A 62985-nucleotide genomic window follows, 5' to 3' on the forward strand; every position below is an offset into this window, starting at 1 on the left:
TAAAAAAAAAAACCTAGCCTGTATGTATTTTTTTGTATGTCATCGGAGTATTTAAATGATTTTCAATCAGGAAAAAATGTGCATTAAATGCGATTAATCGCGAGTTAACTCAGGCATTTATGCGATTAATCGCGATTAAAAAATTTAATCGATTGACAGCACAATATATATATATATATATATATTATATATTATATATATAATATATATATATATATATATATAATATATATATATAATATAATTTATTTTTTTTCTTTTTTTTTTTTATTATTATTTTTTTCTTTTATTTGTTAAACACTGATATGGTAGGCTTTGGCCTATCTGTAGTGACAGAAAAATTTGAATAGCTTTTTACCCTTAAAAATGAAGTTATCATATTTAAAACTACATTTTATATTTTCAAAGCTTCTCTCAAGTATTTGAGTTGAAAGTGACAAAATACCTTAAAGAGAAGATATCTGTGAGAGGGCAAATCTCCCAACTCCTTTTGAAATCATTCTCGTTTGTTCCTTTTTTTTAGATCTTATTAGTTGTATCCTCTCTGTTTGCTGACCTCTCCGGTTGCTGTTCCAGGTCATGGGCTGTGGATGTTTCAGTACGGAGATAAGAGACCTGTGTTTGACGTTCTTAGTCCTGAAGGGACAGACTTATCTCCCATCATGTCAGCCATTTATCTCTTCCTCACTATGATCATCGTCTTTCAGGTACGAAACCAGGAGAAGGGGAGAAAAACAAAGTCTAAGTGAAACTCAGATAACCTGCAGAGACCAACCATATCAGTATTTATAAAATGTTCTCTTCCACTGCACACAGGCAGTGCTTTAACTTAAACAGCTGGTTAAAATTATTGCAGCTACTGTGCTTGATGTCTCTAAAATCCTTATTTTCACCTAAAAACTCACCAAGCTGTTTGATTTTATGTCTCACAAAGCCTCAGCAGTATGAGATCATGTCATAAAAAGTAGCATTGAGACATATTGATCTGTCGGCTTGTAACTTGGATCTATGTCGAAAATGTCATCCTGATCCGTGTCAAAAACACGGCAGCTCGGTTTTGATCTCATGTTGATTTAGAAATGAATGAGAAGCCAGAGTGGAAGGCAATGTGGCTTTACTGTACAAACAGCAGTCGCATTTCCAGGCAGCTCTGTTGAAACTCTCTGAAGTAAACACTGTTTCGGGGGCATGGAGAATGTGAGCAGAGCTTACTGCCCTCTCAGATGTTATGACTCATTCTTTGGAACTTCCAAAAAAAAAATTCAATGGAAATGTCAATTCATAGTTCATCCCAAACATTTCCATAAAAAAAATGTAGTGAAAGCAAATCAAAAGTTTATATTTGGCCTCCGCCTACCAGGCTTTCTGTGACTGAGTTCAAGAATAAAGCAATAATATTGCGAGAATAAAGTCGTATTATTACGAAAAAAAAGTTGAAAATAACGAGAATGAAGTCATCCTACCACAACCCATTTCAGAAAGAAAGCTTCGCGCTCCGACCAGCATGTGACGGCCGACCAGCACCACCAACCAGCAACCTGAGTCCACTTTGACATCCTGCCCAATGTGATGCTGGTGTTCATCATTTCCTTTTTTGTCAAACCAGAGCCAAAGTATTAAGTTCACATGATGCTCGACATTCCTCATTTTAGTGAAGACAGTGCTTCTTGTAAGAGTTGTCATAAAACACAACTTTATTCTGATAATTTAACAACTTTATGCTGGTATTGTTACGACTTTATTCTTGTAATTTTATGACTATTCTCGTTGCGACTTTAGTTTTGGGGGGAAAAAAAAAATTAATACTCTGTCGTAGGCCTTCAAACACAGACGATGGCCATAAAAAAGTGGTATAGGTACATTGGAAACTTTCTCAAAGATGTTGGTCCAGGTTTAATGGACATTATCACAGTGCAGATTTCTGAGCCGCACGTCCATGAGCCACTGTGGGCATAAAGTTCATACTAAGGGGATCAAAATGGGCCAATAAAGTAAACCCCAAAAACTTCCATGAGCCACTGATTTAAGGTCAGATGGATCTTTCATAGGCCACCATCTTGATGTCACAGTAAATTGGCACTCATCAGCACATGCAAATTCTTAAATGTATGGCGCATTTAGAGCAGGTATTCTGCGTTCTTTGCTTGTGGCAAGATGTTGCCTTTCTCTCACCTCCAAGTAGCCCATCGTTAACATTTTATTTAACCACACTAAAGCTGTTGACTAGATGCTTTTTTATTATTTTAGACCTCAGTCTGTAATTTAATAGAGTAGTTCAGACATGTATTTAACATGACAAGTGCATTGGAGACAAAGGATCTAAATTTACAAAAGGACTCCAGCATACTGTCCAACTTGCATTAAAATACATTTATTTGCAATGTTTTGGGTTCACATAAGGAAAGGAGATTGGTTGTGGGGAAACAACCACTTCCTATTTAAGAGGGCTTCTCACAAACCAGTAATGTTTGTACGAAAAAGTTGGACAGAGTCCTCTTGTACATTCAGATCCCTCTGCAATAAAGCTGAACACAGTACTAAACCTGGTCTTTAAAGGGTTATTCATAATCCACCTTTAGCAAGTGAGACTGGTGTCTATGTTAACCTTGTTTTTTTTAGATGTAACTCTCTTATTTAATAATAATAATAATACATTTTATTTAAAAAGGCGCCTTTCTGGACACTCAAGGTCACCGTACAAAACAAAAAGTGTCAGAAAAAATAAAAATTATAATTATAAAAACATTTAAAAACATTTAAAAATACAGAGGCTGTGACAGTGAAATTGATATTTTTAAAGAGAATAAGCAATCTTGAACAGATGGGTTTTGAGTTGTATTTTAAAATGGAGAATTGAGTCCTTATTTCGAAGTTGGGGTGGTAGAGAGTTCCAGAGGCGGGGAGCAGAGCAGCTGAATGCTCTCCTCCCCATGGTGGTGAGACGGGCGGAGGGGACAGACAGGTGCAAAGCAGATGAGGATCTAAGAGCACGGGAGGGGGTGGGAACTTGCAGGAGGTCTGACAGATATGGGGGGGGCAAGATGGTGAAGTGCCTTGAAAGTCATCATGATAATTTTATATTGAATGCGGAACTGTATGGGGAGCCAGTGGAGCTGTCGGAGGACCGGAGTGATGTGGTGGATAGAGGGAGTTCTTGTTATGATTCGAGCAGCTGAGTTCTGGACCAGTTGTAGTTTGTGGAGTGATTTCTGAGGAAGTCCAAAGAGGAGTGAGTTGCAGTAATCTAGTCGGGAGGTGACAAGGCTGTGCACAAGTATGGCAGTAGTGTGTGGGGTAAGGGAGGGGCGGAGGCGGTTGATGTTTCTTAAGTGGAAGTAAGCAGACCGGGTAATGTTATTTATATGGGATTGGAAAGATAGTGTGCTATCGAGGATGACACCCAGACTCTTAACCTGGGGGGAGGGGGAGATGGAGGAGCTATCAATATTGACTTGGAAACTGTCGGTTTTGGAAAGAGTTGATTTGGTACCAATGAGGAGAACCTCGGTTTTACTACTGTTTAATTGAAGGAAGTTGTTGGTGAACCAGGCCTTTAATTCACAGATGCAATTTGTGAGGGAGGCGGGCGGAAGAGAGGACAATGGCTGCGTGGTGAGGTAGAGCTGGGTGTCATCGGCATAGCAATGGAAGTGGATATTGAATTTACGGAAGATATTGCCAAGGGGAAGGAGGTAGATGATGAAGAGCAGAGGCCCCAGAACAGAGCCCTGGGGCACTCCTGAGGTGACGGGGGAGGGGGTGGATTTGAGGGTCTTCAGTTGAATGAACTGAGTGCGGTCAGAAAAATAGGAAATAAACCAGTCCAACGGAGTGCTCGTGATGCCAATGGAAGAAAGCCTACTGAGGAGGGTGGTGTGACAGATGGTGTCGAAGGCTGCACTCAGGTCGAGGAGGATGAGGATGGTGAGTAGTCCAGAATCAGATGCCATGAGGAGGTCATTGGTGATTTTGATGAGTGCTGTTTCAGTGCTATGGATTGGCCGGAAACCAGACTGAAATTCTTCATACAGGCTGTTGGCACATAGGTGAGAATGGAGCTGGGAGGCAACTGTTTTTTCAAGAATTTTGGAGATGAAGGGTAAATTGGAGATAGGACGGAGGTTGTTGAAGTTGGTGGGGTCGGCACCAGGTTTTTTTACAATCGGGGTGATGGCAGCAGTTTTGAGAGGTGTAGGGACAGTTCCAGTGGTGAGGGAGGAGTGGATGATAGCGGAGATGAGGGGAGCCAGAGAGGGAAGGCAGGTTTTGACAAGTTGTGTTGGGAGGGGGTCCAGTTGACAGGTGGATGATTTGGATTTCCGGATGAGCTCTGTGATTTTACGAGACAGTGGGAGGATGGAAGGAGGAGAATAAATGTGTAGGCGGGGGGAGATCTGCTGAGTTGTTGAGATGAGCCGTTGATCCAAGGTTCTGGTGAATGTTCTTGATTTTTTCTGTGAAGTATAACATGATGTCATTGCAGAAGGAGGTTGTGTAAAGGTGCAGGGGGAAAGGGTCCTGGGGTTTGATGGTATTGTTAAGTATAGAGAAAAGTGACTTAGAGCTCTGTTGATTGGCAGTGATTAAGTTGGAGTAGTACTGTGATTTGGTGCTGGCAATGGAGTCCTTATAGTGCATAATGTGATTATTGTACATTTCTTTGTGTATAGTAAGACCAGTTTTTCTGTAAAGTCTTTCAAGTTGCCGTCCTTTGGTTTTCATGCTTCTGAGATTTGGGGTGTACCAGGGGGAGGAGACAGAGAAAGAAACAAATCTATTTTTTAGAGGAGCAAGTGAGTCAAGAATATTATGGAGACCAGTGTTGTAGTGAAAAACCAGATCATCAGGGGTTAGCAGATTATTGAAGTCAAGGAGGCAGGATGAGTGGATACTGGAAATAAGGGTGGAGGGATCAATTTTCTTTATGTTCCGGAAGGATATGAGGCGGGATGTTTTAGAGACTGAGAGAGTAAGATTAACTGCAAATGAGAGGAGAAAATGGTCACTTATGGGGAGTTCATCAGATGTTATGTTGTGGGGGATGATACCAGAGCAACAGATTGAATCCAGAATATGTCCTTTGGTGTGTGTGGGGGTAGTGGTGTATTGCTGACATCCAAAACTCTCTAGGCAGGAAGTAAAGTCTTTGGTGAGAGGCGAATTGGTGTTGTCCATGTGGATATTGAAATCACCCAGCAGAATTAAGTTTGGTGAGAGAGAGGATAGGTGGGTGAGAAAATCAGCAAACTCAGTTAAAAAGGCACTATTCGGTTTTGGGGGGCGGTAGACAGCAGCAATGATGGTTGGAGTTGGACCAGATAGCTTGCAGACTGTGGATTCAAACGTGCTTGAAACTGGAGCTGATACCGGCGAGACTTTCCAATTCTCGCGACCTCCTCCGCGACCGGAACCACGGGGTTGAGAGATGTAAACAAACCCACTAGGAGTGGAATCGTTGAGCTGAGAGTAATCTTGGGGCTGTTGCCAGGTCTCGGTTAAGCAGAGAAAGTCCAGTTTACGGTCAGTGATGAGATCCTGAATGAGATGTCCCTTGCTTGTCAGTGAACGGATGTTGAGCAGAGCAAAGTTGAGTGCGTTGTTGTCGCAGCTGGTGGTGGTGCTAGCCGACCGAGCTAGGCGGGCTAACACGCTGTGGTCGACAGGCCGGCTGGTGGAGCATGGAGGGCGACGAATCCACCGTCGGGAGCTGGACCAGATGGATTTTATTGCTGTTGAACCGTTGCGGTGGACAATCCGACGGGACCCTCGGTGGATGTATCTCCGACGTGGCTGGAAGGTGATGTCCGGGTGAAGGTGGAGAGCCTCGGGCGCAGGTTCAAGGGAGTGACAGCGGAGCCGGAGCAGGTCAGCGGGTGAATACTGCAGCAAACCCGCCACTTGCAGGTGAGCGGGCAGTAGGAATATCCAGATACAGACAAGCAGGGTGTATGTCCTGCCGGTCCACATTATTAAAAACGCCAGGTGAGGCTGAAAACGAGGCAGGACAGGTGAGCTACTGGTAGTAGCCTAGTTGGGACTCACACAGTCCTGTAGTGCTGACGAATCGTGGACGTATTCCCAGTAAAAACAATCCCAGTAAAAACAATTAGTATGTCCGTTAGAAAGTAAAAAAGTTTAAAAGTTACCGGTGAGCGAAGGCAGTGAGCAACGAATACAAAAATACCGGCGAGCAGCGGCAGCAAGTCGTGCCAGCGTTCACTCCCCCAGCGTAGTTCTAAATTAAATTTAAAATAGCTTGTTGGTGCTAGGGCTGTTTTATTGGAGTAACTTCAATCTAATACTTAATGTAATTTCCTTTGGGATAGAAAAAGTATTTTTGAATTTGAATTGAATGTTGAGTCCCTCAGGGTTTAGTTGTTGGTCCCTTTCTTTTTCTCCTTGTGACTTCTATCCTTTGGCTCTATTTACATGAAACAATTTTTTTTCTTCCATTTTTGTTAGATGGTTTCCAGGCTTTTGTTGTTCTTAAAAGGCCAACAGTTTCTCAGTTTATTCAGTTTTTAATGTCATTCTGGAAATAAAGGCCTGGATGACTTAAAGGAATAGTACACCCAAAACATGATTAGCCTTCAATTTCTACTCACCCCCATGCTGAACAACACTCTGGAGTACTTTTTTGATATCTCAAATGCATCTGGAGATCTGGGAGGCTTCTTGCTGTCTGCTGACATTCAAATAATGGAGGTCTATGGTGCCCGAGGCAGAAAGTCCATAAAAGTCCACAAAAAACGTGTCAATATTCCTCCATACTGCTCGTCCAATGTATTCCAAGTGTCCTGAGTGGGTAGCGTCCATAATTTACTCGAAACAAAGTCATTTAGAATGTTTTTAGAGCATAAACAGTAGTGTATAGGATTTCCTGAAAGCGCGCACATGCGCGTTCACGACGCTACGGAAGCCGGCAGACCAAACCAGATGAAAGTGCGCATTCAGCTCGGCAAAGAACTCATGCTCTTCCTCAACACTGAAGTCCTCAGACATTTTTCTTTCGTTGTTTCTTTCTTTGCACAGGTAAACAGCACATTTCTTCTTCTACACTTGCATTATTGGCAGAGCAGACGCTGAATGCGCACTTTCATCTGGTTTGGTCTGCCGGCTTCCATAGGCTCGTGAACGCGCATGTGCGCGCTTTCAGGACATCCTATACACTACTGTTTATGCTCTAAAAACATTCTAAATGACTTCGTTTCGAGTAAATTCTGGACGCTACCCACTCAGGACACTTGGAATACATTGGACGAGCAGTATGGAGGAATATTGACACGTTTTTTGTGGACTTTTATGGACCTTTCTGCCTCGGGCGCTGGGCACCTCCATTATTTGAATGTCAGCAGACAGCAAGAAGCCTCCCAGATCTCCAGATGCATTTGAGATATCAAAAAAGTACTCCAGAGTGTTGTTCAGCATGGGGGTGAGTAGAAAATGAAGGCTAATCATGTTTTGGGTGTACTATTCCTTTAAACATTTTAAAGAAATAATTGACCTACTATCACTATATCTGGGAGTCAGTTTCAGATCTTAAACATTGAACTTTGAACTTTATTTTTTTTTATTTAATGTTCTTCGCCTGACCTTTGACTTTCTTATGCCTAAGCTAGATTACTATAACCCACTAAATTGATGCTTCACTAGATGCCTGCAAGTGTTTCAAATCAAATCAATCAAATCAAATCTTTATCGTTGTCATTGTCACAAAGAACAACGAAATTTTTTAAGTGCCATCGATCGATCAGTGCATATGCTTAAAAACAAAAACAGAAATCACTCTCACCACCATTTACACATAATATAAGAAATGAGAGCAATAAGCCGCTGCAACTACTTGCGCCGCCATGATTTTTTTGTTTGTTTGTTTTTGTTTTTTACCTGGCACAAATTATGTCTAAGTTAAACACCCTTATTTTTATTTCAATCCAATTACCACCTACATTTGATGTGCTTTTTATAAAAAACATACTTATATTTACCTGTCTGGGTTTTTTTTATTTCTTTTTATTATTTTCTTTTTTGTACAATAAATCAAAATCAATATTATATTATATTAAATTATAATTCAGTATTGTTTTATTTATTATTACCTTTTTCAGTTTTGTGTTACTTGAAATAATAGTGTGAGTTTAGCTTTTTCTTTCATTGGAAGGTGCGTATAACAAATACTGGTATGATTACAGTTCTTATGTGCAAATTGGATCTTAAAGAGTCACATATTTTTCTTGGCTGTTATTACCAGATTCCTTTCATAATTCAGAGGTGTCTCAGGGCAGCCTTAGTGCTGTATTAACTGACACTTGGCATTAGTTACTGCAAGTAGGTATAATTCCTTTTTTAAAAATCAGCACTTTGCCTGCTTTTATATTATATCCTTTTGAAGCAAAGTTCCCTATTCTTAAACTGCTAATCTTTATGGCTCATTGGTCTTATTAGCTCCACTTTATCACTAAATTGCTTCATATTTACCTTTAGATAGCATTGTTGATGCAGAAAATTCCTGAGTATCTACATGGTTTCAGTACCATGCTCCCCTGAGGTTTCCAAAAGAGCCATCTGTATTTCCAAACCTAACATGTTGGATGAGGATAAAAGCACAGCTAATATAATGGGCTGTATTGGCATGCACGTCTAAAATAATGTAATAATGTAAAAATAATTTAGCTGCTCATAAACTTCAGAAGCACCAAAATGCAAAGCTCTTAGATTACCTGTTGGTGTGAATAATTGTCTTTGTTCAATTAGTTTTCCATTGGGGCTAGGACCAGACTAATTCATACTTCCATCCATTTTCCATCGCGCTTATCCCAAGCGAGGTCATGAGGGGTGCTGGTGCCTATTTCCAGAGGTGGGGTACACCCTGGACAGGTCACCAGTCCAACACAGAAACAAACGGGACAAACAACCATTCATGCACACAGCTAAGGAGAATGTAGAAAAGCCAATTAACCTAATAGTCATGTTTTTGGACTGTGGGAGGAAGCCGGAGTACCCAGAGAGAACCCACTCACGCTCAGGGAGAACATGCAAACTCTATGCAGAAAGACCCGGGGCAGAAATTGAATTCAGAACTTCTTGCTGCAGATATAGTCAGTGCTACCCACTGCGCCACTGAGCAGCCCCCAATTCTAATGAATCTCTGTAATACTTTTTCCTCCCCCAGGTGCTGATACCCATCTCACTGTTTGTGTCGATTGAGATTGTAAAGATCTGCCAAGTGTACTTCATGCATCAGGACATGGATCTGTACGACGAGGAGACAGACTCTCAGCTGCAGTGCAGGGCACTTAATATCACAGAGGATCTGGGCCAGATGCAATACATCTTCTCCGACAAGACGGGGACGCTGACGGAAAACAAGATGGTGTTCCGACGGTGCACTGTGGCTGGGGTGGAGTATTCCCATGATGCCAATGGTGAGTCACATAGACACACACAGCATAAAGGAAACATGTTGTTTTTTTTAAGTTCCTCCTTATGGTGTGTTGTCCTTTATACAGCAAGAAGAATTGCCATGTATCAGGAAATTGATTCTGAGGAGGAGGAATGTTTGTCCCACGGAGGCACCCTGCCCAGACGGGACAGCGTCGGCAGCCATCACAGCGGGCGCGTAGTGCTGCGCTCACACAGCACCAAGTCCCACCGCAGGACCGGCAGCAGGGCGGAGGCCAAGCGCGCCAGCATCCTCTCTAAGCACACCGCCTTCAGCAGCCCCATGGTCAGCAAACCTCTCTGTCCTAACGTCCATCACTCTCTCCTCTGCTCCCCACTAATGAACCGCCTTCTCCATCCCACAGGAGAAAGATATCACCCCTGACCCTCAGCTTTTGGACAAAGTCAATGAATGCAGCAGTCAGATGGACTTCATGCGCTTCCACCGCCAGCCCATGTCCCAGCTGCCCTCTGACCTCTCTGACATCATCGATTTCTTTATTGCTCTTACAATCTGTAACACGGTGGTGGTGTCCTCACCCAATCAGCCCAGGCATAAGGTAAGGCTCATCAGCTCCCACAGGTCAGATGGAAGTGATGCATTTGTGGCACATTGGAGAAGGATGTTTTTGTTAATTGGGAGGATGCTGTTCTGCTCAGCTTTTTAATCACAACATTTAGGAGAGGCTTTTAACTATTTTCCTTTATATTTAATAAAGCATGTTTTTAGAGGACAAATGTATACATTTTGTTTTAGATAACAGCAATAGTTGATAAAGGAGAAAGATGAAACAGGAAAAAAGTAGTTCATGCATGTTTATGCATTATCTGGGAATTCTAGGGGAAAAACCCTTCATCCATCTATCCTTTTCATCCTCCAGTAGCCCCTCTATTTCTGTGTTTCTGTTTTTTTTATTTGTCAAGTTAGTTTAAGTCGGTGGGTTGAATTTAATTTGAAATTCACTGGAACTATTTCCTGTTTGGCGTCAGACTCCTTCCTGTTTGGCTTGATGCGGAAGCTACTGCTAACATGAGGGTACACGCTGATTTGAATGGATTGGGTTCCTTGCAAGGGCTGCTATTGTGGAATTAAATATCATAAAAACATAGACTAACTATACTTAACAATACAGAGTGAATTTACATGAAGTGATCATTGTGGTAAGAGAAATTTTTTACATGCATTATACACTATTATTTCATTTGCAATGGGATGCAAAGTGACCTTTTTAAATACAGTCTTGTAACATAAATTAATTAAATAGGAAATGCAGGGCAACATGAATGGAGTGAGCTGTTACGTTCACAGCTTGGAAACAGAGCGATAATTTAAAAGCCAGTTAGATAAGACAATACACATGTATCGGTCACATCATTAAATCAAACACCGTGTGCCCCAGGGCCCAGACATAATTACATGAAGGAAAAATGTCAGAAAATGCCTTCTCCTGAAAATTTGAGCGAGCATGGAGCGATTTCACCGGAGCGGCAGGAAAATTAAGGTGAGTGCGGAATAGATTTTGAGCGAAGCGTCCTGGCGCAACTTTGAGGGCGAATGAGCAAACATCCTCCTGAGCGGGGAGTGGGAATTGCGGCACTCTGCTCTGTTTACATGCTCTGGCATAGGGCAAAAAAGCCCCATGCTGCTGTGAAATTCTGACTATATCTGACCAAGCAAAAATATCACAGTAATGTAGGTACAGTTGTATTTCTAAAATGTCTAAATTAAAAAAACTATTTTTTTCTTTGGGTGAATACAGCTGTATAGCTGAAAGGTGCTTTTAGTTACTTAGGGCCCTGTCACACCTTGTCGTTTTAGCCAGCGTTTGCCCGACGTCCCAGAATCTTCTAAAATGTTGGCATACGCTGAACTTTCTATGTATGTTTTCAAGTTTGGGTGTATACACAGCGCATTCATAAAGAGTCCAGAACTTACGTCCTACGGTAGCCTAACTTATCCAACAAATTTTGCAATTAATCGTTCAGCAAAACAAATTTTGCTGAACGATTGTCTCAAAAATTATTGCGATAAACGATAATATTGTTTGAAAACCTTTTTACACTGATTTAATGGAAATGACATAATAATGCATGCAAAAGATAAACACACTTTATTTTCAACAGAACACTTAACACTGGAACTGGTTAACAAAATAAAACGAGAAATAAAAATCAAATGGACTCAGTCTCTGTTAACTAAAAATACACTTGAATAAAAACTAAACACAAGATAAAACCACAGTGAAAATAAAAACTACATTCAATCAAAATAGTACAGATAATGAAGTCTGTGCATCATTAGATTTTAAAAAAGATAGGCAAAACTGCCATTTTATATAAAAAAAAAGCAAAGTAACAGAAGCAGATTCTTACATAAGACCAGATGCCTCAACAATCCTTAAGCAGATCTGTACCTACTTTAGTCAGATTCCGAGCAAGAAATACCAACATATTAAGTTTGTGTGGCTTGTATCTCCTTCAGTATGTCCTCTTTAATACTGCTGTACAGTTTATGGAATTGCTGTTTGTGATATGTATGTTTTCCAGGGGAGTTCTTACTGTCTTTCAAATGTCTGCAACATTTTTCGAAATGCCGGCTTTTCAACAATATTAAATGGAAGGATCTCTTTAGCAATTAAACGAACTATGCTGTCTGTGAGAGTGGACACTTTGCGCCGCCCTTTTTGCATGCTGCCTGTCGATTAATTGCTTCAGTGATGGTGGACTGTCGCGAACTTCAAGACGCAGGCGGGCCACCGCTTGTACTTTTTGTTTCCAGCTGGAGAAACTTTGCTGGGTGGTTGTGCTTTAGGTGCATGTGTAGGTTGGTTGGTTGTGTTGCTGCTCTTAGTTGCTACTGTTTTATGACAAATGCGACATACTGGCTTACATAGGTACAGCAGTTCGCCTCGGACATATGGTTTGAATCCGAAATACTCCCCCACTGCGGCTGTTGCGTTCGGCTTTGAAACCAGTTCCATAGCATCGGGGTTAAGCCTTTTCATCCAGCGTCATCAATGGAAAGAGAAAAACACAGGCAGAGACGATATAGCCGATAAATTAAATGACGTGGATATTTTTTATTTATCGTATGATTATTTGATTTATTGATTATCGCGACAGCCCTACTTATGCATAACACACGGCAACGGAAATTATGCACAAGCGTCATTTCATGGTCATTACAAAGCACCAGTTAGAGCAGCTGCGCCTGAAGGGAGCTGCTATGCGCTCGGAGGTGCCCGCGATAGATGTCTTTTATCGCAGTGTTAACCTAGCTGCTGTTCACCGCCTGCTCGAGAAAAAAGAGAAGGAAAGAAAGAAGGTTTGCAGTCGCAGCAGATTCAGCATCATGTGCTTGGAAGTTTGACTGTGACCGTGGGCATGAACGCAGGGAGGATCCATCACACTCACCTTCTCGCTCATCTTATGATGGGGATGAATTCCGGAGGAGAACTGGCGGTTTCCTCCTGTGAACCCCCTTTTATGCCATTATAAAGTAGCTATAAGTTAGAAAGACGTTCAGTGGTCGTCTGGAACAAGTCAAATATGTTATGCGTTGGACATAAGTTACGCTTAAGTTAGGCACAAGTTACTCATAGGACACCACAGCTTATGAGTAACTTACACTTAACGTATGTTAACGATCAGATATCTTACCTCTAACTTATGACCCACTTATGGCATTCGCTGGCATATGTCGAGAAATTTTGAGCATGCTTAATTTACAATTGCCAGGCCCCAATTTAAAACATTTTATGCATTATTAAGCAACAGAAACAAGTTTGAACAAAAATATGAAGGAGTGTACTAAAGGACATTCTGTACATTCCCCTTTTAATTAAAACTAATCAAATACGCAAGCTTTCTGCCTCAGTAACAGTGGTATTTTTCATAATACTTGATGCTAAAGGAAGCTTGTTCATTTAAAGAAAAAAAAAATGTTATCGTTACTAAATAGCTAGTTAAGCTGCGCTATCATATTAGCTGCATTCCTTCCTCTGGCCGCCGCTGTCAGAACGGAGGGAGGACAGCCTGCTTTCTTCAAGCTCTTGCCTTCTGCTTCCTGCAATAGCTGAGGTATTCACATTTAATTTAACAGGGCAGCAGTGCGCACATTGTTCCTTGTCTGAGAGGGCCAAACACTGTAGAGCTACAGCGGTAGGTACAGCTGCAGCTCCTCACAACTGGTGCGCTTAGATGAAATAAAGACATATAAAAAGTCCAATTTCATCAGGTCTTCTTTTTATTGGCTGATGCCTGATTCAGTAATTGGGATTGGTCTTTTACACAGAAAAAAATTGATTCAAACAATAACTATATGCAGAAATGAGAGGAAACATATTAATAACGGTTAGAATGCCTCAGTCTTCCATCACGAAATTCAGCTCAAGTTTCATTTTCCTCAAAGCATCCAAAGTAGAGCCAAATGTCTGTTTGCACGTACCTCTCACTGCGTCTTTGATGTGCTGAGTCTGTATCCGAGTTTTGTTTTCCTCCTGTGTGAGCTTGGGTGTGGTTGTCCTGTTCCGAGGTGATATCCTCCCCACACCTCACACCACATGCAGCAGCTCCCCCTCCCATCCCGCACCCCCCTGTCCTCCAGAGCGATGGAGCCGCTGCGATTAAACTGTGCAAAGTGACCGATTATTCATGTGGGAGTGTTTGTCCTTCAAGGTTATCGCTTTAGATGAAGGAAAAGAATAAAACCTGCACAAAATCCCCAGCTTTGATACGGCCTTCTTCCAGTTTTTACTTCCACTTGTTTTTATTGTTTTGATTTGTTGATCCCCGTGCAGTTGTTCACATTTAATGATGCCCTTGCTGCTAACCCAGCTATCGAAAGATTTATTCTTTTGTGTTTGTGAGAGCCGTGACTCCTGCTGTCAAGAGTCCGAGGAATGAGTCACCCTCTTTGTTATTGTACGCCCTGCGGCATCACCCCGAAATGAAGGACCAGCTGAATCGTTTTAGCCAGAGAAGTCCCTTTTTTACCATTGCAGCAATGTCTGGTGAATATTATTACTAAACATTACTTAAGGTGTAATTAGAAGTTAAATCCAAGATTGAGTTAAACTGTATTACAGTTAAAATTTAATAGGAATCTATTGAATTACTGATTTATTTTAATAAAATACTTAAAAACCCTAGTTGTTAACTTTGCTGCTCTGTATCAAGAAGCAGGCTGATGGGTATCAAGTTAAGTTTTTCTCTGGCCTTATTGGGAATAGAGTAGTTGAACTTCAGTCTATTGTTACCCACAGCTGCTCAGCTGGCTGAAAAAGTTCCTGAACTTGCCTCTTGCTTACAAAAAAGATGAATATGGATGTTTGGAAGTACGTTCAGTCATGAGAAATATGGATGAAGATGATGGAGAAACTAAAAACTTTTTACATTTTTTAAAATTGCAGTCGGCAAACCACAGGTGCCATTATGTCTGTTAGCAGCTGACTGTAACGTAGCACTGATTAAATGCTAGTTTCAACTTGTTTAAATAGCCTGTTGTGCTACAAACATCACAGTGGTGATCTAGTGTTGCACTGCTTTAAAACAAATCATGCTAATTATCCCTTTTTTTTTTCTTTCTTTCTTTACACATAAAACAGAGCAATTGTAGTGAGACATTTTTTTTTTTTTTGGTTTTGTTTGTTCCGTGTTTTGTAATAGCTGGTTTAATCTGGAATGGATGATGAAGATTAAAGACAGAAAGCTTAAAATTACAAATTGTGAGCAATTTGTTTTGTTTTTTCATTGCAACCAAACCCGTTTCAAGAGCCATAGATCAGTAATTTCTTTACATTTTGGTCTTTTTAAAAAACTGGGATTTTTATGCGCTGGATGGAAAATGTAGTTAATGCAAGTTAAGAGAAATGTCTTCATCTAAAATTAAATCATGTAAAGAAGAGAGGAGTTTCATCGCTTACCTGCTGGTTCCTCAATTTTTTAGCATGAATAAGTTTACACTGGGAACCCTAAATCATTAAATTCGATGTGTTCACTTACATCCGCCTCAGCGCAGTTCTGGTACGCTCACAGAGGGATCAATAAAATAATACCACAAGAAAGAGGTTTGGTTACAGCACATTGCATCAGGCCAAAAAAGAAAAGCCATGCACCAGGCTGACTTTAGCCTGCGCAAATTAGGTGGTCTCTAATCCCATAACAGCATAGTAGTGAAAACATCAGTAAGCATTGGTTCTTAGCTCTCGGATTTAGCAGAGATGGACTTTGGGTCTTGAAGATTATTGCACTGAACAAGACTGTCACTACCAGATCCGTCCCAGAAGCATGATCCGTCCTGCTCATGTGCAAAAAGATATACATCCGGGTGTCCATAAATAATGTAATTATGGTACCTAAAATTACTTGTTTCTATCCTTAACTCTCTAAAGAATGCTAATACACATCTTTAAAAAAAAATGTCATGACTTTTGTGAGGCAATTGTGCTGCTTTTTACATTTTCTGTGTTAAACTGCTCCTCTGACTACATCAGACATGCTGTTTATCTGCATTTTAATTGTTTCTTTGTTCAGGTTACGCACTATATACAGTGATTTTTAACATGGAAAAAAACCCATAAAACTCAAAAGACTAGATTTATGTTTAAATCCAAAGCCGAAAACGTTAGCTCCCAAAAGTAGCGTCGGATCGCATTTCCGGTGCAGAGACAAGTGATAAAACAGAAAGGATTTAAAGGCATTTATTTTCTGAGGATATTCATTATTAACATTTAACACATCATAGTTTAGTATGTTTACTATTTTGGGGGAGGGAAAAACGTCATTCAGGTCTTTTTAACAAATAAAAATCAAGGGCCATCCGGATGTATATCTTGATGTGCAAATGAGGTGATGGCGCATGCGCAGAGCGGACCGTGCTTTCGTGACGGATCGAGTAGAGACAAAGACCTCTAAGGTGGTGCTCACCTTCAAAAGACAAATGGCCTTGATCAGCATTCATCCAAATGGACCTTTTATTCTTAATGCTGAAGCATTTTTGTTTTAAGTCACCATAGTTTCATTCTTAAGATCGGTATTGTTTCCTTTTGTTCCAGTGGGGCTCCTTTCACTTTTCTCACAATCATTCATTGTTTCTTTTCATTGCTCCCCTGACAGACTGTGTAGCAGTATGTTTAGATCTAGATGTTTGAGCAGAACCTGTAAATGTACCCCACAGAGCAGCAGCTTTTCCTGGCAGAGAATGCCAGCAGCTCTGTACTTTAAGGCTCAGTGTAAAAACCTGATAGCCCAGCCCATTTTCCTCCATCAAACTTTTCTCCCAGACTCCTGAAATCAGTCCAATGTTTGCTCTCCTTGCTGATCCTCATATATGGATCACATGAGGGAAAACTGCTTATGTTTGACTGCAAAGAAGCATGCAGTCTTTATGTATGTGTGAGCATATAAAGGTCTTAAATGTGTTGGCTAGCAGAAAGCACGTGCATGAGATCCTTCAGTTCTTTTCAGTAAAATGTTGCACCTATGGAGGAGTTAAGACTGACACATTTTAGATTTTAAAACAAATAAAAAAAAAGATAATTTCCAGTTCTGATTTGGATGAATTTGAGATGGTTTTGAGGTCACTCTTTAGTTTGACCTGCATATCACTGCAGATCTTCTCTGGCCAAAAGGCTCTGGTGCATTTCTCATCTTCAGCACTTAGAAAGTCCAGACTGTTGTGATTTGGTTAGTATTTGTAGAGAGTGCAGGGTTGCTTCTTTAGGTTTTGTTTTTGTGAAAAACAAGCCAAACAGTAAGCATGGTGCTAATGTTGTATCGTGACATGGTGAAAGAAATAGAAAATGGGTTATGTGACGTTTTGCTTCACAAATTTAAAAGAACCATACCAAATTTAATGCTATAGAAAATGGGAGAGGGAAGATTCATTGTGAGTAACGTCCTATGTGCTTTAAACTGAAATTGCATAATGATCAAAATTGTTCTTCATATGATCTTTTTTACCACCCATACATAAATTTGTTTCATTGAACAAAGTCCTTTAAAAACGGCACAAACATATTTTAAATTGTCTGTCTTTTTAATAAATAGATTATTAAATAGTAAATTAATCTAACTTTGATATTATCCACCATTTTCTCAAAAGTCTGAGTTTTCTTTTTTATGCGTAGATTGTTTCCATGGCATTAAGAGCAAAATAATTTTTAACAACATTCTGATTTAACAAAACAGGAACTTGTTATATTATTGAATAGAAAGATCAATAAAATATGTGAAACACTTCTGATTTCGAATATGCAGAGATGTAAAACTATCATTAAATGACAGGGTATGTCGCTCTAACATGATGTCAGACTAGTAGTGCCTTTAAACAGGAGGTTCTGGTTGTTACCATAGAAATGTTCAAACGTGGCTCAATGAAGCTCATTAGCTTACAAAAGCATTACTACCATCCTATTTCACCTTTTTTTATTTTTTTATTTATTTTTTATTGTCATTACTCTGTCACAAGTACAGTGAACAAAGTTAACTCTCTGCATTTAACCCATCCCCTTGGGGAGCAGTGGGCTGCCATTGTCTGGTGCCCGTGGAGCAGTGTGGCCTTTATGGTCTTGCTCAGGGACCAAGAGTGGCAGTCCATGAAATGTGTGGGACTTGAACTCAGGACCTGCAAGCCCATGCTCTAACCCGAAGGTCTTCAACAGGGGTCCACCTAGGGGGTCCACAGAGGTACTGGATTGGGATCGCAAAGTTTTGGTTGATTAGACTTTTTTTTATATTCCCCCCTGCAATTTTTTCCACTAATTGAAATGTCTTTAAATCCACGTTAACATGAATTCAACAGACTGTAGTAAACAGATAAATGGAGGCAGAAGATGTCTTTCAGTCATCAATGCACACATTCAGTGACAAACAGGAGCTCTTTCAAGCTGGGCACCGTTTCATTCACAACACCTGTCCCATCAACCAGGAATCAGAAATACTTTATAATCCCAGGAATATTCATTACACGACTCCATCTGTAATAGCAAGACTATAGAACCAGTTTGATATAACACAATTGCATACAATATATATAATTAGGGGGTCCCTGCTCCATCTCACCATCAGTTTGGGGGTCCTTGACCTGGAAAACGTTGAAAACCCCTGATCTTACCAGTAGGTCACCACCCACATGCTAGCATGTCTTTCTATTAGGGCTGGGTAAAATAAAATCGATTTAATCAATTTTGAATCAATTGCTTTACATTTTTGCAAAATTGATGTCTAGGGAATGAGATCGATTCATTTTAAAGTGACGTTTGTGACGTTCACATTCAAATGAGCAGGAAAGATGCACTTAAGATTAATTCAAGCCAGACAGCTGCAAATATAGCCAATAGGTTGACTGAAGACATTAACAAATGGGGGCTGACCAGCAAACACCCTGTAGTTGTTACAGACAACGCTGCAAATATGGTTTGTGCATTGAAGTTAATGCAGCTCATGAATGTCTGCTGTGTGACGTCTGCTTGCTCGAGTGAGGCTTCACTTTTTTACTTTTCACAAACAAGTTTTCACTTATGAGACAGTTTTGTTCACATCTCATGTTTAAACTGTCTGTTTGCACTTTGTGTTTAATCTAACAGGAAAAAACAAAATACATGAGTATTTTGAAACACAGTTGAACCACTTTCATTATTGTAAAAACGGATTGAATTGAAATTAATCGTTTTAGAACTGTATGAATCAAAATCTCATCGATTCAGGACTTTGGCGAAAATACCCAGCCCTACTTTCTATCATCAAGTTCTCACCTACCAAGCAAAGCACATCACCAAGCTCCCTTTGTTTTTGTTTTTTTTGTATACTACAAAATTTGTTTTTATTTTTGTTTATTTCCGGTGCTGCTTGTTTGTCACCATTAAAGCTTGTAAATAATCCTACAGCAGACTCTAGATCAATTCGTATTTCTGGTCTAGCATGCTTCCCTCACTCACGCATTACTTCTCTTGCAAATATCAGTGAGGCTCAGCTTAAGAATGAACAGCAACGCCATCCAGTGGACCGTGGTATCATTACAAAACTCAAAGAAACATCCTCTGAGACATTGTTTATTTTTTAAGTCGATTTTTTTTTAAGTTTAGTTATAGTTTCTTTCATTTAAATTATTATTTAATCCAAACAGATTAATGTGTGAAAAAATATTTGACTGTTTTCCTGGTAACAACACCAACATATTAATAATAAAATCACACTGTTACAAAAACCGAAACAAACAAAAAAGACCTGCTGCTCTGGCCTTCCAGCTTCCTTCTGCTCTGCTTTGTCCTGAATTGTGCCTGATCGGAACCTGGCAATGCATCTACACAGCATCATGCTGCTGCTTCCATGGTTTGCCCTAGAGGTGTTGTGAACAGGGTGATATATTTGTGTTTTCCTCCACATAAAATTATTCACGACTCTGCCTTAAACTTTATTTATTAGTCAGTTTACCCTTTTCTATACATTTGTCGAATTGGTGGTTTCTCTTAAAAAGACCACATGATGTTTAAGGCTCTATCCCACAACCCAGCATAGATAAGTTAGCATAGATCAGGGGTAAAAAGTAAAAAATCAGCAGAGTCCGAATAAAGAAAATCATAAACCAGTAAAGCTAAGGAGACATTTTTAATTATAATCTGTTACTTTAAACAGAATTTAACATTAAAATAAAATGTGTTTTTTAATGCATCCATGTTATACATTGAGTGTTTAAATAAAAAAAAACATCTATAAAAAAAAGATAATTTTTCCATTTTAAAATGGAAGGTGTTTTTTAAAGTAGAGTTCAGTTTGGTATTTAGACAATTTCCTGATTCACATATTTTATAAAACGCCTGAACTGACAGATTTTTATTTTATTTTTCCCTTTTTTATTGCTTAATGAGAGCAGTGGGCTTTAGGCTTTAAACCTGGGTTTGAATGGTGACAAAGCCATTCTAAAGCTTAATCAAGGTGCTCATTTTGAGCCTGGGTCCATATTTATTTTTGATTAAGTTCATGATGGAGAACCCTGTTTCACAGCAGTATAATGAGCCAAACATACTCAACATTTTCAGGATCATCTTTGAGCACGCCATTTCACTTTTCTCTCACCAGTTCACTGCTGTTCTCCCAGCAGTCCAAACTTTCTCTGCTCTCTTTTTCTCATCATTTTCTCCTTCTTTCCCATCGCTCGGCTTGCCACCGGTTTGCCTGCTGTGTCTATAAGTAGCAGCAGCAGCAACCCAGACTGACAGCAGCTCATTGGATAGTTTGTATCACGTGCAGCCTGGGCCTCAATGCTTTGTAGGGCTTTACCATGTTAACAGGAGAAGCGGCGCAAGTGAAGTTAGACACTGTCGTAGGACAACACGTGGTAATTTATAAATGTTTGAAACCAGGTTGGGTCCAAACTAGCCAGTAGGTGGGTCCGGATCTGGACCTCGGTCCGCTAATCTGTGACCTCGGTCCACTAATCCGTGACCACTGGCAAAGACTGTAGATAGAGGAGAAGATCATGTTCTTGTTGCAGTTGAGCTTCTTGATTTCCTGGTAGGGGATCAAATGGTTCTGTGTGAAACTTCCAAAGCCTTGACTATTGTTTTATAAGCCAACTGTCCTTTAAATATCTCTAAAACTGTCTCCTTGACCCTTTATAGTTTAAAGGTATGAATACTTCAGCTGTGCGAGTGTGAAATTCAGGCCACTTTTTTAATGTCCTGTTTTGTCTCTTCAAGGTCCGAACAAGGTTTGAACTGAAGTCCCCAGTTAAGACCATTGAAGACTTCATCAAACGCTTCACCCCCAGCCGCCTGACCTCGGGCTCCAACAGCAGCAGCTCATCAAGTCTGAACCGCTCCTCCAACAAGGGATGCTCCAGCTTGCTTCCATCTCCTTCAGCTGAGAGCACGCTAACCAAACTAAACGAGGAACAGCTCTCCGGCACCTTGGAGCACACCTTCACCATCGATCCACCCTCCTACGACGGAAAAACCTCCGGGAACCCTGAGGAAGGAGAGCTGCGCTACGAGGCGGAGTCGCCTGATGAGGCTGCGTTGGTTTACGCTGCCAGGGCTTACAAGTGCTCCCTGGTTGGGCGCCTCCCTGACCAGGTTACGGTGGAGCTGCCTCACTTGGGGAAGCTGAATTTCGAGCTGCTGCACACACTGTGCTTCGACTCCACCAGGAAACGTATGTCGGTGGTGGTGAGACACCCGCTCACTGATCAGATCACGGTTTATACCAAAGGAGCAGACTCCGTCATCATGGACCTCATCAAACCCTCTGAAACGGGTAGGGAAATCATCACTTTCTGCTGCTTTTATTGTCATTTTTATACTACTTAATCTGATTTGGATGATAATCTTCTTCTCACTGTGTTCTTCAACCTCAGCCAGGCTCTTGGTGCTTTAGGAATAAGGTTTTGCCTTAAAGCTGTGGTTGTATGTTAAGAGTTGTTTTCTGCATGAAGGTGAAAACTTAGTTTGCTGCCTCTGAATACCTATCTCCAAGGATTCAGCCTCTTCCGTCAACTCTGATTGGTTAGCTTTATCCATATCTCCTGTATAATAGGACCTCCCTCAGCATGATACCGCTGCCGCCATGTTGTACTGTTGGTGTTCAGGGATGATGTAGCACATATGTAAATCTCGCTACTCTATAGAGTCCAGACATGTGGCTATTACTTGTTCTGTCCACTCCAAAAAAGTTAAAATAAAACCCTGGACTTGGTTTCCAAGTATGAAGATGTTTCTCTTCCCATTTAGGAAGCTTTTTCAAATCCAAAAATTTGCGCCCAGTTTAAAGCTTTATATCTTTGCCCAAAAAATGTTTTGGCTTAGAAAACATGCAAATTGAACCAGAAGAATGGGTCAGCCCCTTAAGAAAGGGGAGTCGTTTTGGGTTCTTTGTCAGCCTACAATGCCCGATACTGGTCTATGCCTCTGAAAGGGGGGCATTAAGGGGAATTGATAGTCTGGCTGCAGACGAGCTGTTTTTTTTCTCTCTCCTGCATGGTGAGGAGCATTGAGATGATAGCGGTAAGAAATCGACTCTATCGCTGCGTTTTAGGGTTTTGAGATCTGAAACCTGAGTCCACCCCCTCTGTTTAAGGTTGGGTTTTCTTTCTTAGCATTGATGGCTTCTTCACACCCTGTCCAGGTTATGTCCGCTGATTCCACACGAGTTTCTCTTGGTTTGTTACTTAAGGCTCAAAATCCCTAGAAGTTTAGAAAGTTTGACATGAGCGAAAAGTGAAAAATTGACTCAAAATGGCCGAATTCCAGTGAGTTTTAGATCATACCTCCAACAGACTTCTTTTCTCCACCCCAGGATTTGGGGAGAAATACATGTGTATCAAGTAAAATAGATGGAAACATTATAAGAAAGAGAGTCTAAATCCTCTTTTCTTTTCTAAGCTGAACTCTTATAACTACAAAAAGACAGAACGCGTCAGTATTATATTTATTAGTTTCTGACTCTCTCAAACTACTGCCGATTAGATCCACCTCAGCCGTTTCGCAACACCACATAAGTGAGATTCTTTCTTTTCATACCTAATATATTATATTTCCTCACTTCCGTTCTCTGACCCGCCTTGGGCCTTAAAAGTTCAGAACCGCCTCTTACCTAAACTCAACTCCTTTCCATTTAAACAAACAAGACCACAGGTTATGTAAGAACTTGCTGTTTCTGCTGCTAAACTCAAAGACTAAAGACTGAACTCTGCTGCCTTCCTCAGATAAACTTCCTTTTCTGCGTCATCTTTCCTCGTTGCATAATCAAAGCACTCCTTTATATTCTAATGGTAAAGGAGCAACAGGTTGTTGGTATTCCAGGCACAAAAGGAACCAGTAAGGATTTTTGGGGGAATTATTCTACTAGATCTGTGCCCATAGTAACCAGACATTTCGCTACACATGCTTGGAGAGACTAGTGTCAGCCCTCGTTAAATATTTAACTTTTGCATCTGAAGTCGAGCTCTCCAGGCCACAATAACCATTAGACTATAACTGATAGATTATATAAATAGATGTGTTGGTATCATGCTGGTATTCAGCAGTTAAGGAGAGACTCAGAGAATATTCTTTAACTTTGGGCTTACAGGCTGGAAGGGTTACTTTTACTTGGAGCTGTCCCAAAGTCAGATTTGGGACAGCACTGAAGAAAAATGTTTAGGAAAGCAAGATGTGTAGCTTTAGCTTTGAGGAGTAACATTTTTTGATGGCAAAATATTAACTTTATGTGGCCATTCTCCCATTGTGGAATTTTTGTATTACAAATATCCCGGATTACTTTTAATCAATAGACCGTTATCGTAAAGCAGAATATAAAAAATCGAAGATTGGACTTAAAATATAGCTTCAGGACCACCATAAGTATGGAGTTGCCGCTGCTTTTTCATATTTATCTAATAATCAGTCCACATTATGTTTCCTATTTGTAATTTGTTGCTCACTGTGTCCATAAAAAGTCGGCGGATTAATTTTGGACAATCTAAACTTCTAACTGTGTGTAAAATGTCTATATTAGCAAAAGTTACATATGCGCTGTTTGGAGATATACACAAGTGGGTGCACAGGCGGGTCTCAAGGGGTTAAAAAGTGCAGATTAGTGCCGTCAATTCCATTGGATTCAGTTTATTTACACATATAGTGCCAATTCACAACACGTGTCATCTGAAGGCACTTTACAGTTCACCAGACCATACAGTCAAATTGTTTCTTAAGCATGCTTGTATTGACAGCGGAGAGAAAAAGCTCCTTTAACAGGAAGAAACCTTAATCAGAACCAGGCTCAGTGTGAGCGGCCATCTGCCGAGGCCGACTGGGCTTCATGGAGACAGAAAAAGAGATACAAAAAGGTAACTGTAAAAGGCGGCCCCGTCCAGGAAACACACAGCCAGGCAGACGAGCTCTGAGCCAGCTCCCATGTCAGAGGTTGAAAGAGAGCACATCCAGCCAGTCATAGTCAGAGAATCAGGACTACACTGGAAAAACAGGCCAGTCTCCAACATCTATAAACAAAGGTGTTGATGGCAGCAGCACAGCTGATATTTCTCTCCAGGATGATGTCACAGCCAAACAGGAACAGACGAGGCGAAGCTGCTATGAGAAAAAGCAGAGAGAGCATAATGAGTAGAGAAAGAATGAAGCGGGAAGGATGAAAAAGGGGTCCCTTTGTCCTCCAGAAGTTTAAGCCTATAGCAGCATAACTATAGAGATAGCTCAGGATAACCTGAGCCACTCTAACTATAAGCTTTATTAAAAAGGAAAGAAAGACAGGGTGTCTGCCTCACAGCCTAAAACTGGTAGTTGGTTCCAGGTCACCATAAGAAAATTTGCTTGGCAATATATTGTCCCAGAAACTATTGAGATAAATAATAATATATTCGTTGGGTTCAAATCTAGGGTGTCCACAGGGTTGTAGAAGGTATTGCATGAAATCAGCAAAAAGTATTTAAAAGTAATAAATGTGATATTAAGAAATACTTTCATTTTAAATGTCTACATAACTGAACTTTTTTTTCTCTTTTTGTCTTAAATACCTCCTAAATATCTCCTGAAAAATACAGGTATTAAGCCAACCTACATTATATATATTTTTTCTGTCTGAGAAGGACCTCAGACAGCAGTGACATCACACAGACATCAGTCAGTGTGCTTAAGTGCTCAAACTGTGGTCAATCCTTAACAAAAAAAAAAACTGACTGTCAGTTTGTGCTCCAACCATAGATCTTATATGCTCTGAACTAACAACCCCTCCACCTACCTCATGCTGACATGTGTCCTCGAACGTCAGAGCGCCGTGTCTCACTGCATTGATCGGTGCCAGAAACGAGTATTTATACCAAACTGCATTAAGCATGCTGCTCACAGCTGCCAGTCAGAATCACCTGCAGCGTCTTTGCTGCTCTCTCGCCCTCACTGACAGGTGTGCAGTGCGTAAAGAAATGGAGCAAGTGGTCCAACTGCAACTTCTTTCTTATGTTTTTGAAGGCAAACTCATACGATGCCACGAAAATGTTGAAAATTGGCAGTTGTCTTTAGAAATGTTGGAATATGTGCGCTGAACTAAGGATCCCAAGGTGTTTGTGAAGCTCCCAGTCTGCTCACGTGTGGGACAGACATAAATACTAGTGGTTAAAACACTAAAATAGTCAGTTCTGCACAACTACGGCTAGTTTCAGTTCTAGCACCCTAAGGAAGCCAAAACTGACATCTTTAAATTATTGCTTTATGTTTTTATAAAGAATAATTTCAGAATTTGGTTAAAAACTAAGCTAAGCTGTGAAAAGAAAAATCTATTCAATGCCAATCCAGAAATTAGGAATTTCTCTTTTTGTTAAATGAATGAATCCCTTTAGCTGCACATTTCTGCAAACCTGTTCTGTTTTGCTTTTTCCTCACTAATTTATTAAGATGGAACTAAAGAAAGTCTATAAAACAGCTTTGGTCTTAGGTTAGTTTTAAATAACAATTGTTTCAATGGATCAGCGTTTTCTTATTTTTTATAAGAAAGACAAAAAAAGGAGAAAATTATCCTTTAATTCAAATAACAATACTTGGTATAAAATTACCACACTGTAAATTTGTGGTTTTTGATGTCATATAAAAATCAGAACTGTATTAAAAAGGTATTAAATTTAACATTCTTGTATAAACTGGCTTGCTACTTCTCACAAGGTCCTCATGCGACACTAATAATTCAATAATTGAACTTTATTGATCTAACCCATCCCTTTGGGGAGCAGTGGGCTGCCACTGTGCAGCGCCCGGGGAGCAGTGTAGGGTTAAGGGTCTTACTCAGGGACCCAAAGTGGCAGTCTTTTGGAATTCAAACCCAGAACCTCTGGGGCCTAAGCGCAACGCTCTAACCACTAGGCCACCTCTCCCTTAAGGGGAAGGGTGAGTGCAGACCGATAGAAGCCATTTGTTTTCCGGACTTTATAGTTAAAGAAAAGGGAGTCGCAAAGAAAACAATCATACAAGCAAAGAGAATGTAAGCTGTTGAGCTCAGGTAAATTTATCATGTAAATTGAATAGATTTTTTCTTCATTGTGCAAGGCCCAGTGCAGATCAGATGCAGCAATAATTTGATAGACCTAAAGCAAATATGAACCCTTACACAAACAATAACTGCTTTATGCAGTGTGTACAAAGTATTAAAGATAATTTGTGTTGCATGTTTTTTGCCTGACTTCATGTGCTATATATGTTGAATAGTTGGGTCCCTTCGAGGCTGCTCCAGGGAGTACAAACAGTGCTGATCAAAACAGCATGGCTGTTTGAGGCTTGTTCTTCTCCCTTGTTATTGTTTGCTCACGTCACAGAAATAGTCACATGTAAAAGTGTCACACTGTACAGTAAGCAAAACACAAAACAAATTGACTTAAATGTTCAGATGACAGAACAAAGGGTGTGTATTCTGTTATGTAAAGCTGCACTTCCTGTAAACACAGCATTTTCCAACTAAATGGATTAAACTGTACCTCCTTTAAAACAATATTTGCTGATTTCTTTTCTTATTGTCTTAAAAAAAAACAAAGTTACAGAAAGAAAACCAGTTTCTTATAAATTAAAGTAGATAGTATTGTGGGTTCACTTTGAAAATTTACAAAAAAAGAAAGCTTTGCAGTGGGCCTTGATAGATTTTTACAATCCATATAGGAAGGACAGACCAGAGTAAGGTCAAACTGTATTATTTCAAAACCTAAGACGATTCAAACACTGTTGCTTGTTTAATCGATCATCCACATTTTTCCAAATAAAGTTCAGTCAAGCAAATAAAAAAAATTTGTCAAATTGGTTACTAAAATTATAATTTGCTTGCAGTGGCAACAGAACCCCCACCACGTCTAATGCTGCGTTCACACCAAAAGCAGCAGAGGCAGCAAAAATGCGTCTGCTGCTTCATTTTTGATGCTTGTACAAGTTTAGTTCTGTAAAAGTGGGTCTGATGCGCGTTGGGCGGAGCTACCCTATCCTTTCTTTGCCTGGCAGCTATATTTGCTGTGATCAGTGGGATTTAAGTAGTTTTAATACTTTTTTAAGTGGGAAATCCACCTGAAATCTTAATCTGTACAGTCGGTTCATCAAGATTACCATCCTGCCTTCAAATATTATTTCTGTCATAGCTGCTCAGACCCCCACATACCTGCGGTGCGCAGTCAGTAGGAATCCCATTCAACAGCAACCTCTGGCCCGGTCGCCTTCTCCCCTTTTGCTGCGGCGGCTGAAAAGCGGTTTTCATGTATGTTATCCAAACTGCAGGCACCAGGATAATAAAAGTGAACATATTTTGCCATCAGGTTTCAGCATTTTAAGTTAATTTAGGCGTTAATAAACTGTTTCAGGGGAGTAATCATAGTGACCTGTATCATCAGTGATGTGTCTGTCTCCCTCCCAGCTCAGAGTTTAACTTCTCTGATTGGTTGATGAAGTTAAATTTTTCCATCTCGAGCAGCAGCTGCGTTTGTGGCGCATCGCTCGTCAGATGCTCAAACACTCCCCATGCGCTGCTTCAGCTACTCAAACACGCTGCTCCTGCTGCTCAAAATGTGCTGCAGGACCTTTTGGTGGGCCTTGACGCGCGTCAACCATTGACTTTGCATGAAAACTAGCTGCTCCTGCTGCCTCTGCTACTTTTGGTGTGAACGCATTATATGTAGCTAAGCTTAAAGGGGACCTTTTATGTAAAATTCAGTTTTTGCACAGTTTTATGTTCTATTGGTCTACTGCTTTTAGAAACAGTCAAAGTAGAATTTTTTAAATAAGTACAGTATTTTTTGAGCTATAGAGCGCACCTCACTATAAGTCACGCCCACAAATGTTTTTGAATAAACTGGAAACTTGCATATATAAGCCGCACCGAACTATAAGCTGCTGATACCTACTGAACTGTCTCCCACCAAACCAGTAGGGGGAGCTCTACATAAAGCCCCTGGAGTAGGGAGGAAGAAGAATGCTAGCTACCATTGGCTCGCAGCAGTAAGAGCTTCTACTGATAGAAGGTTCTTCGTCGGCTCTTTATTTTAGCTTTGCTGGAGTTGAGCACAGTCTCTTCTTTGGTTCGGCAGCTTTAATGCGGCAAATAAATGTCCAAATGTGTGAATTTGAGACATTTGTTCTCCGTCGTGCCTGCTGCTACCATGCTCTTGTGCTAAATGAAAATTTGCCCCTTATTCTTTCATTTCCAACTTATAACTTTCGCCTCTGGCGTTAGGAATAGTTCACAGAAAAGCTGCACCTTCTTATAAGCCGCATGTTTCAAAGCGTGGGGAAAAAGTAGTGGCTTATAGTCCGGAAAATAGGGTAAATGTTTTGTTGGTGTCTGGAAAGTAGGGGTGGGTATTGGCAAAGAAGTCACGATTCGATTCGAATCACGATTCACATGCCACGATGCGATTCTATCACGATGCATCATGATATTTGAAATATTGCAATGCATTGCGATATTTTCACTGAACACTGTAAGAAAAAGATACAGCCCTTACCAGCGGCTGACTGGCTGGGTATGATCTGGATAGTGTCTTCAATTGATACATAAAGCAACTGAATTCATACATAGCTGTATTTACTGAAATGACTTTTGGAGGTGTTACCATGAAAACAAATACTGGACACAAATATTACCATTACTGGCGTGGACACACTGACAAAAAGATCTTAGGATTCATCAAACTTAAAATAACAAAATAAGGATAATCAGTGCCGTTTACATGGCCTCAGTGGTTCTTTAAACCAATGAAACGAAAACATTCAAATGTAGGACATTTCCCCTTTTGCAAAATATGTGCATCATATCAATTTCGTTTTTACCTCCATTGTTTTTAAAGCCAAAATGCATCCAAGCATCTGACTTGAAATGTGATGGAGCCGCGGGGCGAATTTTCATAGTGTCCTCCATGTTTTATTTCAAATGACTCGTCAAAGTATCCCACGGCCGGAAATGCTTGTGACACAAAGCAGCGGGCGTCAACACATCCGCAGCGACATCTGCTGGACTGGAAGTTGTATTCCACTTGATTTGGCTGATGTGTGCCAACCATTAATGTATTTTATTCATTTTTTTTTTTTTTATAGTCGATTATTGCCTTCAAGAATCGATGCAGTAGATCAAAAAAATTAGAATCGCGATGAATCGTCATGACGATTATTTTGCACACCCTTACTGGAAAGTGAGACAGTTCAAAACCTCCCTAATTATCACATTGATTGGGAAACACTTCCACTCGTCTACACTGGAAAAACGATCTAGAAATAAGTAAATATTTCTCATATTAAGTGCATTTCCCCTTAATTTGAGTACGTAGGTAAATGAGATGATTTGCCAATTGAATGAGTATTTCTACTCCTAAAATAAGATATTTAGATAAAATGCACTTTAAATAACACAATGCAATTGTGTTTTCTTATTTTACATGTAAATTGTCTTGTTCCATTGGCAAAATGTCTCTTTTACCTTCTCAATTCAAGACCAAATGTGCTTATTTTAAACAAAAAAATGACCTATCTAGATTTTGATTTTTTTTTTTTTGTGTAGCAAGCCCACCCTTCACCTAGCTAAACAAGGCAAGTAAAGCTGTTAGTATATAACAGATTATTATATTATTTTTCTAGTCCATTTTCTCCTGCTTATTCCTTGTTAGGGTCGCCGTGAGTCTGGTTCCTAACTCCAGCTGTCTATGGGTGAGAGGCGGGCAGGGCAACACGGAGAGATACCCCCATAAAAGAGATACAACTAGTGTTGCGCCGATGCCATTTTTTGGCTCCGATACCCGATACCTGGCTGTGCAGTATCGGCCGATACCATAATAATGTGAAATAATTGCCATCATGGTTTTGTCAAGCTGCTGCCTACCTTTGTGAAGCAGGAAAAAATCTAATACAAAGTGAATCCAGTAGAACTTTTTATTGCCTACCAGGAATGGGTGACAATAGTTGAATAAACTTTTGGCTCTCAAAATGGTATCGGTGCCCTATTTGTTGGTACTCACCGATACCACCATTTTAGGGCAGTATCGGGGCCCAGCCCGATACTGGTATTGGTATCGGTGCAACACTAGATACAACCATGTACACTCACACTGATGGACAATTTAGAGGTGCCAATTAACCTACCAGTCCTATATATTAGTGATGTGATGAGATGAGCCGAGGCTTGTGTCGAGTAATGGAGGGGGCGTTTCCCCGAAGCGCGTGTCGAGGCGTGATTCATTTAGAGGCGGGGCCAAAATTGATGACGTCCGAGGCCTCGCTACCGTGATACCACGTGACCGCTTCCGTATGTGGTTCGGGAAGCGCAAGAATTTTGACAGGCATCTAAACAGCCTCAGTGTTCAGTTATTTCAATAAAATGGCAGAAAACTGTGCACCTTAAATGATTGTTCTAAGAAATTTTAGACTTAAAAAAACTTACAAAAGATTTTATTATACACACCAACCATTAACAATTTCAAGGGAACTTAAAAAGAGAAAAAAAGAAAAACAGTTGCAAAAAAAAAAATCACAGATTTTATTACAAACTGTAGTTCTGCTGTCCACCAGTAGGTGGTGACATGTTCACATGAAGCCTCATGAACTGTGGGGATCGTTGAAGCAATTTGGCCAAACGGTTCAATGCCTCATGAGGCTTCATCTCACCATCACTACTATATATATATATTTTATGGGGTTATATGGTTACACTATTTGAATTTTTTTCATGAGGATACGTTTCATCCATCCCGCTTATCTGTAAATTTGAACGTGACACTAAGAGGGATGTGAAATGCTTTAAAAACAAAATCAAAAATGCAACTTTAAACATTTTTGACATGTTGTGCTTGAAAACCAACCAATTTTCTCTCTTGAAAGCTTGACTGGAAAAAACAGGAGTGATTCAGTTAATAAGGAGTTACTTCTGTTACTTAAGAGTTACTTTTGTACAAAGAACTTTAGTGCTCAAGGTTCTGTTGAATTTTATGTAAGGTTAGCTTTGTTTAACTTATCTGTTTTGGCTAATCTTGGTATACTTTTCCATTTGTACCCCGTTTTTTGGCCCATATAATTATATTTTAAAAGTTCCTAAGAGTTACTGTTACTTTTAACTTCTATGGGATTAATAAAGTATCTTTTTATTGAAATCTCATCTCTTCCCGCCGTTTCCTTTCTTCCCCCTTTTCTTGGGTTTTGGTGTTTTTTTTCTACACCTTTGTGATTTGTCAATTCAAAGCAACCTCTCCTTGGCCTCAATTTAGTTAAATACCTTGTGTGATGGTGGGTAATTTGGTTATTTTACGTTCCCTCTTGTTCATCAGTAGAAGGAATTTGAGCTCAGCTTCATAGAAATGTGACTCTCCAGATCTGTTATCCTCCTACAGTAAGTAGAAGCTTGGCAGCAGTAAATCAGTGGAGCTGAGCACCCGCATTTTGATTAGGGTTACACTGATTTTTTAAAATAATTTTTAGGGGTATTTATTCATGTTTCTCTCTGAGATCCAGAACAATAGAGAGGATTGGACACCACCCCCTTCAACAGATTTAGCGGCTGATGGGCTGGCTTCATGTATGCTAACCTCTACAATTGGATAAAAACAACCAACCGGAGTGGAGGCCTGGGTTCGAAGAACTGATCTCTATAATTGTAGCTTTCAGTCGAGGCAGTAGTTCAATGTTGCTCTAATAATGTTGCAGGCGGAGGCGCTGAATGTAGACTGTAGTCCCCAGAGGCTACGGAAATTACAGCACGACTCATAATTGAACTCCACTTTCACTACTGCACACTCATTTAGGATATTTTATTTTTTATCCACTGCTTATTAAAGGTAAAACACAAAAACAAAAAAATCCTAACCAGTTGTCAATTTTATGCTCCAGTGTGGGCTAAATGATTAACCGGGCTTTAACAGACCATTTAGTATGTTTTAAATTATACCTACAAACTACAGTTTATTTAAGTGATTGGTATAAAAGACCAAAAATAATTTGTGAGTCTAAATCAAAAAAAGCAAAATGTTAAAGTTGGGCATCTCATCTCTGATGAACTTATCTATCATAGATCAGTAGAAACATCCCCTTAGTATGATACCTCCACCACCTTGTTTCAGATGATTAGCTGTTTTCTTTCCATTTAACAGCATCTCTTTTTATAACTAAAGGTTCAGTTTTAGTCTCATCTGATAACGACTTCGTAAGCGGGTTTCAATGATAGTTTATTATCGTAATTTATTTCTCGTCATAATAAGTAAAAATTAAGATAGAAGGTGTTTAAAAACTTTAATTGTCTTTTATTTTTACCAGTTTTTTCCAGTCTGTTTCACTACAGCTCTGATAGATTCCAAAAGTATGATTAAACCCAGTGGCTGTATGAAGTTTAGTGATGAAATTACGCTTCCTTATAGGGAGATTCATTGATATAATCCCAATTAGTGAAATTTCCTGTTTCGACAATCCTTCACCTTGTAAAATCACCCTGATATCAGGATAATGCTTTGAATTTCAATTTGGACATTTTTCACCTGTCCAATCCACTCCTTCTGTAAGTCAGAGTGAGGTCAGTTCATCACTTTGTGTTCTTAGATGATAAACTAGCTCTCTGTGTGATACTGCTAGCTGCAGAGATTTAGTTATATTTTAATTGTTGTGAAACATTGTTTTAAAAGCATATTTCTTAGTCTCTTGAATTAAGTTCACCCTTCAAAGGGGACGATTTAATAAGTGCTAGTTTTTAAAATATATATGTATAATTTGTTATGTTTTATGATTGAACTTAAGGGAGAAAAAAAAAGATTAATTTGGTAGGAAATTTTTTTTTAAGCATAATCAACCTGTCCTAATGTTTTAACTCAGAAATATATCGGCCTGCATCTAAAATCTGATTCAAGCCTGCTGATAGAAACTCTGCCCTGCTGTTGAAAGTTTATGTAACCACTGGTTAATGAAAGATGGTCAGTTGTTCTAATATTTATTTATGTTTACTATTGTTCTGTGTGTGTAATATCACTAGATCAAACCTTTTCTTATGTTCAACCCTTCAAAATAACCATTGTTTTATCTGGTCCGTATTGTTGTCAGTCAATTTTCAAAGCTTAGATATATTATTGATGTATCAGAAAATAAAAAGTTATATAGTCTTTAATGCAATTATTTGATTTCATTGATTTCTCTTAATACCTGATTTGTGACCCTTTTATTTTGCTGTAGTTTCTTTAGAAAGCTTATGTAGACGGGTCCACTCCTTCCACCTCATGTTTACCTCTCCTGCTTTGCGCTCCTCTGGGAGCTTGTGCCAATTTGCCAAACTTAATAAAATACGTTGAACTGCAGCTTTGCCAGAATGCATTGCATATTTTTCCAAGCCATTGCAGTTCCTCCATCACCTAATGCCACCTTAAATAGAATTAAATAAAAAATGCCCTTAGCTGACCAGCCTTAGAGACGGGAAAGTCCTTCCTGTGTTTGAATTCTACAAATGGCTGCCAGTTTGGAGCTCATTTGTTCCTTTTTAATAAAAAATGATTTGCTCTGGCGGTTGGCGCGTGGTTGTAGTGGCCAAGCTGTGCTGTTATTAGAGAGATTACATGGCTGGCAGTCAGCATGCAGTGTGCAGGCTGTTGCATCTGTGTCAGGAGGCCCATAAAGCCAATCTGTCAGTATGCCTTACCCCTGCCAGAGAGAAGTCTAAAGAGCTGCGCTACAGAGTGTCAGCAGACACCACACCTAACACCCCAAATTTGCCACTTACACTTCTACAAAACTATATATGGAAGACAGTTGCAATGGAATAATGATGTCTGTATTAGAGGACAAAGGATGAAATCTCCATCACCTAAAACTTTGTGGACACAGCTTGATGGATAGTATGAGGATTTAGTGAGAAATATTGAGATGCAGAGTACATGGTTACTGTAGGTGTGAGCACAGATGGTGTTCATGTTTCTGTTAACATCTCCGGCAACGCGGTGTTAAAATTCCCCCACAGCACTAACAAGCTTTATGTTAAATATCCAAATCCTTTCTCTCTGCTTTTCAAGGCAACTCCAAAGGGAAACGGCAGAAGAAGATTTTCTGCAGGACACAGAACTACCTGAACCAGTATGCTGCAGATGGCCTTCGCACTCTCTGCATTGCAAAGAAGGTAAGCAATAGATGGCGTCTCTGTTTGTAGTCCATCACAGATGACTGCATGGACCAACCCTTTACAAATGGGACATGCTTCATGACTCAGCTGCAATCTGCGCCTCATTCCCAGGCTGCTAATTTATGCTCTCACAGGCTTGGCTCGATATATCCTTGCTTGTGCACAGCCCGTCACCAAAGCCAAGTGATAAAACACCTTGTCGAGGTCTCACATTCTGCTGTGCAGGAGTTAGAGCAGCAAACTTTCCCCCCCCAAAATGAGGAGCTGTGATTGTAAACTCTGGTGATTTCTGTGTCAGGTTTTGAGCAAAGAGGAATACGCCCGCTGGCTGCAGCGCCACCTAGAGGCTGAGACAGCCATTCAGGGAAGAGAGGAGCTTCTCTTTGAGTCGGCTTTGAGGCTGGAGACAAACCTTCACCTTTTAGGTAGGTGTCAGTTTGCTTAATATTCCTTTCTTTTTCCTTTTTAGTTTTTTTTTCTATACTTTCTTCCATATATACTCTTCCCTTCCTTGTGGTTTTTGTGGTTCCTTCTTAATTTGTATTTTATTTTAAGAAATAACAAATCTTGAAAGCTCAGTCTAAAAACAAGTGACAGATTATTAATATTATAAAATGTGCAGGAACCCCGTACACTGTTGCAGATGCTGACATGGATGCGTGCTTCTGTCCACAGGAGCGACTGGCATTGAGGACCGGCTGCAGGACGGCGTCCCCGAGACAATAGCTTCCTTGCGGAAAGCCGGCCTGCAGATCTGGGTGTTGACGGGTGACAAACAGGAAACGGCCGTCAACATTGCCTACGCCTGCAAACTGCTTGACCCTGATGAGGAGATGCTGACGCTGAACGCCGACTCCCAGGTGAGGAAGCATCAGAATGAACTTTTTTACATAATAAGGTTTCCATCACAGCTTGGCTGTGATGTGACATCCATTCATGAGAAGCCATGAGGGCATCTAAATGGTCTCCCCACTTGTAGCTGTGTACTGATGATTAATTTATTGGAAAGAAACTAAATCTGACAAACATTATGACCACCCTCAAGATATACTGGTGAAGATTCTCAGTCGTCCAGGTCATAGTCATTCCAAAAAAAGAACATTAAAAACAATCCGCTGGACTTTGTTTCCAAGTTTTAAGACGTTTCACTTCCCATCCAGGAAGTTTTTTCTAATCAAACTGTCAGGTATAGTGTTGTGTTTTGAGGTTTTATACAGTCGCCCAGCAAAACCTTGTTTTTGTTTCAATAACATGCAAATTGAAACGGATGGATCAATCCCTTTGGAATGGGGGTCTTTTGGGTTCTTTCGTTAGCCTGCAATGCCCCCATACCCGTCTAAGTGCCTGAAAGGTGGGTTGTTAAATCCAATGACTTTTCCATCTGGTGGTTAAAGCTATCATCGTAGCCCCAGCCACTGTACAGGAGAGCGGAGGACCTCACCTATTCAGACAGGCCAACAATTCCCCATGAAGATCGCCCTTCAAATACTTCAAAGACGGGTATGGGGCTCTTAGAAGAACGGCTCAAAATTGACCCTAGACTACAGGCGGATTATGTAGATTATACATATGAAAAATCTTCCGTTGGATAATATTTTTACTGATCCAATGCCTCTAAAAAGAATATGCAGAGAAATTCAAATCCATTGTATATTCAAAATATGAGGTCTTAGCTACAAGTTTTTGCCAAAACCCTTTTTTTTTTCTTAGTCAACACAACATCTCGATTGTTGCAGAATAAAAGTATTATTTTTTTACTTATGGTTAAGGATGTGAACATCAGCGCCAAAGCATTCTACTCCAGTTGGGATAACGAGTTGAAGTCACGTGAATTGGAGCTCAGACGTAAACAGATCTCAGTATCTCTGTGATGGATCTGAGAAATGTCCTCTTAGCGTTATATTTCCAAGATTCCAGCTAAAAGACACAAAAAAGAAAATCAAGCTTTTGAAAGTTGGTGCCGACTTAAGGAGTCAAACACTAACCTTTGCTTAGCATTAGCAAAGTAAACCAATTTCTTCCCTTGTGGATCAATAAGTCTGGATCCTGTCGAGGATTCAGGTTGGTTATTGCCTTGGACTAGCTTGGATGGAAACAGACTTCTAACAGGTGCTGTGATGAAGAGGGAATCAATCTTATTCACAGGATATTTATGCCGAAGTTCAAATCAATAAAAGCTTCAGGTTGATGTAGATGCATCGGGCTTTGTTTTCTCTGAACGTCACCTGCTGTGAATTACGGTCGTCAGTGTCTCAGTGGTGACTTCTAACCGTCTCTGTGCCTCTGTGTGATCCAGGAGGCGTGCGCTGTGTTACTGGAGGAAAGTTTACATTACATCCAGGCCAAATTCCTCTGCAGCTCCGGAGACCAGTCTACCAAGACCTTCAACAGTAACCTAGAACCCTTTGAGATCTATCCCTCCCTCTCCACCTCCTCCTCCCACGCTGCTCACTTCTTGGTGCACCGCTTGGGCTTGGTCATCGATGGGCGGACCTTGGCCTACGCTCTGGACAAGAGCTTGGAGGATAAGTTTCTGGCAGTGGCGCGTAGCTGCCGCTCGGTGCTGTGCTGCCGGTCCACGCCACTGCAGAAGAGCATGCTGGTCAAACTGGTGCGGAACAAGCTGAAAGTCATGACCCTGGCCATAGGTGAGAGACAAGTGAACCATGCAGTTTAATTTAAAGGTTATTTTAAGTTTTGTTTGTAATTTAAATTCAGAATAGAAGAAAAATGTTGAGACTGTTACTGGAGTTTCTTTAACACGGCTCCTACGCAGTTTGGAAAAGTGATTGGAATTCAGTTTTTACTCCTTATCCAACTGTCTGAAAGTTGTATCTCTCTATCCACCCACCAATCTGTCCACCCATCCAACCGTATCTCCTATAAATAGATCCTTCTATCTAGCTAGATTCCCATTCCTTTGCCATCTATTCAATCATTCATCATCTAACCATCAAATAGTCCATCCACCAACTCTCTTTATTCTAGCTCTAGTTATTCACCCACTAATTCTCCTCAAAGCTGTAGTTTTCTTCAGGTTTCGTATCAACTCCCTGAGAGCCTTAGAATCACCTTTATTTGATCCATTTTGGGAATCTTTCTATTTATACTTTTTAAATTGTCTGGAAAATCACCAAAAATTATGAAAAAATAAAACCAGCTTAAAGGCAGTGAAAGTTGTGCCTTTTGATATTTATGATATTTAAACTGTCACCAACTTTAAACGACATAAAAAGTAAATAACCAGACATGTTGGGTCTGATTACCAACATAAAAAACAGCAATAGCTATAAAGATCAGAACTGGTCAGATCGTTTTAAAAAATGCACAATAAAGAAGAAATAATGGCTTGTGTAAGATAAGAATAGAGTAAAAAAAAATGTGTAATATAAAAAAAATAATAAAAATATTTAAAAAATGTTTTACTGTGTGATTATATATTTATTTATATATATATATATATATATATATATATATATATATATATATATACTCAAAGTAAACTGCCATTTTCAGACTGCGTATACAAAATTTATTGTTTTGATATCAAATACTTCTGATTAATCAAAGGCTGCGTTCACACTGTAGGCCTTAATGCTATATTTGGATTTTTTTTTTGTAAAATCCGATCTTTGATTAGATTTTTTTGCGTTGCCGTTCACATTTCCAAGTATTTGCAACTTGTATGTGATCTCCTGTGTGAACTGCATTCATACAATCTAAGTGTCCCGCATGCGCAGTTGAGGACGCAATAAAGTCACAAGCAAGCGTGCTTTGTGCTTAGGGAAGTAAACATGGTAGAGATGGACCGGTTTATGAAAACCGTCCGAACCGTTTGGTTCGACTGTCTTGGTTCGATTCGCGTTCAGTTCATGCGCTGCACCTTTTTCTCATAGGCAAAGCGTTTACACTCCAGAGCAGAAGGTGGCGGTACTGCGACCAAAGCCAACCACCAGTAGTAAACAAGAAGAAGAATAAGTGAAGCAGCGTAGCCGGGTGTAGCAGAAAAAAATCAGTTGTTGTGGAGAATTGTGTGGGTATGGCGAGTGGGAAAGAACAGGAGATGGAAGACGCGCCAGCAGCACTTTATAGGTCTGCTGTATGGGACCACTTTGCATTTAGAGTGACCTACGATGACGGCGGAAAGAAAGCATTGTGCAACACGTTTTGTTTATGCTAACAGCAACATGACCAACATGTAAGCACACCTGCGGATATATTGATAATTATAATATTTACTGGATTATTTATTTTGTTATTTCAGATAACACAGTGGCACTTAATGTTTGATAAGAAATCCAGCCTTATTTGATTGTATTTCAAACACTGCAGAACAAACTGAGTTTTGATAATCAGGGAATTGAAACATGTCAATTTATCTTGAGTTAATTTCAAACAAAGGGACCTAAGTCTAGTTTTGATAGGGCCTATGCTTCTATGTTAAAGATTGTTTGCCAAATAAATGAAGCACATGTTGGAACTAGTACTGTCTCCTCTCTTGCAATGCCAGAATCTCACCTATTTTTAACCTAAGACTGTCACAATGATATATCAAATGTCAGACTGCTTTTTTTCTTTCAGTTTTAACCTGACTATACAAGACATAATATATTTTCCTAACAATCAACATATACCGAACCGAAAACCGTGACCACGAAACCGTGAACCGAACCAAACCGTGGATTTTGTGGACCGTTCCACCCCTAAAACATGGAAGGTAGCGCTTTCAAGATGGTTTTAAAAAAAAGACTGCTCTTCGCATTATCATCTGCCATGGTTGTTATTGTTTTCCCCACTTCTGCGTAGCAAGACGCAGAATTGTGACCTTTGTTATGTGTTAATGACGTTCAGGTTGGATGAATGCGACCTGAACGTTCAAACACAAGCAGTGGTGTCAAAAGTACACACATTTGTTACTTAAGTAGAAGTATAGATACTGCAGTTTAAAAACACTCTGGTAAGAGTTGAAGTATCAATTTGACCTTTTTAGTATGTGCTCCAAAAACTACTTAAAGTATAAAAGTATAAGGTAACCTTTAGAAAAAAAAAAACAGCCAAATGCCATTATGTGGATTGAAAGCTCAATTTTTTGACTTTTGGAAAAATTGTTTGAGACCTCCTTGACCTGTGTTTTTTTGATGATTTCCTTTAGCTAACCAATGAGTGCTTGCGGTATATAACTCATCCAATTACAATAGTTTTCACTAGATGTGGATGACGCCAATGATCTGCATTGGTTGGCCCACATGGCTTGAAATTTATAAACATTAAACCGAAGCCAAGAGTAACGAGTAATGTTTGTTTTAAAAATGTAAGGAATAGAAAATACAGATACTTGTGTGAAAATGTAATAAGTAGAAGTCAGAAGAAAAATAAGTAATGGAGTAAAGTATAGATACCTAAAAAGTGTACTTAAGTTCAGTAACAATGTATTTGTACTTCATTACTTGACACCTTTGCACACAAGTCGCATTTGAGAAGATCAGATTCGTATCAGATTCAGGACCATATAGCCTAGTGGCCTGGGTTGCATAGAAAAAATTGAATAGCCACGAAAAGATCAGATACAGATCGCATATGAGCAGAAACATCGGATTTGGGTCACTTCAGGCTGCTGTGTGAACGTAGCCTTAGAAACCTGAAATAAACTTCTAACTTTTTAAAACTTTTTTTTGACTTTTTTTTTCCTGCCTGTAAAGAAGCTGGAAGCCATATTTTTAAAAATTACTCTGATGGCTTACCTTAGTGCGAATTTGTTGATTAGAAAAGTATTTTGAATATTTGTAAGACTGTAATTTCAAATGAAAGGACTACAGGAATCAATATTTGGTTGGCTGTAAAATCTCAGATCCTCCATTTGATCGTCAGCTTGCCAACAGTCAGATGGATTATCTCAGTTCTTTATGCAGATGCGTAAAGATGGACTTTAAAGACAAAGTTGCCAAAATTAAAGGAATAGCACTGGAGGATGCAGTGGAGATGGAAAAGTGATGAAACGTGTTAATAATCCGTATCATTGCCTTAATAAAAATTATGCTACAAATGAATTATTTCCAAATGTCCTTCACTCCTACTCAGAATAGTTGTAACCTCTATAACTGGATGGATCCAGGTTCTTAGTTCTTGCTGGAAGGGCTTTGATGGACAGACTGGCATCTTACTCTGATTGTTAATGATGTTCCTCTGTTCTAGAGAACAACTGATACTGGCATTTTAAGCCAGATAATTTGGACATTAGTCTAACCATCCCCCCATGTGTGCTGCCGATATTTTGGGACTGATTCTTAGAATCTATATAGCTTTTTTCCCTCGTTTAGATGTTAAAAATTAGACAATAACAAATAAAACATTAACAATGGATGGCAGATGGAGGGAGCAGCATTAAATATCCTCACATGAACTCAAAGCAAGGCTCCTTAATGCAGTGATGAATCTATGCAATTGAACGTAGAAGCTAAACCAAGGTAAAAAAAATACTAACGATGGCCTAAAGCAGTGGTCTATCTCTACTCTGTTCCTCATAGTAATCTGTTATAAAAATCACTTTTGTTTATTTAGAAGTTTCTTCACTGTTGTCATGCTTCTTTATGAAGCTTTAGCCTGATAATATATATTTTTAAAAACCAAGAAGATATAAGAAAAGACCTCTTAAGGAATAAGAAGCAGCAGCATCATGCAGTTTATTTACTATATAAACACGAATGGCCTTTTTCAGATATACAAACATGCAATAAATGGCTGTTTGCTTAGTTATTTCTTTTCCAATACCAAGAAGAGCTTGTTAGGTCACCTCTGGTTCTGCTTTTCAACACGAGAACACAAAAGAAACTGATATTCAGCACTAGACTGCAAAAAAGGAGCGCCATCATTAATCTAATCTATTGTTTGAAGATGTCTATCTTTCCTTGTAAGCTTGACCATCTTATGTGATGACACAACATTTTAATGCCTCCAGGCTCTCAGCATCTCCCATCTGACTAATTATCATTTCTGCATCTTTCTTGCTCTGAGGGACTGTTTTGTGTCTTTCCCCCTACCTCATTAATCACAGGTGACGGAGCTAATGATGTCAGCATGATCCAGGTAGCGGACGTCGGCGTGGGGATATCTGGGCAGGAGGGCATGCAGGTAAGGGCGAACTCAGTAAGCAGCAGATGGAGATCCTGGGATAGAGACGTGAATGTGGAGGAAAAATATTTTTGCTTTTATATTTTATCTGTTCTTTTGTTTGTTTTTTGTTGTTAAGTTCAGTTTAAGTCAACGGGCTATAAATTGATCGGCTTATGTTGTGCCGAGTCAGGAGACTGAGCAGAGAGAAGCAGCACAGTTTGAGCTCTTCTGTGTCCGTTTCACATATAAGGTCTCTGAATATCTCTGGAATCTGCTATAAATCTGTGGATCAAGGGTGTAACTTTCTGATGAAAGTTGGTGGGGACACTCGGGTGGTTGGTGATGGACCTACAGTTACTCAACCCGAACACTTTCATAACGATTAACAGTTGATTCCGATGCCAAAATCGATATATCATGCTTTCCTAGAAATACAGTTTCAGTTCAATCAATCCAGAAAAATATGGATATGCTGCATTTTAAATATAGCATAGCATATTTATTTCTTGTAAACTTTCTGGTAATCTTGGAGATATATTTTATTGTGTGTTGCACATCCCAGTAAATCTGTTCTACCTTTAAATCTGCAGCTCTCCCTGCTTCTCTCTGTGTTCTGTTTAAAAAGATTTATGAACCTCTTTACTAATATAATGATGCCAGAAACAAAATTTCAAGATATGTAGAAGCTCTGCAGCCCTATTCCATCTGTACAACAAGAAAACGTGTTAATTTTAAACCTGTAACTGAGAGTCATGGTCCTCTGAGAAGCCAAGATTTTTTAACTACCGTAGTAAAGAAGAACAAACTATGTTTTCTCAAGCTTCTTGCATTATAATTCTAACTTGTATAAATTTACAATCTGTTGCCATTTTTAGCTGAAAAAATTCTGCATATCTAACAAACTGATTTTTTAGTGGTATGATTTCTAATTATTTTAACCAACCGGTCTATCTTTTACCTAAACATCGAAGTAGATCTCTCAAAGCAACAGATCCACGGACTGAAAAACGTATACCTACACACAAATGTAAATATATTCACAAATGTGTTGATTTAACAAAAGGACTGTAATAAAATTTGATCCATCTTTAGTGAATTATTTTGAAAATCCAGTGCGATTTCTGTATATTTACTGCAGCCATGACTTGCTCTAGCTTTTGGCAAAAAGTTTCATTTTTTTGATGTGCTGTCATGTGGAGGCTGTGTAAATTCACTAATTGTTTGCAGAGCCGGATACAGCCTAAACTAAGATCAAAAATGGGGATAAAATTTTTTCTACCTGATATCTTGAATCTTCCAGATATTTGTAACTGACCAGCTGCTGCCTTCCTTTTTCTTTACTATGTTTTTTTTTTCAAAGAAAAAGTTTAGCTTTTCAAAGGAGAGAATAATTTCAATGAAAATAATTTACTCACAGGTAGACTGTTTATCTCTCGGGTGACTCCTGATTTAGCTTGGTTACTCTGAAAATACTCTCTATTTAGGACTGCGTTTTTGTTTTTTTATTATTCAGGGTTCCCGCAGGTCCTTAAAAAGCCTTAAAAGGCATTGAATTCTTCAAAATAAAACTAAGGCCTTAATTGGTATTAAAATGTCTTAAATCAGTCTTTCGTAGGTCTTTATTTTTGTAATCTAAATAAAACATTAAAATTGACCTTTTTTTTTATTATTAAAAAAAATAACGGCTCGCCATTATTGGTTCCATCCCGATAGCGGAACCAATAAAAGCGTTGTGCGGCCGGGACATTTGGGAGATGCTCCATTAACTTTTTGTCTGGAAAATATGAGGAAGTGTAAATGTAACCAAAAATGGCTCCAGCCAAGAGTTTTCTCCATGGCTAAAACCAGGGAACATACATGAGGCACAGTGGATTTTGTGCAAGAAGCGATTCAAGCTCAGAACTATGGGAATTAAGGCAGTGGAGTCACATGCGAAGCACGAAACACAAAGCGTCAAAATCGAGTTACAGATAAACAGCCGGTATTTCTCAGTTTTGTTCCACCCTTGTCTCTGCAACGCCTCCACTTATCACCAAATCAAACATACTAAGAAAACGATACAAAGAAAAATAGCTGCAAAAAAGACTTAGCACTGGTTATGTTGGGGCTTTAAAACTGATTAGTTTTGTTCGCTGCTAAAACAAAGTTTGTGAATTCAGTTAAATAATTGTTAAAATATATCTGTCATTTGTGTGTTTCTAGCTTTCTTCCTGTATGGGAAGCTTTTCAAAATTTGAAACATTAGTGCAGTGGTTTATGTTAAAATAAACCTTTGGGTTAAGTTGTCGCAAGCGGGTTTTTCTTGTGTTTCTTGAGAATTTTGGTCTTAAATTTTATTTGAAGTGGCATTTAAAAGTCTTGAATTTAACTTGCCTTACGCTGTAGGAACCCTGTTATTATTAGGCTGATTTGTCTGACTAGTTGTTAGGAGGATTTTATAGGAGCTGAACACAATCTAAACAGGGTTTCTGGTGTTGAGAATTTTGATGGTTTTATTTTTCATGAGGAGTTAGCAGAATCCCTATCGGAAGGCTGTCTTCAGGGAAGGTTGATGAATGAGGCTGACAATATTGTCCTGCTACAGTAGCCAATCCCAGTTGGTACACAATCCGTTTATGTTTTATCGCCTTGGAAAGATTACACCAATTACAGATTGATTAAACAGAGGCGGTTTAGTGGCGTGGGACCAGAGATGATGACGATTGGAGGAGGATGCTGCTGAATCGGGGTCACCTCTGGTTGTTTTTTCAGGCAGTGATGGCGAGCGACTTTGCTCTTCCACGTTTCCGCTATCTGCAGAAGCTCCTGCTGGTGCACGGACACTGGTGCTATTCCCGACTGGCAAACATGATCCTGTATTTCTTCTACAAGAACGCTGTGAGCCCCTTTTACTGCTGCACATTTCAATTAAAAACCCATTGTAAAAGTTCCTCACATCAGTTTCTGCCTTTGTTTGTTTTGGTGTTTGTCCTGCAGATGTTTGTGGCGATCATCTTCTGGTATCAGTTCTACTGCGGCTTCTCTGGCTCAGCTATGATCGACCAGTGGTATCTCATCTTCTTCAACCTGATGTTCTCTGCCTTTCCTCAACTTATCACCGGCACTCTGGACAAGGACGTGTCAGAAGAGACGCTTCAGCAACTACCTCAGCTCTACGTGAATGGCCAGAACTCAGAGGTCCGGTCTGACATTATATCTCACTAAGAGCTCTCTAACTGTTTATAAACCCCAATTTTTCACATATTTTCTTAAATTCCTTTCAGTTTTCTGTATCCGATGTTCATGCATTGTTCTACTTTAACATCCCAGCAGCGTAGCATTCAGTTGAATGATTTTTGGAGGCGAAAGAAACGGCATTTATTTAAGACAAATGGTTAAAAGGTTTCTATAAGCTTCCTTTAAACATCTTTGTTAGCAATTAACCTGGTTAGCTTTATTGGATATAACTTAACGTGTGATTCTTAGAGACGTAGACCCGTAGATTTGAGTTTTTTTAATCCAGACTATCACCGCTCCGAGTCGGACTACCTTTTTTTTTTTTTTTTTGAAGAAAATTCTTTCTTTGTATTCTCAATATTTAGTTTCCACTTATTACATTTTTCAGCACTGTCTTATGTATATTTCTGCTCATTATTGTGCTTCTAAAATTCTACAACCATTTTCTAGAAAAAGTACAAGAAAAAAATTTCACAGACCTAAGAAAATGGCTTTTATCTGTCCAACAAGCATCGGCTCTTTGGCAAGTACCTGACTACAACTTAAATACATTTTATGTATCTTACATTAACTGGCATAAGTTGATTACGTCTTCTTATTAAGCAATTTTAGATTGTAGACATTTTTTAAGGGTTTTAAAAGGTGGACTGTATAAGATGTTGTAGATGTAATAAATGAAGCACATTATGATGGAAAAGCTTGAATGAGGGAGAGGCTTTATAGCAACACCTTGAGTTGGAAATCCCAACAATAAGGAAAGAAGTTTCTTAATTAACAGTTATAAAGTAGAGCAGGGGTCTGAATCCAGCAGCTATGAAGCCCCATGTTAGACCTTAACTTTAGCCAATAAGTGGTTAAAAAAATCAAATCTAAAGGTAATTAAAGAAATTTTGCTTTTTTATCTTTTTTCCTTGTCTTTTTTAATTAAATACATCACCAAACAATGGCACGAATAATGTAAGGACTATTGTTTTTTTAAATGTGTAATTTTAGGGTAATGTTTTTGTTGCAAACATTTTTTTTATTTCCTTTTACACATTGTTTATGGTTTTCTTTATGTTGGAACCTAATACCAAAAAATTTACTTGCTGTACTTTTAGTTGAACATAAAAACACATTTTCTATAAGATATATCTTTAAAAAAGGAAACCAACAAATGCTAGTTTGTTAAATGTTACTTTTGTGACTTTAAACTTTGCTGATGAAGATTCTCAGTCATCAAGGTCATAATTATTCCAAAAAAAAAAAAAAAAAATTATTAAAAAACAATCCACTGGACTTTGTTTCCATGTCTGAAGACGTTTCTCTTACCATCCAGGAAGCTTTTGAGAAGCGAAATGTCTTCAAAGTTGGAAACAAAATCCAGTGGATAATTTTTTTTACTTTTTTTGTAATGACTGGCACCAAGGTTGAAGAATGGCTCTCAAGGCCGTGAAGTTTGCTGATGCCTAAACTAGATACTATTTTATTTCACAGATTGAGTTTTACGAATTGCATGTTCAACTGATACTTATTCTTTGATTGCAGTCTGGTTTGGATTCAGTTTTTGCTGCCAGCAAGTCGGAGAAAGTTAGAGTAGAACTACAGCTAACATCTCTATCATTGATCTTTTTTCTACTGTTTGAAACCGTAGTGGATTAGACAGACAAATTTATTAGAGGACATTAAAAGAAACAATGAAAATATTGCTTTAGCTTTAAAGGTGAGCTGTTTAACTGGGAGTTGTTATATTTATTTTGCAGGAATATAAGCCATACATGTTCTGGATGAACATGATCGACGCCTTTTACCAGAGCCTGGTGTGCTTCTTCATTCCTTACTTTGTGAGTCACAATTTGATCTCCTTCAGCTTGTCTCTGTGTTTTTATTTTGTTAAGTTTTGTTTTGTGTTGGGTGCTGTTTCTTACCCGTGGTTCCCTCTGTCTCCACCCTGATCTCCTGCTCACCGCCCCTCAGGCCTACGCTGACTCAGACGTGGATCTGTTTACATGGGGGACTCCCATCACAGCTATAGCTTTATTCACCATCCTGGTGCATTTAGGGATTGAGACCAAAACCTGGGTAAGCGTCCTGCCTTAAACTCTGATAGTTTCTGCTAGTTTCTGCAGCTTCATTAGCAATCCTGCTTTGTGTGAACACTCAATCAGAAATTTCATTCAATAGCCCCCAAAAATCTTTGTTTCTCTGCTGATAGTCCTCTCCAAACGCCTGCTTTCATCCCTCTTTTTTAATTGTATTTTCTTGGATGCATTTCAGACAGTTTTTGCTTCCAAGCCCCTCACTTGGTATTTTAGGTGACAGCAGCGAGAACACTTTTCACTTCCTCCATTCAGTAGCTATGAGCCTGTAATTAATGCCTGGAATCCAATTTAATGACCCATTGTAATCACATGCTGTCGGATCAGCCAGTGTGCTTTGCTGCAGCTCTGAGGGCGTGTGTGTCCACCCACCATGTGCTGCATCTAGGGAATTTAAGGTTTTCAGTGGGCTTCAGCTCTGATTTTGCAGTTCAAAATGTGAAAAAAGTTGAATAAACTATTTAAACAAAAAAGGTCCAAAGTTTTATTTTCCAAATGCAGAGAGAGAAACGACAGTCTTTCGGTAAGATATGCAGTGGAAACTGATTACAATTTTTTAAATAATTTTTTTTATACAAAAAGAAATCATATTTGGAGACATGTTTATTTGAGTCTGTCTCCTTCGACACCCCAAACTACACACCACATCACAAACATTGCTAGGATTATGAAATATTTGAGCAAAACTTCAACAAATGCTGCTTTTTTTCTGTGACACCAACCTGTTTGACAAATGATAGAAATAGTTGTTTTATTAAGAAAACTAATTTTGACTTGAAAGAAAGCATCATGGCATATGAAGTCAGAATTTAGTGCACAATTGTGATAAATACTAACACAAGCAGTTTTATTTGAAACAGTGAGAGTAAACAACCCTCCACACATTTTGAACCTTTCCTTGCTGCAGATTTAAAGGTTCCAACAAGCTATATTTTTGAACGTACACAACCATGCCTCTCTACGGTGGCCCTGAAGTGCAAATAGCAACTACAAATCTAAAAGCGCAACTACATTAAGAAAAACACAATTACATTAACCTACCGGAAAAGGTAGGTACCAGTGGGAAACATGTCTGATTTTAATCCGGTCGTCCCTTTTTTCTCGTATGAATCCATCCTTTGTGCTCTATCTCCCCCTCTAACTTGTTTTAAATTGTGCTGTATTGATTCCCATTAGATGAGCAATTGTTTTGTTTTTGTAAACTTCCTCTGCAGACCTGGATGAACTGGTTGTCGATAGCCTTCAGTGTCGCCTTGTTCTTCACTGCTGCTCTGTGCTACAATGCCTCCTGTCCCACCTGCTACTCCCCCTCAAACCCCTACTGGACCATGCAGAGGCTGCTGCAGGACCCTCTCTTCTACCTGCTATGCACCATCACACCTGTGACCGCGCTGCTGCCTCGGTACGTTTTGTTTTATTTGCAGATAAGTTAAAGCATGTGGTCTCTAAAGTATTTATTATCTGTGTTTTGAAAAAACTATTTCTTTTATTGACACCAGATGGTCTTGTTTGCTCCAGGAGCCTGGCATTAATCGTTGGGAGTAGCGCTGAAGTATGTCCTGATGTCTGGCTTTATTTTCTGTTCCAGATATTTCTACAGGGCGTGTCAAGGCACGCTGTTTCCCAGCCCGGTGCAAGCTGGAAGGCAGTTAGATAAGCTCCCATCCGACACCCGCAGGAACATCCTCAGTCTGAGCAGGGTCAAGATGGGATCACCGCTGAGCCCTGAGCCCCACTTCCTGTCGCTCAACAAGCCCAAAGATTGCCAGAAGAACGCATCACAGGAAAAACAGGGTTCTGTGTTACAAACTAATAAAGAAAAGGGTCAAAAAAGCCCGTTGGTGTCTTCAGGCTGTGAGAAACACCCCACAGACCTCCACCCACAAGCCCCTTCAGAAACAAACATTCCTTCATACAGCAGAAACAGTCCTCGGCTGTCCTGCAGGTCCAGCAAAGATTGTCTGGATGAGACTTTACAGCCATCCGACCAGAGTCCGTCCAGCAGGATCACTTCCACACCTCTGGTCTCACGGGCCGACAGCATCCACCTGAACCTGCCCGCTGACAGAGCCTCACAGTCTGTTAAATACACAAGGAGCTCAGAAGGAGAACTCTGCTCCGACCAGAGGGTTCAGCCAGCACAAAGAACCCTGCAGGCGGCAGAACCGGGTCTACACACTGCCTTATGATGTCTCACAGTGCAACCTCTGGCAAAAACTATGGCGCTGCTTGTCTTTAAGTAGAGTCACTAGTTTTACCATCTAACATTAAAACGTTTAGCAGCTGAACATTCTCTAAAATTAATAAAAATGTATCATTTTGTATTGCTTTTTTTGGGTCAAGTAGAGGAAACACTATGAAACACCTGATTAGAGCCACAAACAACCACAAAAACATCCCCCTCCAGTGCTTATTTTATCGCTTTAATAGTTTATTGTAGAGTTGGACTAATCAGCTTTGAAGACCTTTTTATTTACCTTTAAATTGGTTTTCTGTTCTTCGATATTTCATTTTTAAAATTTTTTTTGAAACATTGACCTAAGTCAATTTTTATCACCTCTTAATTTCTCCTTAAGAAACTGTGATAAAAAGAAATAGATATTTTTCTAGCCTTCCTTCCCTGATGAGGCGTTTTTATTACTAATTATTATTCATTAATATTTATAAGAGAAGAAGCAACAACATGTCATCTGTGGGGGAAACCTGTTGTCATAACATGGAATTTTATTACATGTCTTATTTTAAAACGAAGACAGAAAATTATTTTATTGCAATTTAAAAATTAGCATTTTGGCTAATATGGTTGACGTTAGCATGACCGGTATTAATATTACAACACTGTCCGTTTCTATTTGTATCTATATTCTCAGCTTTATTTCATCTTTGTAGAGCTGTAAACATTTTCAAATCCAGAAAGTCCAACAGATTTAAAAATAAAAAACTGAAGTGGTGTTAGCCTTCCTGTTAGCTGTACTCTCCCACAGCCTGATTTGCTCACAAGCTGACACTTTGAGTCCTCCTTTCTCAGTAAATCCTCCTCTACAGCAATGAGTGCTGTTGTCAGCACAGCCTGTTAGCACTTATAGTGCTTCCTCTGCTTGATCTTAAAAAAAAAAAGTGGCATAATTTACATTTCCCTATTGCTTCAAGTAAAAACCAAAAAATTTCAGAAAGAATAGTTTCTCCATATTGCCAGGGGTTGTATGCTACTAATACTCAATTTGCACAATATTTCTTTTTTTAATCATTTTAATTGTATTATTTTTTTTTATTTCTTTGGTATTTTCCTCTTTATGCATAAGGTACTTTTCTATGTTCAGATAAGTCATTTACTTCAGAGATTTGAACTGGAAAATCTGAAAGTTTTTAGTTTTCCTTCTGAGACGCTTTTAGGTCTTAACAGATATGCATCTCATTATTGATCAGGTGACTTCGCACAGGGAGAGAATGAAGACATTCCACTGCTGACTTGTTTGGGAGGTCGTTTCCTGTCAGCTCAGCCTGTAGGGGCATTAAAACCTGGAACAGACACCACAGTGACCTTGAATCCTTGCTGGAATGACTACCAAGCAAAATCATCTTAGATCCTCTGCTGCTTTTATACCCAATCTGACTATGACTGGGTGTGATCAGTGAGCTCAGCTTTTTTGCAGTACAATTTGACACCGTATTTGCGCTGCAGTAACTGATAACAGATCGTTGATTTCAGTCTGTGTCCACAGTTCAACAGTGCAAATCGTTTTAATTTCACGTTAAATGCTGAGACCCTGGTTTAAGGGTAAACTACAGTTTTCAAAACAGGATTAAGAAGCCTTAAAGCCTTAACTGCACAATAACCTTTTTTATACACACTTTTAGATTTAAGACTTTCATTAGTTGGGAATAATTTCTACTTTTTTCTTTCAAAATTCAAATTTCCCCCTTATTTCTGTTCATTGGTTTACCCCGACCGTCTTTATTTAGAAACCTTCCAGAGTCCATGATGCCTCGCACTTTAACTGTTTTTAAGGAAGAGAAACAGGCCCGCAGCATCACAGATCCTCCCTCTTTGTTTGCAAGGGATCTAAATTGCTTTGGCAAATTTATTTTCTGATTTCAGTCTCATTTGAGTAAAATACACACTTCCTCTACTCATTCCAGTAGATATTAGCTAACACCACTTTTACGTTTGTTATGTTAGGACTTGCAAACATCTGGGCTTCGCTTTGTACAGTTGTTATGGAGACTTGATGATCCTAGGATCCCAGTCTTTTCATCAGTTTTCTAACTGGGGGCAAGATATTTGGCGAAATATTTTAAGCTTCTTATCAAGCAGCCCGTGGCTAAAGAAAACATTTTTTTTTTGTCATCTCATGGTCAAAGCCCAGAAAAACTGGAGGTTGTTAATTACTCATGAGAAGTTGCTCGATACTCCAATCTAAGAAAGAAAAGCATCTATAAAAGTGCTACATTTATTTATCAGGAATGCTGCTGAACGTTTGTGTCTTCCAACAACTGGACAGTTTTAAATCTGTAGTCATTTTCACACAATCGTACCAAATGTTTAAAAAAAAAACAATGAGATTTCCTGGCTGCCATTGGTCATGGTGCTGTAGTTAGCCACATAAAAGGAAGGTGGATCAAACCACCTTAAATAAGATTGATTGAAATGACATGTCGTTCTGCTGACTCAGTGGATTTCTCAGCACTGACAGCTAATTTCAGTTAAAAGAAAATAATAATTGGGCCTCTATTGTTAAAAACCCCACAGTTGTTTTTGATAAGATATAAGAAGCATTGCTGTTATTGAGAAAAGATTTTAAGGGCTGACCTTGCTACTAGCTAGCTCTAGCTAAGAAAAGCCATATAGCAGCGTCTATTTAAAAACTAATTTATGTCCTTTTATTTTATCAAGAAAGAAATATGCTGTTGTCTAGATACTTATTTGGGTTTTCTCTTTGGGTTTGGCTCTTCTAAAATCATAGCAGGTTTTAGAAGAGCTAGGCCGGGAGCTTCTAACAGGTTTACTGCTAGCCTTTAATGCTAAGCTAACTGTTTTCTTGCTGTAAAATGGCTCTCAACCAGCAAAGAGAATACAGTTAAAGTTAGCAGTCGGTTTCCTTTGCAAAGTAAAGATTTTCACAGGTTATACTTGTCTTCAGAAACATATTTTAAAGTTTCTGTGAAGCTGTAGCAACTTTAGTTCAGTCCAAAGATAAAGGGGCCTTGAAGCCTATGTTAATGAAAACCAGTAAAACCTCCAGTGAGTCACTGCTCTTGGCCTTAAGGTGTTCTCCTGTTTACCAGCTGTAAAGTCATGTTTCATGTTTTTGGTTTTTTTTCTTCTTACAAGTGGGATATATTGGTGACATTTTGAGCCTCTAGGAGGCAATATTTCTTTCCAGTCTAAGTTAAGCTTAATTTGTATTTTTGTGGCTTTTAACTTGATAACTAAGAACCAAATGAGCAGGTACAATATCATTTTTGACGGTGCAGTTCATTCCCAGGTCCTTGGAATGTCATATTGGGAGCGTCTTACATGCTTGTGTTTCGCTTATCTGTATCTTCCTGCCAGTTTTTCGCTGTAAACCAAATCCCCAGGGCTGGACGGTCTTTCCACATGAGATTCCTGAAACATTTGCACTTTAAAACTTTATCAGACCAGTCATGGAGAATTTCTGTTGTGGCACAATGTTATTGTTGCAACACAATAGGCTAACAGAAATTGTGGGGTGTTATTCTGTTTTTTTTTTTTTCTTTTTTTTTTTTTTCTTTTTTAAACCAAAAGATTAATATGTTCCAACCGGGTATGGGAATTTGCCCAAATTCAGCCATTTTATTGCGAAGCTTTGGTAGCAACGTTTTAACTGGTTTTGACGTGGTTCAGTGTAATTTTGTAAAAAGTAAACCAAATACCAAAGATAATTTATATCAGACTTATTTTTCTTAGCAACACTATGTGCCTTGACACTGGATAAGAAAGTGCTGAATCTGTTTGGATATGATTGAGCATTTTTTGTTTGTACAGATATTTATGAGGCTGAGTGGCGTCTTCTGCTCCTCGTGTTTGTTTTTTTCCATTACTTTTGCACACAACTTCGTTCTCTGGTATGTTGTCTAGATTGAGACTCCTCAGTCTGTTCTGTCTCATCTCTTCTACTCATCCTGTACTCTTTGCTTCACACCGTGTGTGCCAGAAAAAAGCCGTCGAGTTCTGCTGCATTGCTGATTTCTACCTATTGCAACATTAAGCTTTTATACAGCTTAAAGTGATAATTGTTTTGGGTTTTTTTTTTTTTTTTTTTTTTTTTGGGAGGTTATTCCTATTGATTTTCTCTACACTAACAGACATACATAAAGAGGGGGATCGTCTGCTTTTTGTTCTTTGGTGTAAATAACTTTTCCAGCCAGTTTCTTGTTGTGAGTAAAAAGCTGGGAGGAAATTGTGAATTGTATCGGTTCAATAAAGAATGTGGAAATGGTCAAGGATCGGATTTCCGTTATTTTAAGTTTCAAATTTTCTGCCTGGGATCAAAATAAAATGCCAAGAATAAAGCATAACTTTAACAATATTGTTTTAATGGGCAGCAAATCTGTTTATATTGCAAATTATATGTTTTATTCACTGTATCCTTGTTTTGACGCGTTTATCTGAGTGATGTTAAACCTGTCATACTGTATAAGGAACTTTTAAGCTCATTGATTTATTACAGACCTCTTATCCTTCTAAGTAGGACAACTTGCACAATCAGTCACTGACTAAATACACTGGAAAAAGATCCAGAAATAAGTAAAAATGTCTTAGATTAAGTGTATTTACCCCTAATTTGAGTAGGTAAATTGGATACTTTGCCAATGGAATGAGTATTTTTACTCTTAAATTAAGATAATTAGATAATATGCACTTGAAATAAGGGAATTGTTTTTTCTTATTTTAAATGTAAACTGTCTTGTTCCATTGGTAAAGTGTCTCACCTCCTCAATTCAAGAAAAAATGCACTTATTGTAAGAAAAAATTACTTTGGTTTAAATTTTTTGCAGCGTTCACAAGCTACAATGGTTAAAAACGGTGTAAGAGACAACTTCGCCAATGGAAGGAGTATTTTTACTCTTAAAATAAGATAATTAGATAATGTGCACTTGAAATAAGACCATGCAATTGTGTTTTATTTTAAATGTAAATTGTCTTGTTCCATTGGCAAAATGTGTCTTTTACCTCCTTAATCCAAGATCAATTGCACTTATTTTAAGAAAAAAATTACTTATCTAGATTTCGATTTTTTTCCAGTGTACCTTATTGTCCCACTAGATCAGGGGGTAACTAATTAAAAAGCAGCGGGGTCTGAAAAAAGAAAACCAGTAAAGGTTCGGAGACATTTTTAATTATAATCTGTTACTTTAAACAGACTTTAACACTGAAATAAAATTAGGATTTTATGCATCCATTATACATTGACTTTTTAAATAAAAAAAAAAAAAAATAGAAAAATGTTCCACTTTAAAATCTAAAGTAGAGCACAACAATCGTTCATTTTGGTATATAGACAATTTCCTGATTCATATATTTTATAAAACACCTGAACTATCATTTTCTTGTTTTTTCTGTCTTAATGAGAGCAGTGGGCTTTAGGCTGCCCTTCAAGGCTTTAAAACCGGGTTTAAATGGAGACAAAGCCATTCTAAATCACATATTTTTTAAGAAAATTAAATGATAACTTATACTTTTTAAAAGCGTAACAACAAATTTACAGTGTGTTGCTCAACCATCTAAATAAAGTGGATCAGGTTTACCAATCTCTTCCATGGTTAAAGGTTAATATGATCACCTGCTGGCTGTTTCTAGAATAATGTGCTCTTAGGAGCTTCATGATGGCGCTATGCTGATTCAAAACATTCTCAAACCTGCAGAGTCGATAGCTGCAAGAACCTTTCATAGAGAGTTTCATGGATTGGTTTCCTGTGGTTGAGAAGCTGCATTAAAGATGTAGCATTGGATGCAGTGGTTGGTTGGTTTGATTACAACACTGGAAAAACAATATTCAAAATAATCTTAAATTACGTGCATTTACCCTTCATTTTAACAGGTAAATTGGATAGTTTGCCAATGGAATGAGTATTTTTACTCTTAAAATAAGATAATTAGATAACGTGCACTTGAAATAAGACAATGCAATTGAAAATTGTCTTGTTCCATTGGCAAAATGTCTCACTTACCTCCTCAATCCATGAGCAAATGCACCTATTTCAAGAGAAATATCTAGATTATACAGATTATATTTTTCTTCTAGTTAAACCCCCATTTCTATACTATTACCAACTTTGGTTAAATACCACGCAGAAGCTCAAGTAGGGGTCAGATCATGGTGTCAAGCATGTAGCTTATGAACTCCAAAGCAGCGGAGGTACATGGAGTGATCACATGGATAGTCTAGAGTTTGGTGGTTGCCTGGTTGTTTCAGGGGACGGATTTGGCCCCTGGGTTCTGGTGAAAGGAACTCTGATTGTTTCAAAAGAAGAAGAGATTTCAGACAACTCCATTCTTCCATCTTAGTTTGAACAGTTTGGAGACGGCCCTTTCCTTTTCCAACATGGCTGTACACAAATCAAGGTCCATGAAGAGACTGATGAGTGTTTGGTGAGGTTCATTGGCCTTTACAGAATCCTGACCTCACCTCGAAAGCTTTTGGGGAGTGGTGGCCTAGTGGTTAGGGCATAGAGCTTGGAATCCTGAGTTCAGGCCGCACTCCCACAGACTGCCACTCTGGGTCCCTGAGCAAGACCGTTAACCCCACACTGCTCCCTAGGCGCCCCATGATGGCAGCCCACTGCTCCCCAAGGGGATAGGTTAAATGCAGAGATATATTTCTCCAATGTAAGATCAATAAAGTCCAGTTATAGAAGAAAAAAAAAGACAATTTTACAATGTATTATGACAGAGACTGGGAGCTAAAAATTAGTCTATTCACATTACTAATGTTTATCTAGGAGAACGGTCTGAAATCTTTACAGTATAAAGACGCATATAAACCTGATCAAAAGCCTTCCCAGAGGAGTAGAGGCTGTTACGGCTGCAAACACATCGACCAAAGTTATATCAAACTCCTGCGGGTTAGGAATGGGATGTCTCTAAAGTTGATAGGTGAGTGAATGCTTTATAAATATAAGCTGCAACCTATCAGGTTTAACATTTCTCCAATCTGCAGGAGAAAAAACATTTAAAGCTACAGTGTGTAATAATTACAGGGATATACAGTCAGAAATGTAATATATTATACATAACTATGTTATTTATCATCATCTACGAGCTCAGCCTCTTAACCTTAATATTTGCGGTGCCTTAGAATTCGTTATTTATAATTACATAGGAGCGGGTCTCGCAGCCATGGAGGCAGACATCTTTGCGCTACGGCAGCGCAGGGCCAACAAACTAGCGATTGCGAGATCGCCCATTACAATAACATGCTGCGTGATGATGCTGTTACTCTCCAGTATACTTATTCAGCAACGTCCCTGACGTTTCACAGGTAATGATTCAGTAATTTTCTGTAAAATAATTTTCTGGATATATACCTCGGTTACTTCTCTCCGGCTCCTTTGGAGATCTTCAAGCCTTTCCTCCTCTGCTCTAGTCACCCCGCTGGCACCCCTCCCTCGCCTGGCCCTGGCTGCACGCCCACCCCGGCCTCTCTGCCCTCTTCCTCGCCCTCTTCCTCGCCTTGTAACCCCCGTGCCACAAACAAGACTTGGACTCTGTAAACGGGGAATATATATTCTTCCAGCGAACACAATCTCGCTGTTAAACTAATGACTACAATTACTTTGTCTGTTTATATCACCTTGCAAAGCAGCTCACCAAAACGTCACAACGATGTAGAAAAAATAACGGGTATATTTATTATCTTAAGTCTACATGAAATCTATACCCTACACAGACTAATGAAATACTATCTGTAAAATTATCTATGTAAACAAACCTCATCACTTGAGAAGGTAGGTGATGCGGACGTCGTGGAAGACATTTTGTCCCGTAACGCTCGCCGTACTGTTGGGGGGGAGAAACGGTGGGGGGGAGATGTTCATGTTGCTGCGGTCTGCAGTCTGGACGTTAGATGTCGCTGAAAATTACACACCTTAGATTTAAAATATGTGATCACAATTTGACTAATCTCTGTATACTGTTTTTACTGAAGAGAAACGTAAGTGTTAAAATCCTTTGGCTACTGTGATTATTTAACTTCCTAAAGCTCAGGCAACTTGCTGCAGTTGGAGACTCCCCTGTTCACATTTTATGCACCGCGCGCACGCTGGAGAATGGCGTAAAAACAGCTGTAGGAACCATTTATAGTTGTTGGTGTTTAGGTATGGTCTGTTTCTGGTTTATTTTCTGGTCATTTAATCCCACCGTATTCAAGCTGCTGCAGTTTTACTTACAAAAAGTAAGTGCAAAAAAAAAAATGCTGCACTGAAGAAGCTGGATGAAGGAAATGGGATCTCCTTTGTGAAATTGGATAAGTTTCATAATGTCAGATGGTCTGCTTGAAGACATTAACCCTCTCCAGGCAGATGTTGCAGATTTGCAACAGCTAAATGCCACTAAGCTAATTACTCCACATCCATATTTTAATAGCTTTTGTCACTCAGAAATACAACAGAAGGTCTTAGTTGTGTATTTGCAACAAACAGTTTCTCTCCACCTCGCCAGATAGCACTGCTGACTCACTTTCAACATGGCTGAGTCATTGGTGTCCTGAAACAGATGTTCTAAGCACCAATTTCATCTAAGTATCACTACCAATTTCTATTATTTTGAAATCAATACTACATAAGAAGAATCATGAATGACTATAGATATGACACATGCCAATTAGTAGATTTGATCTCCTCTGGGTTTTTCACTAGAGGCATCTCGATTTCAATGTTGTGGATTCGCAACGTGTGCCCGCACAGGTACCAAGGGATGCTACATGCTTTATCGACTAGTTTGCCTATATTTTGAGCAACAGTTTAACGATATGGCCTTCTCAAGAGGTTTTGAGATGTCGGTGGAGAAAAAGTTTGAGAAAAAGTTGTCTCTAATTTTGTGAGTTTTTTTTTTTTTTTCGAATTTTGTTTTGTTAATTTTTTGTGTGTGACATTCAAATAAAGTTAACATTCATATCAGATTCAGTCTTTAGTGTTAATTTACCACTCCGGGTCACTGTTTTAAATCTGCAACATCCCAGAATTCATTGCATGTAAAGGTCTCTCTCAGAAAAAAAGCCTGAATTATATATTACTACCCCATATGATCATTTTCTCCAAATGTCAGATTTTCCTGCAACTACAACTTAATTTGAGCCTGAGAGGATTAAACATCTCAACATTACTGCCAGCCGTTAAAATGTAACTGCCTACGAGTTATGACAGTGACTTGCAGCAAAGCTGCACAGAATATTTTCAGCGTATTCTTTCAAATATGCATGAATTGGAAAAATTTTGAAGGCCACATCCATCAACTTTCAGAAGGAAAAGCTGAGCATTGGAGAACGTAAGGAGGAACTCATGGTGGCCATTGGAAAGTTCCCACTACTGCTTGATGGTGAAGGCCACTACAGGGCACACACTGCTTCTAATGCAGATGCTGACAGAGACTGGACAAACATACTCACTGGGTTAATTAAAGAGTTTGAAATCCAATATGACTCCTTTAAGTCATGTGGTAATTTCCTAGAATTTGATCCTTCAAAATGGCCTGAGGAATAAAGCACCTCCACACTGCAAAAAATAGAAATCTCAATAAGTTATTTTTTCTTAAAATAAGTGTGTTTTTCCTTGATTTGAGGAGGTAAGTAAGACACTTTGCCAATGGAACAAGACAATTTCCTTTTAAAATAAGAAAAAACTATTTTATCCTCTTATTTCAAGTAAATATTATCTAACTATCTTATTTTAAGAGTAAAAATACTCATTCCATTGGCAAATCATCTTATTTATCTACTCAAATTAAGGCTAAATATACTTAATTTAAGCCATTTTTTACTTATTTCTAGATTGTTTTTGCAGTGCAGTTTTGGAAACACAACAGTCTGCAGCATTCTCAAGAAATATGAGGCTGCATTGCAGCTTGACAAAAACAACACTGTGACAGAATGGATGCACTTAAAGCAGGCAGAAAAACGCCTGGGAGCCTCATCTGTGTATGACCAAATAGTAAAAACGAGTAATCCAGTTGCTTACTCCAGCATCAACAAGGTGGTGAAGTTGTCTCTAACACTGCTTTTAACCTTTGTAACTTGTGAACACTGCAAAAAAAGAAAAAAAAAAAGAAATCTAAGTAATTTTTTTCCTTAATAAGTGCATTTTTTTCTTGTATTGAGGAGGTGAGACACTTTACCAATGGAACAAGACAATTTACATTTAAAATAAGAAAAAAGAATTCCCTTGTCTTATTTCATGCATTTTATCTAAATATCTTATTTTAAGAGTAAATCCCCTCATTCCATTGGCAAATCATCTTATTTACCTACTCAAATGAATGGTAAAAACCCTTAATTTAAGACATTTTTTCCTCATTTCTTGATAGTTTTTTCAGTTAAAGGAGATTCCCACATGTCAGCATAATTAAAGCCTAGTGCAGATCTCTTCTGTCACATGCTCGTCTCTCTGCCCTGATGCACATTCACCTGTCAAAGCAGACCACAGAGACATTTGACCCAAAGACGGCTGTTGACCTGTGGATGGAGACGGCTAATCGGAGACTAAACCAAGAACAGGGAAGTGCATCTGCAGCATCTTCATCATTTAGTCTGAAGGACAGTGGGGAAAACTGAGCTTAATAAGACCACGCCACCAGTGGCAGTTCTAGACCAAATGTATGCAGGGGCCAGGTGGGGGCCAGCGTGTTTTCATGGGGACACAGAAAGCATGAAATAAAAACAGGGCAAGTGATTCAAATATATTAAGATATCTGCATGAAGTGAAATTTATATTTAATAAGGTTTAATAAATATTTTATGTCTTAATAGGTCAATATACGTTCATAATTTAGGAATATTACATATTTTTGACTTAATTTAAGTAAAAATTACCATTTTCTGAACTAGAACTCAAGAAATACTGATAAATTTAGCTGTAAAAATTTGAGTATTTTTTGTTTTGTTTTGAAAAAAACATTTAGCAGATGAAAACTGGGATCCTATCTCAATAACGCTGAAGCTATCACCTTATTGTTTTTAGTAAATTCAACAGAATTTGTAAAGAAAAAAAAATGAAATTGATCCAAAGGACCTAACAGAAACCATGTCTGTTCCAGTTGTGGACATTACAGGAGCACTGGCCCCTTTTAATGGCCCCTGTCTAGAACCGCCCATGCACGCTACATATAAGGTGAATATCAAACACCCTCTCCTGGTACTCCTCTTAATAACTCAACAAACATTTTACATGTACCCTTGTTAATAAGTATTTTTGAATTGAATGGTGGTCAGCAGCCTTATTAAAATCTATAAGCAATCCCAGTTAGGAGGGAGAAAACTCACAGGGGTCACATGTAGGAAAAATAGGACTTCTTTCCGAACAATCTTTGGGGAACCACTGATCAGACAGTCCCAGTTAGAGTCATTAAGACAAAATCTAGATTTTCAGATGAAAAAGCTCTATGCCAGCAAAAGTAGATCAAATCAGCAGCCAACACATGCTGTACTGGGTCTAGGAAAAATCCTCTGAGGTCTTTAAATATTAAGTAAGACCCCATTCAAAAATAAAACATAAAATGTTTAAACTAAGAATTTGAATGGCCTGATTAAATATCATTGTTTACAGTTTGACTTAAGCTTTAAATGGTGAAAAAAAGGAGTCCACAGTTTAATTAGTTGGCTTTAATGAAAGAAAAGCAGTTTCTTTACATATTATACAGAGTCAAAATATTACTACAACATCTCAGAAATGAAGTAATGTCACATCTTGGCCAGTTTATTTCCTCTATAAATATATTTAAGACGTTTTATTTCACTTATTGCAACTATTGATGCATAAGTTAAATAACATTCAATGCTCTACTGGCAATATAATTGTCCTCTGACATGAAGCTGGTGGATTGTTGGGTTCAGACATAAACAGAAACCTCATCTTTTAGGAATTATTGGGATGTAAAGATGGGATTCAACATCTTCTGATAGGATTTAAGCCTTGCAATTTAATTATGTAGTAAAAAATGTAATCCACAGGGGGCGAGAGAGAAGATTAGATGACCTGCGTTTAAGTCCAAATAATTTTTTTCACAGGTGAACAGACAAAAAGGAAATGTTTACCGTATATATTTATTTTTGTTTGCACAGAGAATTAAAACTAATGTTTCTCCAGGAGGCCGATCCAGCACAGAGATACACCACCCATTAAAGCAAGTGTTGCTTTTCATTGCTCTGTGATCAGGTGCCAAGTCCTGCTGGAAAATGAAATCAGCATCTCCATAAAGTCTGTCTGCACAGGGAAGCACAAAGTGCTGTAAAAGATTCAAGTTGATGAATGCGGCAACTTTAAACGTGATTAAGCTGTAGATCAACACCAACAGATGACAGGGCACCTCAAATCATCACTGCCTGTAGAAACTTCACACCGGACCCTCATAGGTTCTGGTCCCTAGAATTTAGGGGGATTTTCATGTCAGACATGAGACATCTGTATCTTTAACAAACGGGGAGATTAAACAAGTGTGTGGCCTAGTGGTCAGGGCATAGAGCTTGGGCTGCTGAGGTTCTGAGTTCGATCCCTACTCCCACAGACTGCCACTCTGAGCCAGAAATCTCTTAACGCCACTCTGCTCCCCGGGTGCCGCACAATGGCATCCCACTGCTCCCCAAGAGGATGGGTTAAATGCAGAGGGTTCATTTAGTTTCTCTGTACTTGTGACATTGTATTGATCCGGGGAGGACTCAGAGTAGAGGAGCCAGTTGAGGTGGCTCAGGCATCTGATTAGGATGCCTTCTGGACGTCTCCCTGGTGAGGTGTTCCAGGCACGTCCCATTGAGAGGTGGCCCAGCACTGAGGAACTGCACAGGGAGAGTATATATAGGCGACAGATCAAAGACTGGACTAATGAGCTGACAAGGAACCGGTTTGGATGGAAGCAGGAAGCCAAGGGGAAAGGAAACAAACACAAGGGGGCAACAGAGAGTTGCTCAGGAACAAAACACTGCTAGAAAACAACTACAAATACAAATAAACTAAAAATAAACAGAACCCTGACAAACTATGCATTCACACACAGCTGCACATCCCTTTGTCACCTGAGTGAAGTTGCTGCCCCCCCTTCTTCAACTCAGACCAAATCAATATCAAACATCGTGCTACGTTTGTGCAGGTTTGTGCAGCAAACATTTTCATTTGTGCCGCTATCATTTTAAAGGTATAAAGAAATGTTTGTAGAGGTCATCAAAGGTCAACCAGCGCCCCCACCTTCTTCAAATCAGATGAAATGGTTGTCAATTAACTCAACTCCGTTTGTGCTGGTTTGTACAGCAAAAATAGTTGTTTGTGCCGCTATTTTTTCAGGTTAAAATGTAATTATTCATGTTCATTCAACTGTTACTAATATCATTAAACTTATAGCAGTACCACATTGTTATATATTTTAAAATATGCATTTTAAAATATATATATTTTAAACATATATTATATATATATATTTATTTTCAATATTTTATATTTGAAATATATATTTTAAAATCTTCTAAAATTTTCATCTGTACTGCAATCATTTTAAATGATAATTAAAAAAAATTGTTTTGTTATCTTTGCACATCTTTCCTATCACAGCATTGTATAAAACAGATTAAAGCCCAACAACAAAGAAAGTACACTGTGAACCATCCCAAATGATCAATGAAATGCCAGGGCCATCTGTGTTGCTGTTGGTGGAGCCTCTGTTCTGCTCCGTCACGTAGGAGCTCCACAGACAAAGCATAGCTGTGCTTTTGCAGTCTAACTTCCCACTGATACAGGAAGCCAGCCAGCAGAAAAGCAGGGACATGCTTTCAGCTGATAACACCAAGAAACACAAACATCCACACTCGATTTGGGCTCCTTCGGCTCACCTGACGGT

The 62985-nt window shown here is 39.0% G+C and overlaps 1 protein-coding gene across 1 annotated transcript; it reads left to right on the plus strand.

The window, feature by feature from the left end:
* Positions 1-533: 533 nt before the first annotated feature.
* Positions 534-50678, plus strand: atp10a (ATPase phospholipid transporting 10A; the record flags this gene model as incomplete). Its single annotated transcript, XM_038304288.1, has 16 exons — positions 534-707; positions 9173-9425; positions 9510-9727; positions 9807-10001; positions 21141-21696; positions 34418-34521; positions 34823-34949; positions 35200-35384; positions 36821-37172; positions 41576-41652; positions 44386-44511; positions 44611-44811; positions 46593-46673; positions 46807-46911; positions 48143-48330; positions 48517-50678. Coding segments are annotated over 16 exons (3543 nt in total), but the record flags the coding sequence as incomplete, so codon positions are not given.
* Positions 50679-62985: the final 12307 nt, after the last annotated feature.

Source organism: Cyprinodon tularosa, unplaced genomic scaffold, assembly GCF_016077235.1.
Source record: "Cyprinodon tularosa strain WSP-4 unplaced genomic scaffold, ASM1607723v1 ctg114, whole genome shotgun sequence".
Lineage (NCBI taxonomy): Eukaryota > Metazoa > Chordata > Actinopteri > Cyprinodontiformes > Cyprinodontidae > Cyprinodon > Cyprinodon tularosa.